The following is a 72,089-nucleotide window of genomic DNA, read 5'->3' as shown; positions in this document are numbered from 1 at the left end:
TGCCTAAAGATGAACCAATAGACTGGGAGAGTTTACTAATTCCTGACTTTAATTTGCCAATCCTTAAGAAGCCAAAGAGAACAAAGTCAAGAGCAGTCAAGAAAGTGAAGTTGTCACCTCTCAAATCCAAATGTCTAACTAAAGCACAATCCAAAGTCGACAAGGGAGATTCCATGTACTTGTGTGATATCAAGGAATTCTCTGATCTAAATCTCTATCTAGATGAACTAGAAGAAGTGAGAGGGATTGATGCCTACAGGAATCTACCTGAAAGGTTAGTTTTCAAGTACAAGGGAGGAAAGGAGATTCAATGGCCACTTCACAGGATCCTTCAAGAAAGCCAAGCTGTACTGATAAAGGTTTATTCATCATTCAATAAGAACTTTGGATTCAATGTAACTGCAAGAAGACTGGTTCTAAAGAAGATTGAAGAACTGAGGAGTATTAGAGCTAAAGATGCACTCCCAAAGACTCTAACTATTCCTTACACAGGAAGTAGAATGCATCTAAGGCCCTACTGGATAATGGAGTTCATGGATGACAAAGGAGTTAGAAGATTTTTCAGATTAGAAGATCAATTGAGCATCTCTAGCAATGAGACTCTTTTGGAGATGCAAGAAAAGCTAAATCTCTCAGAATCTGATGAACTGGAATTCCACAGACAGCTCCAAAATCAGATAAAAGAAAACAACAGAAAGCTTGGAAAGAGATCCAGACCTTCAAGGAACTAGATAAATCTGCTCAGGCTAGAGGAGCATCTTGAAAATGACTGTGAGCTAATCTTTGTACATTTTGTTATTTGAAGCACTTTACAGTTTTATCTACTTAATTTTAAAGTTGTATTTTTGGGGTGTTTTGTTATCATCATTTTCTCTTAATTTATGGCTACAATTCCAGTAGACATAAATTGGGGGAGATTGTTGTGAATATGTTGTGAACTTGATGATTATATTAACAAAAAAACCTTAGTAGACTTTACTTAGTGAAAAATGTAGCACTCGATGGATAAGGAATATAGTCTCGACGGATGACTCAATATAGTCCCGACGGATGATGATTTATTATCCATCGAGTGAGTAGCTTGTGTAACAATAAGTCTGTAGCACATTTCTGCATACACATTGTTTATATTCTGTAGTAGTACTCAAGTCATGTTGACTTTAACTAGATATGCAGAATAGGTTGATTAATTGTACATAGGTGATGTCTTGTAATTCTGCATAAATGAAATGAAGTCAAGTTCCAGATAGCTACCCGACGGATAAACAACAATGCCACTCGACGGATGATCAACAAGGCAACCCGATGAATGATCATGAACCCGACGGATAAAGAATTCAAACATCTGTTGACAGTGAAAACACAGTCACATGCGTCGAGTGTATGCAAATGGAATGTGGAAGCCTATTCAACTGGGTTTTAGAGAACAAATAAGCATTTCCATTTCCATGCTATTATGAAGATATTCAAAAATGCTGGAATAGAGTAATGAAGTAGCACAGTATTAGACTTGATAGTTTTTGTTTTATTATCTCGTCTTATTACTTTGTAATCTTGGTGATATATAAACCAAGAAGTAGCAAATAGAACAATAAGAACACTAAGCAAGAAATTCTGAGAGAAACATTTGTAAGCTGTATATTTAGCATTTCTATAAAAACTTAGTTGTTCATATTTGTAAGCAGCTGTGAGAAAATCTTGCTACACAGAGTTCTCTTGATATAATATATATATATCTCTGGTTGATACATTCAAATCCACCAGAAAGTTTTTAAAGAGTTGTGTTTTTAATTACTTGTGTTTTGATTCATTCCAAGTTATTATTCTGCACTCTGCAAATCAATTCACACAGATAATTATTTTAAGTTAGAACACTTTTAAAACTAAGAAAAAGTTTCAAGAATTCCATTCAACCCCCATTTTGTAATTCTTATTGCATTGTTAGGGACTAACATAGTCACTTCAGCTTGACCATTAGTTTGCGGATGATAGGCAGTAGTAATATGATGATTCACATTATAGCGCTGCATCATAGAAGTGAACTTACGATTGCAGAAATGCGACCCCTCATCACTTATGATAACTCATGGCGTTCCAAACCTTGTGAATATTTGCTTATGAAGAAAACTCAACACTACCTTTGCATCATTCGTCGGTAGAGCCTTGACTTTATTAAGGAAACACCTTAGTAGATTTTATTTAGTGAAAAATGTAGCACTCGACGGATAAGGAATATAGTCCCAACGGATGACACAATATAGTCCCGACGGATGATGATCAATTATCCATCGAGTGAGTAGCTCTTGTAATAATGAGTCTGTAGCACATTTCTGCATACACCTTGTTTAGATTCTATAGTAGCACTCAAGTCTTGTTGACCTTAATTAGATATGCAGAATAGGTTGATTAATTGTACATAGATGATGTCTTGTACATCTGTGTAAATGAAATGAAGTCAAGTGCTAGATTGCTACCCGACGGATAAACAACAATGCCACTCGACAGATGATCAACTAGGCAACCCGACGGATGATCATGAACCCGACGGATAAAGAATTCAAACATCTGTTGATAGTGACAACACAGTCACATGCGTCGAGTGTAGGCAAATGGAATGTGGAAGCCTATTCAACTAGGTTTTAGAGAACAAAGAAGCACTGCCATTTCCATGTTATTATGAGGATATTCAAAGATGCGGGAATAGAGTAATGAAGCAGCATAGTATTAGACTTGATAGGTTTTGTTTTATTATCTTGTCTTATTACTTTATAATCTTGGTCATATATAAACCAAGAAGTAGCAAATAGAACAACAAGAACACTAAGCAAGAAAATTCTCAGAGAAACTTTTGTAAGCTGCATTCTTAGCATTTCTTTGTAAACTTAGTTGTTCATATTTGTAAGCAGCTATGAGCAAATCTTGCTACACAGAGTTCTCTTGATATAATATATATCTCTGGTGGATACTTTCAAATCCACCAGAAAGTTTTTAAAGACTTGTGTTTTTAATTACTTGTATTTTGATTCATTCTAAGTTATTATTCTGCACTTTGCAAATCAATTAACACATATATATATTTAAAGTTAGAACACTTTTTAACCAAGAAAAAGTTTCAAGAATTCCATTCAACCCCCCTTCTGTAATTCTTGTTGCATTGTTAGGGACTAATAGTGTTCTGTAAAATGGTTAGTAATTGTTTGTTCTCTAATTACTTACATGAACCGAAGGTACCAAAATAAGCAGGTGATCAAATAATGCATAAGTTGTAGTCGGAAATGCAATATAATCCCGTAGATAAAGAAAAGAGTAACATAAATACACAATAAACTTTTATTAACAAAGACTGAAATTAAATATATATACAAAACATCCATATATTAAATTAATGAGGATGAAAAAACACAATTAAAAACATAACTAAGGAGGGAAAAAATTATACCCGTCGATCGGACATGAAGACGAAGAAGACGGTGGTGAGCAAATTGTGAAATTAAAACCTGCAAAATAATTTGAAAACTCTGTTAGAACTTTTATCAAATATTTGTAATACAAAATACTTACTTTCATCTTCAAACACGAACACAAAATAAAGTAATTACAAACAACAATATTAATGTATCATCATACCTCATTTTGCTCAGAAATAATCCACATAGAACCTGTAATTTAGAAGAATCAAGGTATTAGAGTTTAAAAATCTCCTACTAATAAAGAAAAATAATTGTAAACTCTTTCAGAACTTTAATCAAACACATTACATACAAAATACAAATACAATTTCAAATAACAATATAGTATAAAAATTTCAAGATATATAATCAACCCAAAAATCGCAAACATGACGGGGTACTGTACAAAAAAATGTAAACATCACTCTTATCTTTAATCTAGATCAAAAAATCATACCTCAACTCTATTACTAATCATACCTCAACTTTATTAAGCCTTAAAGATATTTAAGCATATACCTGAAAAAATCGCCGTATGAAGTTAATTGAGTTGAGGAGCACTTGAAAGGGGGAAGGTGGATTAAAAAAAATTCAATTATAAATTTGAAATTTGAATTCATATATGATCCAACATCACATCCGACTACAGACACTTCGATTACCGTGCCGGGGAGAGAAGAGAAGTTTTGGTATAGTTGTAGTAATAACCGGGACAAACGGTATATAAGAAGGGAATATGAAGGCTTAAATTTTTATTCTACTAGCACACCTAACTAAAACTACCGAGAGTACGTATAATATCTAATCATGAAAGGCATATGTCATAGCCTATTTGTTTATTCGAGGATTTAACTCAACTCAAATAAGAATGTAACAAGTAAATAGTGGTTCTATCGTCAAAGAGATCTCTCAAAGTAACATATGTCAAAGGATTAAGAAACATTGTTCATCTACAGACTTGAGGAATTACTTCACTGGAAGAAGTTTAAGAAATTGATCAAGCCTCAGTGATATAAATCAAGATTATGGATTTAATCAAGTGACAGAGATCTTGTCAGGGTATCAGATAATTACAGGGATTTAATATGAAGAAAATCATGTTATCAAAGTCAAGACATGAAGAAACGTCACGTAAGTTAGTCAATCATGAACCAGACAGTAAATCGAGTGTCAACATTGAAGTGGTGGAATTGATTCATAATTTTCAGTGATTTTCAGAAGATTGTTAGAAGAGTGGTTGATGTTCAAGAATAGTATTAATTCTCTATTAATTAATTAAGTCATATAATTTAATTAAGAAAATAAATTATATCTGCAAAGATTAATTTATTGATTAGTTGAATTAATTGGTTAATTAATTCTGAATTAATATTATGTTTTTTTTCAAAATTTATTTTGAATTAATATTCAATATTAAATCAGCAAGACAATCATTTGAACTGGTATGACAATCAATTGTCATACCGAAAGTCTTTCCAGTTCATTTAATTGTCATACCGAAAGTCTTTGCAGTTCATTTCATTGTCATACCGAAAGTCTTTCCAGTTCATTCAATAGTCATGCTGATTGTCTTGCTAGATCAACGGATTGTCTCACCGATTGTCTCGCCAGTACAATCCAATTCTATTGATTGAATTAAATGTCAACAGCAGCAGATCATTGAAGACAATCATCATTATTCAACAACACAAGAACAAAGAAAAGAACAGAGCAGTAGAAAACTTTTCATATTCAGCTGCAATATTTCAGAACATTAATTTCTAGCATTTATAGTTAAATCTAAACCACTAGAAATCATTCTCTTGTTCTTGTGTAACTATCTAGCGGATCAAAATCCCTAGAACTTAATCTCAAATTACTTTTAGCATTTGATCTTTTTATTGCAAAAATAGAAAAAGTTCATGTCAAATTTATTCTAGATTTGTAATAATTTATTTGAGATTAATCCCTTGTAAACGATACCGTTGTTGTAACACCTTTCAAGTTTAATAATAGTTTTATTTAGCTTGAATATTATTTCACTTTTTATTCCGCATTAAATTCAATTAAACGGTATAGTTTGTATTCAACCCCCCCTTCTACAAACATATTGGGACCTAACAAATCATATTCTATCTACTGTTGTATCATTATATCGTATTTTAATTTTTTGAATAGGGTATTAGGATATTTGTATCCCAATTGATGTATGAATATTATTAAAATAACGAATTGTTTTCTATTTATGGTTATAATAAGAATATACTTATTCTAAAATATATAATCTTAACCATCTATTTTTTATTATATCAGATCAATGGTTCATATCATTTTGAATGTATAATACCAAAGTATTGGATAAGAAATTCTTTACGCTTATTATATATAAAGAATATAATAAACAAATTATTTTTTTGTAAAGTTTAAATGAATAGTTACAATTAATTTATACCGATCAAATTGATCAAATTTTAACTTTTACGTTATTAATTAGATAAATACTTTAAAAAAAGAAATCTAAATTTATTTCGTGCAGCAGAAACATATCGCTTCATGTTCGAATTATAATTCAAGTTTTAAAAAAGCTATTTTTTTGTTTAAATGAGCCAAGCTTGAATTTTTTATAATAACCAATCAAAGTCATATAATTATGCATTTAACTTCAATATTTAAGAATTGGATTAATTATTTAATTTACAATAATTTTAATATTTCAAAAATGATTAAGAATTTCACGATGATCAATTATAATCTACCATTTCTGACCAATTGATAGTGAACATAAAGAAATAAATTGATCATAAACTTATAGTGTTTTAGGTAAAGTTTTTTTTCCGGTACTAACTCTGATTATATTTATAAAAATAGGATTTGCAACTGGATGCAATTTCGTTTTGTGTGTTTGTCAAATTACAATAACAAAAGCATGACTTGTCACAAATTAAAAGTTGCATAATTAATATGCATCCAAAATTCTAACATAAAAGAAACGTGATTGATATTCAAAATGAAATTAAATACAAACAACTAAATCAAATAATTGAAACAATACAAGAAATCGGCCATTTTCTACCAGTTTTTTGGTAGGTAATAGCCCAAATCTGGTAGGAAAAGGGGTCAATTCTTACCAACACGCTTGATGAGAAATTCTCAGGTCGGAATTGGTACTTGGTAGGAATTGGTGCTTGTATCTCAAATGGTCCCACTTGTCAAGTGGTTGCGTATGTGCCGTGCCACATGGTCGGCCACATCACCTGCCATGTCAGCTGTCACGTCATACAAATTGGGGTCAGGTTGATGAGTTGGCATGTAGGACCTATCCATGTGCCCTGCTACGTGTCCTTCCACGTGGCAATTGACACATAAAAGACCTTTTTCCTACCAGAATTGGTAAGTTTTGATTGAGTATTTCCTACCATAATTGATAGGTTTTGATTGACGAATTATAGGTTTTATGTCAGAAGACATGAATATCAGCATTTCCTACCAACCATTTCCTACCACTGTTTAGCTTGAATGTGGTAGGAAATATCTTGAATGTGGTAGGAAATAGATTGAATGTGGTAGAAAATGTTGGACAGTTTTTCAAAAAAAAAATTATTTCATTGATATCAAAGAACAAGCTGTACGTAAATTAATAGCTAAATCATAAGCATACAACAATAACCAAAATTAAAAAATTCATCATAAACTACAATCCAGACATATCACCATTATAACATGAAAAAAGAATTACATCTCCATGATAATTGCATATTAGAAATAATAGTTCATTACAACAATTAATATATATTTCGAAAGTTTAGACTATTCATGTTCAAGTTCTCATCATTGTTGAATTATTTGCATTCATTCTTTATAATTTCTTCATTATCATTGTTGAATCATTTGCCTACATTCTTTGTGATTTTTACATTTTCGTCTTTGCTTGTTTCATTTCCTTGGTCTCGAGTAAATAAATGTTAGTAGTCGTTCACACAAATGAACAATTAATACATGTTTTGAAAACCGGATATTTAAAAATTCATATAGATAAAAAAATAGAAGGTCGAATTGAAATCCAATATAATATTTAACACAATTTATGCTAAATATTGATATTCAAGTATTCATTAAAAAAGAATTAAAAATGGATTGAAAACCCAAAGATAAATTTTTATTTAAAACATACTATAGTGAGACGTGTCAAGACGAAAGCTACGGGGTCGAGCATATAACATATAACATGATAACACAACATGAAAATGACATAATAATATCGAATTTATGTTTAACAGTTCGGTACGCAAACAAAATTGTAGATCGATTTTGAGTTTATCCTTAGTCACATGACAAGAAAAAGGAATATTTGAATAAAATAATAAACAAGCACATATTTTAAATTATACAATACATATTGTAAATAAATATTGCATATATAAATTTTAGAAAAACAAAATTGATATTGTTTCAAATTCAATTACTTTAGCAAGATGTGACCACACTTGGCTCCTTATTACTTATTAATTTAGGACTCAATCACTAAAAATTAACAGAAAATTTAATGTTTGCTTTTTTATTCTAATTTGAAAATATACAAAAAATACTAAAATTATACAACACCGAGATATACTAATCTGCCTGAAACCATCGTATTTGAATTTAAATTTAGCATTCATGAGGATAGTAATGTATATAATACGAACAATTGGTAGGTATAAAACATACTTGCAGAATTAAAATAGCGTCGCTAATCATTTGTTTATCGACAATTTTTTCAGCTCAGTACCATACTCCCGAAAAGGTATCATATTTTGATTAGCTAGCCCTTAATCTCAAGTTTTTTTTAAAAGAGTAAGTGATTAAGAGGTAAAATACTTTCATCCCATTTTTGGAGTGAAAGTATGTCAAATTACATTAATCACCACTTGCTACCGTTTATTTTCAAACCTCGGGAGCACGATTACGAGTGAAAGTACTTACCTTACACTTACTACCCTTGCTTTTTAAAACTTCGGAGCAAGGGGTAAATCTTTTTCCTTCATAACTATGGCTCAGATTGATGCTTTCAGTTTTATTCGAAAACTCCTTGATGCCACTATTATTTAGGGATAACAAAACAGTTTTAATCAATTTCTAGCTATTTTCTATTTATCGTTATTCCTTTATTATATTTGGGACCATTAATGTCAAGTTCTAAATATTAGACAAATTTAGTTTCACCTATTTTGTGCTATGGACTGTAAAGGATTAACATCCTTATCAATATTGAACGTACAACCTCAGTTACATATCCTAGTGCATGTCTTTAAATATCAAATTGTTCACTCAACTCAAGGTCGTATATCAGTTTAATCATCAAATTTAACGGGATATCATTTGAATCACTAAAGTCATAATAAAAATTAAACAGATACCTCAAAATATGTACTCAAGAATCAAAATTTATTTTATGGAATTCTAAATATTTATTTTAAATTACAACCAAATAAAAAGTTATGAATTCATAGTATTTTAGATGATTTTATGAGATTTTTAAAAATTTATCTATTAATTATTTTATTTAAATAAAGAAGATGACTACAAAATTAAAAATAAATAGTAGATATTTTTTAAATTTTTTTACCATATTATATAAAATGTTAGAATTTATACATTTTCATTTGGTTGTAATAAAATTCAAGAAAAATATATCGAACACATATTTTGAGGTATCTGTTTGATATTTATTATGACTTTAGTGATTCAAATGATAGCCCATTAACTTTTGATGATTAAACTGATATATGGCATTCGGTTGAGTGACCATCTCTTCTTGTGTTCTTATAGTTTCAGTAGTAGAACATCAATAAGCTTGAATATCAAAGCTTATCAACTATTGTAAGTATATTTGGGACAATTCCTTTATTAAAACATGTAAAACCCTCTTGCTGAAAGGTTGCCTTGAAAAATTCAAACATCAAACTATTCAGCATTTCCAGTAAAATATTGAGTGCGGATTCTGTTAAAACTTGTTGCGTAAAATCTCTATGTGCAAGTGTACAAAATCACAAACAAGTAATGTAGTAGTAATTACCAGATTTCGTTCCTCAAGAACTGTAAGTTTGTATAAATCGTTGTTAATATCGAACAGTTCGATTATAAAACATAAGATTTGATTTGATGATTTTATTAACTAAATTAATTAATTAACAACTAGATTAACTTATTAATATTATACTAGAAAAAAGAGCGGTTAAGTTTTTAATACGAAAAACTGATTTAAGATAATTACTTCCCTTTATATGCTCATGTCGGTAATAAAGCAGTGTAATACTACAGCAAGGTCACAACTCCCTAAATAAAATTCAATGGTCGTAGGTTCCTCTCGAAATCACTACGGTATAATTCCTATAAAATAAACTAACATATGTCTATGCCAATGTACTCTTCAGAATTTATTTAGGCACCAAGTCACAAAGCTATGCATGGTCATAATATATGTCTATATCGTAACAATGTTACAATCAAAAGATATAAGCATGCACCATTCAAGTTTTATGTCAATTAACTATAATCCTCTCAGTATTATAATTAACTCGTTAACCTACTAGAGTTGATCCGACAATAACAAGTACGTGTCATGATGTCCACTTGAACGAATAAACTGCAATCACATACAGTACTTCTTATCAAAACATCAACAATCTCATACTAGGGTTCCATAAAAATCCTAACTCATATAAGTTTAGTTCATAATCAAGGTATCAAAATAATTCCAAGATAACCAACACAGATTCATAAGAAAAGATATATAAAAGATAAGAGAAAATAAAGTCGATCTCCGATGGCTGAATTCTGCTCCGTTGATGGCTTCTTCTCTCCCTCCCTTATGTGGATCCTTGTCTCTTCTATATCTATCAGGTTTGATCTCTGATCTAATAATCTCTAATTTAATGAATTAAATCAAATACAAGGAGATTTTCCAATTATAATTGAATTCTAGAAAAGGAAATTTGTAACTGACTTTTGAGATCTGATTCTGGATGATTTGGCTGGAGTAAAATTCAAGAACAATTCTGAAATTAAATCTCTTCTTAGAAAATTTCTGTGGGCCGTTGAATCTTTAGAACGGACTTCTAGAACTTCGGATATGGCCCAAATAGTTTAGACTACGCAAGCGGCCCAACAAACTTAATTTTAAATCAAATTAAACTCCAAATCTGATTTTATAAATCCCAAACCTTCCTTTATTATAACTCCTTGATTGCTACAATAAAATATTAATATTTAATAAATAAAAATCCAAATTAGTACAAAATAAACAAGATACATGGACAATATTAAAAAAAAAGTGCACGCTCATCACATCCCCACACTTAGCTTTTTGCACGTCCTCGGGCAAAGAATAAAGAAAAAGGCTAAGTCCTAACTACTAATACCATTGTCTTAGGTGATAACGGTTGTATTTGGCATATGTAATAAGCCCTTTAAACCCCAAGGTAGCTCTAGTGAACGAGTAAGGTCTCATGAAGGCCTATAGTGAATGTACCCACAAAATTTTAATTTTTTTTCTGACTCCACGCATACAACCTTAGTAATGTAATAACTCAAGATGTCATACAATGGAGTTCCCTAACTTTACACACCAACACAATCACTCAAGCACGCACACATGGTCTCAAAAAAATAAAATAATCATGAAAAATATCAAAGTCTCAATCAACAAAAAAATAACATACTTTGGATAGAAAAATAACCTCATAAACACTCAAATCACACAAGTGTTTAGGTGTAAAGGTATCACTCAAGTTCAATCAAATGCATATGTGCTACCATAAACTTACTTGTTCACCAAAATCTCTAGACTTCGCGCATGTATAAATCCAAAGATTTTTGTCAAGGTTGTAACGAGTCTTAGGTGAAGGGTAGGATATCAGAGAAATAAGCTAACAAGTGGCCAAATTTGATAACTAGCAGAGCATAGTGTTCACTTTTAATTATAGCACCCAACATGCATAATAAATCATGTAAAAGTTGGCTAGACTCTCACAAGCATTAAACACCAAAGCACATGTTACCATGTACTTTTCCACTTTCACATTGTATACACTATTTGATCTCCTTCTTGCTCATTTTTTTACAAAGTCAAGTCATTCTCCAGTAATCATGCCGTGAAAAGTCTCTATGACATTGCACTTAATATAATTACATGTACATGAATCATCCCCTTCATTGACATTGCACTTGCCACCCATTGATATCAAATGAATACTTTATACTTTGTTGTAATGCAACAGACTTTTTTAAGAAGATAAAGTGAATCATCTTGATTTGCACCAAAATATCCCACTTGAACAAAGAAATCCCCACACTTAAAATTTAACCAATCCCAAACAATATCACAATGCTCTACTAGTCAATCAAGACAAGATTAAATAATAAAGCTCAAGATTTATATGGCGATATACGAAGAAAAAGGATATATGCTCAAAGGGGCTCACTAAGGATTATTTTCCAGGATTCTGTTTGGGACAATACATTTAATCCTAGTGTCTTTATCATTTTTTCACATACACAATATCAATATGTGCACGGCCTGGTTTAAAGCAAGCTCTAGAGTAACATGTACAATGACGAATAACTCACCACAAAAAATATAGATTCATAAAAGAATACATCAATCATAAATTAATCCTAAGATCTCACATGGTAATAGCATGCTATACTCATCAAAAGTGACAATGGCACACATTCAAGTTTTAAATTTTTGCAAGCACATACAAGACATCATCATGCATAAGATATTACGCCAATGAGACATACATATGACACACGAAAAATAAGTCTGCATGGTGTGTACTTATCCTTATTAATACGCTATATTAACACGACAATCAATCATTTTAAAATTTTTATTTTATATGTTTTTCTATTATTTAATATCTAAAAAATCTAAAGAAAGAAAGAAAAAAAGAAAAAAATACCCTAAAAAATAAAGATTTTTTTCAATGTTGGAAACCCCTCCCCACACAAAAGTGGTTCATTATCCTCAATGAACAACAAATATATAATATAATATATACAATTAATACAATTCTAAAAAATTAAAAAAATGCAAAGAAAAGGTAGAATACTCCCCTAGTGCATAATCACGAAGTGTAACTCCAAAACAAATTAAGAAAGATGGGGTTTTCATGGTTTACTTCAGGCCCAACTTAAGAATATATAAAAATGAGTCCATTTAATAATCACAAAGGCAAAGGCAAAGGCAAGTTAGCTCATGTTGTTGGAGGGCTGAAATAGAAGCCTTCCATATGTGTGAGAGGTCAGGGGGTTCAAATCCCTTCTCCACCAAATATTTCTTAAACACCAGCAAATATAGTAGCTGATGACATGGACCCTGACGAGGACGATATGGTAGCTGGTGTGGAGGCTGATGATGTAAGTTGAGGTACATGTGCGAGTGGCTTTGATGGGCCTAATGTAAGTGGTTGGCAACAAAAGTTAGATGTTAAATGACGCACACGTGAGAGAAAGTATCAGGCTAGCAGCGACAACGCATGAACATGCCTTCAGACATGAAGGAGCATGATCATACTAAAAGTCACTGAAACACTTCACACAAAATTCATCAGGCACCTCGTGGGAGTAAAAATAAATACAAAAATAAACTAATCTCCCAAAAATACAAAATTTTAATAATAATGATAATAATTATATTAATAATATTATAATAAATTACATACCAATATATTGGGTTGCCTTCCAAGAAGCGTCTTTCTTTTGAAGTCTTTGGCTAGACATTGAACTAATTTTTTTAGACAATTTCACACCATAGTGTAAAATTTTGCACTGTATTTCCTAATGGTCATTTAATTATCTTGTTTGGGACCACATCCTTGATGACAATTTTCAACCTCCTCCGCTCCTCAAAAGAATCTATTTCAGTGACTTGTAACAAGATTTGCATAAAAAAGAGTGGAAAATATCACCATAATTTGACATAAGCCATCCAACACCAATCTTGTTCTTTAGTTGAATCTTAAATAAATTTTCTTTCTTGTCCGAAGGTAATTCTAGTGAGATGATGATAGACAAAGTCGAAGACAAGCTCAGATAAACCTCTTTAGAATGAGAGACAATCTTTAATTCCAAATCAAGTTGTTCTTTATTAGATGATTTTGGAGGTTTCACTTCTACATAAAGTACTTGTAATCCTTCATAACAATGCACTACTTCTACATCTTGTGAATTAACCTCCATCAGATGTGCATCTTTCTTATTCTCATATCTAGAATTGAGAATATTTATGTGCTTCTCAAATGGATCTTCACAAGAATTTTGTTCTAGATTATCAGAAACTAGAACATTAAGAACATAGTTTCTTGAAGATTCATCTACATACCCTGCCTGATCAAATATTGTATAAAAGACATCCACCTCTTTTTCGCTTTCAACTAGCATGAGTTTTTACTACTCCTCCCCATACTTAAGTTCTTGTTGTTGAGATTGTTGAAAAAAATGAATACTTAGTGTCCGTCGATAAAGTTCCAAGAAAACTCCTTCATCGGTCCATGAATAATTGGGAGTTTGTACCAATGGCTTAGTGACATCAAAGCAAATTGAATCTGGATTAGAAGGACAATAGTCATAGGTATGAGTACCGCAACAGAAAACACACGAAATATTATTAGCTTGACTCCTTGATGGACTAGGTGGTTTCCATATATGTTGATTCTTTTCCATGCATAAATTTTTAACCATCTCCGTCATTTAAGATATTCTAGCCTGCAAGGAAAGAATTTCGAGATCTCGAGTAGCATTCTCTTTGTCAAACATCATATCCATCGAATATGAAGAATACATAACTCTATGTTGTTAAACGTGATAAACAACAAGAATTCTCCGCGTAAGTACCACAAAACAAACCAAACTGCAAGATAATTAATTTTACAATAAACACTATAACAGTCCCCGACAGCTGCTTCAAAAACTTGTTGCGTAAAATCTCTATGTGCAAGTGTACATAATCGCAAACAAGTAATATAGTAGTAATTACCAGATTTAGTTCCTTAAGAACTGTAAGTTTTTATAAATCGCAGTTAACATCGTATAATTTGGTTATAAAACACAAGATTTGATTGGTGATTTTTATAACTAAACTTATTAATTAACAACTAGATTAACTAACTAATATTATACTAGTAAAGAGAGCAGATGAGATTTAGATACGAAAAGGTGAGTCAAGATAATTACTTCCCCCTAATATGTTCATGTCGGTAATAAAGCAGTGTAATATTACAGCAATATCACATCTCACTAGCTAGAATTCAATGATCGTAGGTTACTATCGAAATGACTATGATTTAATTCCTATAAAATAAACTAACATATGTCTATGCCAATTTACTATTCATAATTTATTTAAGCACCAATTTACAAAGCTATGCATGCTCATAATATATGTTTATACAGTAATAATATTATAATCAAAAGATATAAACATGCACCATTCAAGTTTTATGTCAATTAACTATAACCCTCTCAGTATTATAATTAACTCATTAAACTACTAGAGTTGATCAGACAATATATATCAATTATGTATCATGATATCTACTTGAACGAATAAACTGCAACTACATACAATACTTCTTATCAAAACACCAACAATCCCATACTAGAGTTCCATAAAAATCCTAACTCATATAAGTTTAGTTCATAATAAAGGTATCAAAATAATTTTAAGATAACCAACACATATTCATAAGAAGAGATATATAAAAGATAAGAGAAAATAAAGTCAATTGAATATCTCTAATGGCTGAATTCTTCTCTGTTGATGGCTTATTCTTCTCCTCCCTTGGGGCTCCTTGTATCTTCTCTAGCTATTAGGTCCAATCACTGATTTAATAATCTCTATTAATAGTCTTTTAAATGTATTAAATCAAATACAATGAGATTTTCCAATTAGAAATGAATTTCAGGAAAGGAAATTCGTTGTTGACTTTTGGGATATGATTCTGGGCTGATTTGGATGGAATATAAATTCAAGATCAATTAGGAATTAAAACTCTTCTCACAAACTACTTTCCGTGGGATGTTAAATCGTCAGAATCAGATATATAGAACTTCGGATATGGCTCAAACAGTTTAGACTACACAAGCGGCCCAATAAATTCAATTTTAAATCAAATTAAACTCCAAATTTGATTTTATAAACCCCAAGACTTCCTTTATTATAACTCCTTAATACAATAAAATATTAATTTTTATTAAATAAAAATTTAAATTAGTACTGGAACAGTACTAAGATAAGGTGCATGCTCATCGCATTCTGAAGTAAAACAAGATTTTATCTGCGGAAAGGATTTCTAAGTATGTGTTTTCCAAACAACCTAAAGTAATCAGATATGTCAAATAAAATGCACCTTTGTTGTAATAGCCTGCATCGGAACGCATTTGCTCCATTAGCCCCTACAATGGGTGATGGACAAGATTGAACTTTTATTAAACAAAAATAACAAAAATAGCCCGACCTGGAGGAGGTAGCCAATTTTGACCGGTGAATTACGCATTCAACAACAGGGTATATAGCATACGCATTCACAACCATGTAATCTGTTTATAATTTTTAAAAAATAATTTAAAATTGGATAATCATAGTGGTTACGCATAGTGCAGTGTAGTAATACTTTTTAAGTAATTATAGTATGAATTGGTACGTATTTGTTAGGGGTGTAAAGCTCGTTATTTTATTATTATTTTTGAAACTGATTACGCATTTACGGATTTTGAATTGTGGAGAAACACGCAAACTCAACCGGGGTATCATGAGAGAGGAAGAACTAACCTACTTTATTTTTAAAATCTTGATACGCAATTATTGACGGGGTATTCCATTATTAATTTATTTTTAAATTTTTCTAAAACCCAAAACTGGATTATTGAACCTTAAAACAATGTTAATTTTTTTTAATTTTTATGTTTTCCATTCAATTTTTAAATATTTCTAAAACCCAAATAGGTTATTGACCTAAAAAATTAAAATCTATTAAATTAAGGTCGAAGATATTAAACTTAGAGTTTGGCTCATACGGTTTAGGGCCTTCAGGCCCTAAATCCTAGATTAAATTAGGGTTTAGTCTCTAGGATTTAGGGTCTTTAGGCTCTAGGATTTAGGGTCTAAAGACCCTAAATCGTTGTACCCTTTATTAATTTATTTTTAAATATTTCCAAAATTCAAAATTGGGTTATTGAACCCTAAAATGTAATTTTTTTTATGTTTTACATTCAATATTTTAATATTTCCAAAATCCAAAAAGAGATTATTGAACCCTAAAAAATTAAAAAATGTTAAATTATGGTACACCCTTAAATATAAAAATATTAACTTAAAATTATTTTAAAGGAAACGCATTTGCCAGTATATTGTTATCAAATAAGCAAACTCGGCCAGGACAATAGAATAACTAAAATACTTTATTTTAAAATCTTAATACGCATTTCACATCATCACATGGGTGTGATGCCCATTTTTTTTAATTAGTTTATTTAAGAACTGATTACCTATATTTGGATTGTGTACTCGTTACGCACTCTACAACGACAAAATGAAAAGGCCAAAATTGGCCAATTTTATTTAACCAGCTATTTTCGTTTAATTTTATAAAAACTAGTCTATATTTGTCATTTACCACATCAGCAATATAATGTTCACAATTTTTAAATGTACAGATTGAAGGGACAAACAATCAAGAAAAAACAAAGTTCTATATATACTAGCTTCATAGTTTTCCCAAGTTGGAACATTGACACTTTATAACCTTGTTTCAGAAAATCCCCTAAAACAGATGGCAGTCTGTGCCTCCCAAGCCGGACAGGAAAGGACAAACATTTATGCATATACAAGGCATGGCTAAGATGAGAACCAGGGAAATCTATAATACATACCTCTTGAAATTCAAGAGACCATCATTCTAAATAGTTTTTACCACCCGAAGATTAAATGCACGATTTGTCTAAACTTCAATACAACCTTAAGGCGGTATAAAGGAGGTATTGCAGATATAAGAAATCTATCAATTCTGACAATTCGGGTGCGTATTAAGAAACACTTTGCAGAAGAAACATTACACTATAAGGACATACCCCGCTTCTAATAGCCTTGGAAATCTTGTTCCATCTACTGAAAACCCCTAAAATTTTCTATCTGGAAAAATCCTCCACGACCAAAAGTCTCAACATTTATTCCATTTTCTACATGACGCTTCATTTTAGTAAATCTTGCAGCTTGGCTTGTTACCCAAGTAAGAAGCACATTTGCAATTACACCAAAGAAGGATAAAAAGAAAGAGAAAAAAGGTTCTGTTCAATTCCGATTTAATTATTTCTATCATATTTTTAGCTCTGATATTATGTCTAGTCAACATTTGACAGAGTTGAAGTAGAATTAAGCAGTGTTTACAAAAAATTGCCTCATATCCATCTCCCAGATTTCCTAGGTATAAAAACTGTTGAAATGCAGCAAACCGCATAAACTAATGATATCTGAAAAAGTCAATTAGATTTTAAAACATTTTCATAATCTATCAAAACTTTATATCAATTTATCGAACACCTCGGTCACATTTTTATGTATTGGTAATTTGTACTTAAAAATGGAAATACAAACTAGCTGTATATGAAATGACGAAAAAGTATATAACAATTAAAAGAAATCAAAATGCAAACATGCAACGGGTTACGTATCCGCTAAGGTGTATTGGATGCCTAAATAAACTTTTCGAAACTTGATATCAGGAACAAGAACAACAGAGGCATGCAAATCACTAGTATCATGAGCAAACACTATTCCTTAGACACAAACATCAACTAAATTCATGTCCATCTTAGCGTAAATGTCATATTTTGGGGGCTCTTCCAGTCTTCCTTTTGTTACATAAGTGTTGGAATCGAGATCTATATTACAAGTAGTTTACCGGTGTTTATCTCTATTTTCCTTCGGCTAAGTTTGCCAATATCTTGTAAGTGGATCATTCGTGGGCCTTTTCGTGTATGGGCTTTCTTTATAGGCCCGAAACATTAAGGCCCAACAATAACTTAATGGAGATGCATGTAATCATTCACACTTTTTGCAAACTTTTGTGGCAAGACAGTGCGAGATCTACAGTATTCTTAAACTTTGGGAATCTGTAAAGCAAAATATCTGCTTTTAGAGTATTTTTATGTAGTTATTGAAGGGAAATTAAAGGTTTCTACTAAATCCTATAAACAATATGGCATCGCTGATAAAATTTGGAGGGTATCCGCGTAATAGTAATTCTTCAGGACTGTTACACCCAGATTCTTTCGGGTCGAAGAACAGCCTTCGGCCAGTCAAAAACGTTCTTCGGTTATGACCCAAAAAGGAAGAGAATGCGAGGGATTGTCCCCCCGATTCTCCTACGGTGTGAGAATCAACAATCTAGATGTAAAGTGGGTTTAGGAATACAAGAAAATAAAGAGAGTTGAGAGAGTATGTGTGTTAAATTGTGTGTTTCTTACATTTCATGAGGTATTTATACCCAAACCCGTAATAAATGTCCGTCCCTTACGCAAGGGATATTGATGAACGTTGGAGGAGTGAAGTGGGGGCATTTTGATCCAGGGAGATTCCCAACGGTAGAGTGGAGTATTGGGATTCGACCTTAGGAACTTTGTGGGCCTTCGGCCTAAATGAATGAAAGCTTAATGGGCTTTTGTTCATTGGGCCTTACTGGGCCTATAGCTAACATATCACTGTCTTTTGTTTGGTCCATCGTTCGATCGATAGACATAAATTTTGGCCCATTTTGGGGTAAAAAAACCCTAGGGTGCTTTCCTTCGTCTTTCTTCGGGTTCGTCCGTCCATGTGGCAACATCGTGGGGAACTGTGAAGTTATTAAGGAGGACAACTGTCTTACGCATTTATACATGGAATCATCGTGGTCCTTGAATCTCAATCATTTCCATCGTGACCCTTGATTTTCAAAAAACCCTCAGATCTGGCCTTTTGGCACCCAACTATTTTTTGGGGAGCCTATATAAGCATGATCAGTTATTTTTCCCTTTATTTTTTCATCTAAGTTCTAACAAAAACACTCTCAAGCACCATTAAATCATTTCTTCAAAGCTCTCTGGAATTTGTCGAGACGGGCATGCAGCGCTAATTTTACTTTCCCAGACCATCTCATCTATCTTCAACAAAATCTTGACATCAGTAAGTATTGTACTTGGATTCCTCCCATTTGATTTAGAATGTTGTTTCCTTGAGTTTTGCATGCTTTTACTTCCATTCCTTAGAGTTTGTTGTTTCTCTTTCGGGTCTTTTTGAGTTTGGTGCTTTTCTGGTGCCCTTTTATGAGTTGCCTTTTCTTTTTCCTTCTTTTTGGAGGCACTAGTTGGGTTTAAAGAGGTTATGCGAGGTGTTTTTGAGCAAGAACTCCTTTCGGGGTATTCTTGATGTAGAACATCCTTCGAGAACTGACCCCCTGGTGTTCTAGTGTTTTCCTGTTGGGTTTAAAGAAGGCGTGCAAGGCGTTTTTTTGGGCAAGAACTTCCTTCGGGGGGATCTTGTCGTAGAACATCCTTCGGAGCTGGCCCTGGGCATCTTTCGATTTTTTTTCTTGAGATTCGTTCATTCGGTTATGGACATGTACTCGGTCCGTTTCTTTTCTTTATTTCATTTTGTTTATTTGCCCGAGTACATGGACTAACTTGTCTCCTTATTTTTGAATACAGGGATATGGAGGGCATGAATACTCTAGCGGGGACCTCTAATTCCCAGCCCGAACGAATAAGGCGGAGATTATTTGGGTCTGTCACTTTGTTTTTGGCAGCCAATAACAGACCAGAGCTACCGCAGTCGAGAGTGGAGGCTATGTACGACGAGTACAAGATTTCTCGCGGAGCTTATTGGCTGTAAAACGCGGATGAAAATGAGAGGATCTTCGATACTCCGGGGGTGCTCAAGGGGTATGGCGACCGTGCAGTCGGTATTTCCAAGGAAGCTTTCAAGTACGGGTTCCGGGTCCAGTTGCTGAAGATCTTGTGGCATCTGTTCTTCCAGATGGGCATCTCCCTGGGATAGATGGACCCAAACAGGTTCATCCATATAAACTGTTCCCAGAATAGGTTCTTGCAGGTGGGGGTGAAGCCGCTTACCCGACTTTTCTGGTTTTATTATAATTTTTGGAAGAATTCGAAAAGCACGGGCTTCTACACTATCGCCCACAGGGCAGGTCTTCCGGACTGGACCCTCACGAACTCCAATAACAAGACGACCCATACTCACTAGTGCTTCATCAGTGGGCCGAATCTGGGTCAGTTCTTGACCTGGCGGGAAGATGACCCCACAAAACTCCTTATGAAAAACTTGAGCGTGGAGGAGAAGGAGCTCTATACTGCCTTAGTCGATGCCAAGGTGGAGAAGCTGACTCCGGTGGAGTACCGAAGCCAAGACAGGCTCTACGGTTTATGGGGTGGGGATAACGAACCTTGATCCTTTATTTTTTTCTTTTGCTTGTACGTATTGCTTTCCTTCTATTACTCTATTTACTTTGACCAATTCCTCTTCTTGTTTCATCTTCAGTATTTTCCATTGAGGCACTTTTGGAGAGGAAGCGGATGAAGGCCGCTGCCAAAAAGGCGGCCGAGGAGGCGGCGAAGCAAAATTGGGTGATCCCTCGCAAAAGGAGTTTGAGAAGAAGCTGGAGGCTGGCCGACAGGAGCCTCCACCATCGGTAGAGGTCGAGGAAAAAGGCCAGGGCGGCCAGGAGGAAGCTGAGCATGGCGAGAAGTGGCAGCGGGGCCGTGATGGCATCATTTAGATGTACGCCCCCGACTGGGGGGTGCTGACAAGTGATCGCGCCGTCTATCCTGCGATGGAAGAGACGAAGGAGGTTGCTTCAGACCTCTGCCGAGGACTCCAACTCCTGGCTAACCGGTCGCTCTATGCTGCGGCTACTCCAATGGAGGTATGTGCGGAGCTGATGTCCTTTCTCTCTCTGGTAAGTGTTTTAATTTTTACGTCTTTCATTCGTTTTTTTAAGTTCACTATTTATACTTTTTTCTCATTCGGTCTGACTAAAATTTTTTCCTTGTCTTTTTTCAGGCTACCCCTTGGGCCGCAGCAGTGGTGGACAGGGTGGGGGACATGCAGGTCTGAATGGCCAGGGTCCTAGAGCTAGAGAAAAGGACGAGTGTAGCTGAGGAGGAGCTCCGAAGGGTCCAACTGCACAACAAGACTCTGGATGGTCAGGAGAAGGTCCTGATCAGCGACAAGCAACAGTTATAGGAGGACTTGATGAAGGCACAGATGGAGCTTCGGAAGAAGCCGAAGACACTGGACCTTATTGAGGAGTGCTGCTTTTAGTTTGGTGTCGATCATGTGCTAAGAAAGGTGCATGAGCTCGGCTGAGATTACAAGAAGCTTCTAGACGAGTCGCTTGAAGATCCCATCAGTCGTCCCAATGATAAAGAGCCATTGGTAGTCTCCTCCGGCGAGGACGAAGACCTTTCGGATCCTGAGCTTCCGTAGGACTTTTAATTTTAATTTTGTTTTGTAGTTGATAATCTTGCCTTCATGCTTCGTACTTTATTTTCCTTTGGGCTTTGTACCTTAACTGCCTTCGGGCCAAATTTGTTTAGTTGTACTTGCATCTTTCTTTTATTAGCATTTTCGCTTCTATCATGCTTTTATGTCTTCATTTTGTATTGTATCTTCGACTTTTTTTTTGCTTAAACAGTTTTGCGTAGTTTTTTTACATCTTCGACTTTATTTTTGCCTTAGCAGTTTTGTATTACTTTACCGCATCTTCATCTTTTACTTTTGCCTTAGCAGTTGTGTAACATTCGCCTAGGCCCCGAGTGTTAAGAGGTCAAGTTGTTAGCCTGAAGGGGAACCTTGGCCTGTTAAGACTGAAGTTTTTCAAGTCTTTTTATGCGATGGAACAAGGGGCTCGCCGTCTTTGGGATTGCCTTTAGGCGAGTCCTCCTTCGTTCCATCGGTCAAAAGATGTACTTAAAAATTTTCAAGTGTAAGATATAATGTTGGAGATGAAGGGTTCGTCTTTTTTGGGATTGCCCTTAGACGAGACCCTCTTCTTTCCTTCGGTAAAAAAGGGTACTTGGGAGAAATTCCTAAGTGTAAAATTTAAAATTAAGGATAAAGGGCTTGTCTTCGTTTGGATTTCCCTTAGAAAAAAGTCCTTCTTCGGAGGACAAGGGGAATGTCTTTTTCGGGATTGCCCCTAGATATATATCGTTGATCCTAGTTTTATTTATTCAAGTTCTCTCATAGTATGATAACAACCTTAGGGCGAAGGACATTATTGTTTATAGGATCGCCCTTAGTGAATGATCGTTCGCCCCTTTGTGTAAGCAAATTAAATATGGCGGGTGAAGGGTTTATCTTTTTCAGGATCACCCTAGATAATACTCATTTGTCCGCCCAATAATTTCAAGTAATAAAGTTGTGCAAAGGAAGTGTATTTTTATTGATCATTAAGTTATTACACATTTCGCATTTTTTAGAATTTAAAATGAAGTACAAATGAGTAAATATAAAAAAAATCTTATTGATAAAATTTCTGAAGGCGACTAGCATGCCATGTGTTCTTGATGGCTTCGCCGGCCAGTGTTTCCAACTTGTAAGTCCCTGGACGAACGACCTCTATCACCTTCGAAGGTCCTTCCCAGTTTGGATGAAGCTTTTCTTGTCTTGTTGGCATGGATGCAACTAATTCCCGTAGGACTAAGTCACCAACTCCGAATGACCTTTTCATAAAGCCCGAATCATAATGTTGGGCGGCCTGCAGTTGGTACTTTATGTTTTTTTAGTTGGAAGCTTCCCTTTCTTCTTCCAGTAAATCTACGTTCACATTTAATCCAAAGTTATTGACTTCCACGTTGTAGACTTCTGTTCGATAAGACTCTAGGCCCACTTCGACCGGTATCAGGGCATCTGTTTTATATACCAGTCGGAAGGGAGTTTCCCCAGTGGAAGATTTGGGTAATTTTCGGTAGGCCCATAAGACCCAGGGTCACTCTTCGGCCCATCTTCCTTTGGCTTCGCCCAATCTTTTCTTAGTTCCCTGAAAAATTATTTCATTGGCTGTTTTGATCACCCCGATTCCTTGTGGATGTGCAACTGAACTTCTGTTGTACCCCAAAATGATGTAAACATTTTTTAAATTTATTTCCTACAAATTTTGTTCCATTGTCTGAATCTCATACCTTCGGGATTCCGAACCTTAGAATGATTTGCTCTAGGAAGAATTTTTTAGCTATTTCGATTATGGCTGATAGTGGCTTATCTTCGACCCACTTGGTCATGTAGTCGATGACGATGATGCAATATTTTTCCTGTCTTGTGCTAGTAGGAATAATACCACCGATATTTATGGCCCACATAACAAAAGGTATGAGACTGAGAACCGAAGCCATTTCTTCCGGAGGCTACTTCGGAACTGTGGTGAATAGTTGACACTGTTTGCATTTATTAGCATATTCGCTCGCATCGGCTCGCAAAGTCACCCAAAAGAACCCTTGCCGAAGAAAATTAAAGGATAGAGACCGACCAGATAGATGTTCAGTGCAAATACTTTCGTATACTGTCTCTAAAGCCGGTCGCTGAACCCAAGATTCAAGCACCTTAAGAGGGGCTGAGTGGCCGAGCGACGAGATATCCTTCCACTGATAATAGTGTAGCTTGTTGCCCTATACTTTATTTTTAGAGCTTCCCTTCGGTTCGAGGGCAGGATCCCTTTTTCTCAAAAATTCTGAATGGGGGTCATCCAAGCTGCACCTTTGTGTATTTGAAGGCACTCTTTTCTTTTGATCAAAGGCGTCTTGGATTCAGTGAGATTGATACAACCAGTTAAGCTCAGTGTCTCAGCCAAAGCTATCCTAGAGAGGGCGTCTACCCAACTGTTATTCTCCCTACCTATCTGACTTAGTTTAAAAGTTTTTAATTATTGAGAGGGGTCCTTTACCTTAGCAACATAGGCCTTTGTACCGGTAATTTAAGCTTGAGATGGGGTATAGATTCCACTACCTCGAAGGTTGACAAGAATGGCCTTCCCATGATTGCATTATAGGGACTCTCAATTCGAACCACATAAAATTTCACAGGCTTTTTGGTAGTATATGTCAATTTACCCAGAAGCACGGGAAGAGTGATTGTACCCGCAAATTGTATTGGGTGTCCTCCAAAGGTGTAGAGAGGGGCTTCATTGCAGGGTTCCAATTGTTTGCCCGCCAGATTCATGTGGACGGATGACATCCTCATAATCTTCTGTGCTAAAAGTTATAGGCATATGGGGTTTCGCCTGGCCGAACTGGTAGAGGTTGTACACCTGTCTGGTGTATCTTTTCTTCGTTGTCTTATTATCTCGGTCTAGTACACAGCCCCCCCGAAATGGTTTTCACTTTGCCCCTTATCCCGTCTCTTCGTTCAGGCTCTTCGGCTTCTGGCTCTTCCTAATTGTCCTTCGGTCCCAGTCTATCTCTTAGATTTCGGACGAACTGATTGAGTTCGCCTTCTTTGATCATTTGTTCAATAAGCTTCTTAAGGTGGTAGCATTCATCAGTATTATGTCCCTTATCCCTGTGGTAATCACAGTACTTGTCAGGATTTTTCTTGTGATTCGGGACCTTCATTTTAGCTGTCCGAACGAATCTAGGCTTTCCTTTTATCTCGTGGAGAATATTGGAGATTGGTGCATTCAAAGGGGTGAATACAGCCGAATCTCAATCTTGACGTCATTCGCCCCGCGATCTGTTTCCTTCATTCCTTCTTTTCTATTATCTCTTCCGTCACCCCAGATCTTGAGTTGTCATATCTCTCTGTTCGCTTCGGATGGTCCTCCTTACGGGAATCTTTGTAACCTCCGATACTTTCTATTTTTTCCGGATATTCTCTCTCCTCACATAGATATCATTGAGGGATTTGGGGGGGAAATCATAAAGAGAGGAGCAAAGCTTTTTACCTTTATAGGGGTCTAGCCCACCGTAAGGAATCTCATTGCTTTGACCTTGTCCAGGTTGGTGACCATTTCAGCTTCTTTCTTGAACCGAGCCAGGTAATCCCCAAGTTCTTCATTCTCCCTCTGCTTACAGTGGACCAATGCTTCAGTATCATTCGCCTTTCGACACAGATGGGAATAGTACTTCAGAAATTTTCTCTTTTAACTGCTCATATGAATCGATGGACCCGGATTTGAGGGACTTGTACCACATCGAAGATGAGCCCTTCAGGTAAGTTTTGAACATCTTGTAGAGCATGATGTCATTATGACCTATCCCTGTCATTAATAGTTCGTACTTTTCACAGTGGTCCACCGGGTCGCCCTTTCCGTTAAACTCACTCATCTTCGAGAATTTCCTTTCCTCGCCTGGAGGAGGTCGGCATTGCTCAATTTCTTCGGTCATAATCGGTTCTTGGTCGACCCTCTTGTCGACGAACATGGCTTTTTCCAAACGAGTTAGCCTGATTAGGGACCCATCAAGTTCTTCATTTGAATAAAAGGAATACAGTTGCTTTGTTCGCTTCCTTTTGGGGTTCGAATCAGAATCAGACTCATGTTCTTCGTCGTACCCCCTTTGATCTTTCCTTGGCTTGGTGACTATCGCTGTCTCTTCGGCCAGCAACGCTTCACAAAGTGCCTTCTCTTGTAGCTCAATCTCTTCTCTCTGGAGCTGCAGAGCTTTTAACTGCTGTATATCGGCTTCTCTTTGTTTCACCCTGGCCTCCGCCTCCTTTTCGTCCTATTCATTTTTTTTTGCCTTCCCCTTCTTCGCGGCTAATTTGTCTGCCCGGATCTTTAGAAGCAAGGCTTCTTCTTCGGGAGTCAACTTGATGACTCATCAGCGTTAGCCAAGGAGAACATTGTCCCCCGTCATGAGGAGTGAAACTAGGTAGTGGTGATTGTAATATCCGGGACATGACGTGTATTTAACTTTATCAATTAATAATTTTTCTGTAAATTTATGTGATTTTTGGTGAAGTATTTGATGATTGGTGTGGTCACGTGGATGTCTATATGTGGTAAAGTATAAGTATGTTAATTTTATTATGTACATAATAAAATATAGATAATTAAGGTATTTTTCTGGTAATTTATGGAGTGTTATATGATTTTATATTGATTTATGAATTTATTAATTATTTTCTGAATAATTACAAAATCATTTTCTAAAGCCGAGAATCGTCCGAACTCAACCGTTTTTACGTTTTTAAGTTTTTACAACCCGAAACTCTTCCGAAAACTCCTTTCTAACCTAATCTGGTAATTCCGGACATTTTCTGTGTTTTGACGTTTTCGATCCGGATTACGGTTTGACCCGTGCACGGCCCGTCGCGATATTTTCGATACGCTAACCCTTTTCGATAACATTATCTTCGTACAATCGTTTTATAAAAGCCCGGTTTTGATAATTATCCGAAATAGGATAACGTTTATCCAAAACATGATAGTGCTTATCCAAAACAGGATAGTGCTTATCCAAAACATGATAATTTTTATCCGAAAAGGATAATGTTTATCCAAAACGAACGTATTTATCGATCCAACACGATCCAGAACGTACTAATATTCCGTAAATATAAATAGCCCTTTCTTATTTCATTTTCACGCACAAAATCATAATCAAACAGTACAAACCCTGAAAAACCAGAGAAAACTTTATTAAAACACCGTATTCTTGAAAATCAATCGCATAAACGAAGGCGTTATCGAACTCCGATTCGAGGGTGCAATATATCAAAACGAAGCTCCCAAAATCTTCATCCTGAATCAACCATTTATTTTTGCCCAGAAATCAAGGTATTTTTCTGATTTAATTATTTAAATTTGAATTAATTATGGATTAAAACATGAATGTTTGTTCTTGATATTTTTGATAGATTTGATAGCATAATCGTGTAGATCTTTTCTTCCTGGTCAATTTGGTATATTATATGTCAAAAATCGAGTTCAATAACATATAGAAAATTGAGTTTGATTCTCGAATTTAAAAATTATGATTTATAAAGTTTGAATGTTTTTAATTGAAATTTGGGAGTTCTTGATTCAAGGGTTATTAGTTAAAATTGAGTTCACCAAGTTATAGATCGTTAAGTAAGGATTCGATTGGTATTATTTTTATGAACAGAGGGTAGCCGGAGAAGGGTCGCCGGAAATCACCGCGTGGCGGCGTCGGATATTTACGATCAGATTTTCGGACGATATAGCGATGGTTTGCATAAACTATGGGTGAATTTGTGTTTCTGGAACGTCAAAGATCATTTTCTGTAATTTTCTTGTGTTTTTGGACTTCTTGGTGGTAGCCGGAAAAGCTCCGGGCGGCGGCCATGGCAGCCGGCCGCTGGAGTTATCAGAGGGGGAGGAAGAAGATGGTTAATTACCATTTTAACCTCTCCGTTTGCAAATCTTATAAATTGGTCCCTATAATTCTAAATTTTTATAAAAATCATATTCCTGTTTTAATTATTTTCAAAAACAGTATTTTCTTTTTATAATTATTTTCAGAAATCGTTTTTAATTGTTTTAAATTCTAAAATTCATTAATCATTATTATGAAAATTATTTTTAATTCAAAAATAAATTTTAATTATTTAATTAATTAATTTTTGTTGATAATCAATTATTTAATTAGTCAATTAATTTAATTTGTTATTAATTAATTATTTAATTAGATTTAATTATTTAAAAATTCCGAAAAATAGTTTCGAGTTTTAAAATATTATTTTAAATTATTTTCAAAGCTCGATAATTATTATAAAATTATTTTAAAGCCAAATTCGGGTGTTCGAACCCTATTATTTGATTATAAAATGATTCGGAGTCCAGTTTTAATTCCGAAAAATGTTCAAAAATTCGTATTAAATACTTGGAAAATCATTTTGACCCCGAATCTTCTTTGAAAAATTATTTGGATTGAATATCTTACGTGCTATGTGTTATATGTGACCTGATTGTTGTATAAAATGATTGTTTGTGCATTATTTGACTGTTTTTGCTGTAATTTTCAATCCGTAAATCGGATTTGGGTAAAACAAAGGGTAGATAAAAGCTTATGACGGCTATGTAACGATTAGAATAGTATGAGATTGAGTATTTATAGATAATTGTGATGCCTAGCAGAGTAAGCGAGGCATAGAAAGAGAAAGTCAATGATCCGTAGATAGAATTGAAGCATAAAAAGAGAAGACAAGTGATTGACGAATAGAAGCAAGGCATATAAAAAGAAGAAAAGTGATTGATGAGTAAAACTGTTAGATGAGTACAAGTAAAGTTAAAAATCATCTATGATAAGGCAAGTCTTTCTGAACCTTTCTTTGAGATATATTGCGATTATTTCCGAACTTTCTCATAACATGTTGCTATTATTCAAAATAAATCTTATTTTATATTATAAGCGTTTTAAACTATTCAACCTTGAACCCTGATTCTTATTGATCTTGGTCCATAAGCCTTATTCTTCATAAACCATTGATTGTTGAATTCTCAGATATGAGCCAGATATATATGATACTACTCCACAAATACATACCCACCATAAACCAAGTGTTTCAACAGAATTTCCTGAGCACGCAAAAACTTATACACCCTGGAATACCCTAACACATCAAAGATCAACACCTTATTTTACCATTGAACCATTGTTCTTCAGATACTTGATTCTTCATCAGGCTAGAAGCCGTTCTTTATACTTACACCTTGATATACCCTGGTGATACCTGTGAAATGTTTTATGCTCTGAGATGAATGTTTTATCAATGTTAATTATGATTCTGTTTTATTGAATTACAATGGTTATCATATTGAATTGTTTTAGAATTGGATGGTTTTATAAATATGGACCAGATTCATGGTCAGACCAGATTCGTGGTCATATTAGGCCAATACGTGCCTTGGATCCAGTATATAGAGCAAAGCCGGGAGCCTTGCTCGGGGTTAGTGCGTGATTGATCAGCAGCCTAACTTTGGTTTTTAAAAATGAAAAGAATATCCAATCCTATCATTGCTTATCTAGAAACTTGATTCTTATGTATCATTTCAACTGATCATTGTTGAACCTCAATTATTACTATTAGGACTTGCTGAGCTAGTTAGCTCACTCTTGCAAATCTGTTATGTTATTTTACAGTGACAATGAAATTATTGGTAATGAGGATTCCAAGTCCAGTGTGCGAGCTAGGATTCCAGGATAAGATGGAACGAGTTAGCGGGAGCTTTATAAGGTAGAGAGTTATGTAAGATTGTAAGAATGATATCATTATCCGTTGTAAGCGGAACTAGTTGGGATTTGGTACGATGTAATAAAAGTTAAGGTTATGGCTTGTTTTCATACTTTAACCTGTTGCGATCCATGGTTATGGTAAGAAGGGTCTTTGCATATATTACTTTCATAAGCAGATATTTATATATTGAGTATATGTGTGTGTGTTGTGAACCCCAAACTTCTGACCCGGGTTTAGAAGGCGTCACAGTGATTGTTCGTGGATTGGGTTTGTCATCTTCTGAGTATCTTGTTATAATTCTTGTAATTCCCACAGAGGCCGCCAAATGTTACGCTCAGATTTCTTCAGGTTGAAGAACAACCTTCGGCCAGTCAAGAACGTCCTTCGATTATGACCTGAAAAGGAAGAGAATGTGAGGGATTGTCCCCCGATTCACCTTCGATGTGAGAATCAGTAATCTGGATGTAAAGTGGGTTTAAGACATTCCATGAGGTATTTATACCCAAACTCGTGATAAATATCCATCTGTTACGCAAGGAATACGGAAGAAACGCTGGAGAAGCGAAGCAGGGGCATTTTGATCAAGGGAGATTCTAAACGGTAGAGTGGAGTATTGGGTTTTGGCCTTAGGAACTGTGTGGGCCTTAAGCTTTCATTCGTTAGGTCTTATTGGGCCTATAGCTAACAGGGACCTAAACAGGGCATAGTTTGATCACTGAATAGGGCTTATCAGCTGTAACCTCAGTATACTTGGAAATACTGGTAAGATGAGTTTGGAGTACGAGTCATCCGGGTGTTCTTGATTAGTGCAAAGTAAACGATGGGAAGTTGAGAGAAGAGAAAATGAGAGAAAGGAAAGGAAAGCCAAAAAAGAGACCTCAATTTAGTATATATAATTCTTCCCACCTTCTGATAAGTGGCATTTTGTACCACTTAGAACGTCTTAAAATGGCTTAAATTGGTGTCTTGAAATCAAGTATTTTGTGTATTTGATGCGTTTTTCTAGTGTTTATGCATTTCAGGGTATTAGTTGCATTTTGGAGGAGGAATCATCAAGAATAAGCCTTGGCATGTGTTCACCATTGCGAGAGGAAAAGAACGGGCAGATTACGGCGAAGAAACGGAGCAAACCTGGAAATTTTCCAGTAGGGTCCTGCGCGCCCGCGCAGCAATGCTGAGCGGCCGCGCAGCAGCCTTGCGCGCCCGCGCAGAAATGCTGAGCGGCCGCGCAGGGTCGGGGAAAATAATATATTGTTTTAGACTTCTACTTCTGTTTGGCTTCCAACTTCTATGTAATCTGAGTTTTATGGGACTATTATATAAGTAGATTTGAGACATTTTTCGCAGAGTATTAAGAGGGGATTATGTTTTAGATTGTGTTTTGCAAGAAGCGAAGGAGATAAAGAAGAAGACCGATTTAGCACAGCAGCGAAGAGGAAGCATATATTCTTGTGATTCTTGTTTCGTTGTAACGTTGGATGCTAGTTTTCTTGCTTTGACTTATATACTCTTGTGACGTACTCTGTTTTAATATAATTAGTTTAGTTGTTATTTTCTTGTGTTCGTTTGTCATGATTTCATATGAACCCATGATGGCGATAAGTTCTATTATGGGCTAATCGTGATCGTGGGGTTGCAACGGATTTATTATGGAATTCTTTAATTAATTGTTTAATACTTTAGTGTGTGATGATTGCATGATATCTAGTATTGGTTGTGCGTATTCGTCTTATGTGCGTCGCGAACATATAAGATAGGGTGTTAATCTCTTGTGAAGCGACAGTGGATCTTGAGATTTAGAACTTGCCATGCTAGCATAGGTTCATGTACGTTGTGCATGGTTAGTGGGTAACTCTAACAGTTTTATTTACCCTATGTAATCAAAAGGAATAACTTGTGCTTAAATCGTTGTGTTGTCAATTTCTGTAGACATATAGGAACTCAACATAATTGATGACTATTCAACTTCTATCTTAATTGTGGATGTTTGGTAGAATGGTATTAGTACAATGAAAGTTGGCTTTTATCAGTTTTGTGTTATTCGATTAATATCATCACTGTCACATGCTAAAGGTAATAACTATGGCTATAGAAGGAAGTAATAATGAAGTTATGATCTCATGAGTGTTTTATTATTGATAAATTGCAGTGTTAGTTAAGTGGTTAATTAAGTAGTTAATTATAGTTAATATTCAACCAACAATTTTAAGTGTTATTATCTTAACATTGAGAAGTAATCATACATTGGTGAGTGAGTTAAATTAGACAATAACTTAGTCTGAGTCTCTGAGGGAACGAATTAGAAAGTATTCTATATTACTTGCGAATGCGTATACTTGCGTGAATATTAGTGCGTGATTTTGCCCTAACAAGTTTTTGGCGCCGCTGCCAGGGACTCGGCGTAGTTGTTTAGTTTATGTACTTACCATCATTGGTCATTAGGACTCAGTGATTAGGACGTAGTAGTTAATTACTCTTTTCGGTTGTGTTTCAGGTACTTTAGTGCATTTATGCAAACTCGTTCTCGTGTTCGCAAGAGGACCTTAGATACAGCTGAGGAGAAAGACGAAGTTCTTGATACACCGGGGAAGTTAGATTTTGAGGATTCGGATTCAGGAACTGAGCAGAAAGAACCAGTAAACATGGGAGATCATATTGTTCAAGCTGATCCAGCTCTTATGGATTTTTCTCGGCCTAAAATTGATGACATTCAGTCAAGCATCCTTCATCCGGCTATTCAAGCTAACACCTTTGAAATCAAGCCGGGCACTATTCAGATGGTGCAGAATTCTGTTTCTTTTGAAGGAGCGGCAACTGAAGACCCCAACATGCACATAAGGAATTTTGTCGAGATCTGCAGCACTTTTAAGTATAATGGCGTGACTGATGAGGCTATCAAGTTGAGGCTTTTCCCATTCTCACTGAGGGATAAGGCTAAAGACTGGTTACATTCTGAACCAGCTGGGTCAATCACTACGTGGCAAGATCTTGCGCAAAAGTTTCTGGTGAAGTTTTATCCAATGGCAAAGACTGCTGCTATGAGGAGTGCTCTTACTCAGTTTGCGCAGCAACCTACAGAATCTATGTGCGAGGCTTGGGAACGCTACAAGGAAATGTTGAGAAAATGTCCACATCATGGAATGCCGGATTGGATGGTAATCACTGGTTTTTATAATGGTTTGGGGGCTCAATCTCGGCCCATGCTCGATGCAGCAGCTGGAGGCGCCTTATGGGCTAAAAGCTATACTGAGGCGTACAATCTTATTGAGACGATGGCTGCAAATGAGCATCAAAACCCAACTCAGAGGATGACATCAGGCAAGGTAGCAGGTATTCTGGAAGTTGATGCAGCCACCGCTATTGCAGCCCAGCTCCAAGCGCTATCAATGAAGGTTGATTCTTTGGCTACGTATGGAGTTAATCAAATAGCTATGGTTTGTGAGCTTTGTGCAGGTTCTCATGCTACGGATCAGTGTTCTCTTGTCAACAAATCTGTTCAGTATGTGAATAATTATCAGCGACAACAGCAGCCTGTGCCAGCAACCTATCATCCTAACAACAGAAATCATCCAAATTTCAGCTGGGGAAATAATCAGAATGCTATTCAGCCACCATATCAGCAAGGAGTGAGTAAACAGTTTAACCCACCTGGATTCCAGCAACCACAGCAGTATGCTACAAGACAATCATATCCTCAACAGGGAAGTGCAGCTGCACCTACTAGTGCTGATTTTGAGGAACTTAAGCTGTTGTGCAAGAGTCAGGCGATTTCTATCAAGACCTTGGAAAATTAAATCGGTCAATTAGCCAATGCAGTGCTCAATCGTCAACCTGGCACTCTTCTCAGTGACACGGAAGTACCAGGCAGGAAGGAAGCTAAAGAGCAAGTCAAGGCTATTACCTTAAGGTCTGGAAAAGTAGCTGATGCTGAAAAGGCAAAAGAAGTCGAAGCTGAAGTTCGAGATGAAGAATCTAAGCAAAGGGAGAAAGCGGCGGAACCAAGGAAGACTACAGTTGAACACACTCTGCCTGAGGCTAATACAGGGGAGAAACAACTCTATCCTCCACCACCTTTTCCTAAGAGATTGCAGCAACAAAAGCTGGATAAACAGTTCGGGAAGTTTCTGAAAGTGTTCAAGAAACTTCACATCAATATACCTTTCGCTGAGGCTCTGGAACAAATGCCTAGTTATGCGAAGTTTATGAAGACTATTCTTTCAAAGAAGGTGAAACTGGATGACCTTGAAACCGTTGCTCTCACGAAAGAATGCAGCGCGGTTCTGCAACAAAAGTTACCACCAAAACTGAAAGATCCAGGAAGCTTCACCATTCCTTGCACCATTGGCAATCTAACTTTTGACAAGTGCCTTTGTGATTTGGGAGCAAGCATTAATCTGATGCCGTTGTCGATCTTTAAAAAGCTGGATCTACCTGATCCAAAACCCACATACATGTCGCTACAATTGGCGGACCGTTCCATTACTTACCCAAGGGGCATAGTTGAGGATGTGCTCGTCAAGGTGGATAAGCTCTTCTTTCCTGCTGATTTTGTTATTCTGGATTTTGAGGAAGATAAAAAGATTCCCATAATTTTGGGGAGGCCTTTCTTGGCAACTGGCCGTACCTTGATAGATGTGCAAAAAGGAGAACTTACTATGCGGGTTCAAGATCAGGATGTGACCTTCAACGTATTCAAGGCAATGAAATTCCCTACAGAAGATGAGGAGTGCTTAAAAGTGGATGTGATTGATTCTGCGGTTACTTCGGAACTCGATCACATGCTAATGTCTGATGCATTGGAAAAGGCCTTAGTGGGGGAATTTGACAATGATGATGAAGATAGCAACGAGCAATTACAATATCTGAACGCTTCTCCCTGGAAGCGAAAGCTAGATATACCATTTGAACCTCTTGGTACTTCTGACCTTAAGAACGCTGAAGGGAAGCTCAAACCATCAATAGAGGAAGCGCCTACCTTAGAGCTCAAACCATTAACTGAACACTTGAGGTATGCCTTTTTAGGTGATTCATCTACGTTACCTGTTATTATTTCAGCTGACCTTTCAGGTAGTGAGGAAGACAAGCTCTTAAGGATTTTGAGAGAATTCAAATCGGCTATAGGATGGACTATAGCAGACATCAAAGGGATAAGTCCCTCATATTGTATGCATAAAATTCTGTTAGAGGAAGGTAGTAAGCCAACTATGGAACAGCAGCGAAGACTGAACCCAATCATGAAGGAGGTGGTGAAGAAAGAAATTCTGAAATGGCTAGATGCAGGCATCATTTATCCTATTTCTGACAGCTCGTGGGTGAGCCCTGTACAATGTGTTCCTAAGAAGGGAGGTATCACTGTGGTCGCAAATGAAAAGAATGAGCTCATCCCTACTCGAACAGTTACAGGATGGAGAGTATGCATGGATTATAGAAAACTGAACAAAGCCACAAGAAAGGATCACTTCCCTCTCCCATTCATTGATCAAATGCTGGACAGATTGGCGGGACATGAGTATTTTTGTCTTCTGGATGGGTATTCCGGGTATAATCAGATTTGTATTGCACCAGAGGATCAGGAAAAGACTACCTTCACTTGTCCATTTGGCACATTTGCTTTTCGTAGAGTTTCGTTTGGGTTATGTGGCGCCCCGGCCACCTTTCAGAGATGTATGATGGCTATATTCTCTGACATGATTGGAAATAACGTCGAAGTGTTCATGGATGACTTCTCCGTCTTTGGACACTCATATGATGAATGCTTGAATAATCTGCGCGCCGTACTCAAAAGATGCGTGGAAACTAATTTGATGCTTAATTGGGAGAAATGTCATTTTATGGTGCGTGAAGGCATTATCCTTGGGCATAAGGTCTCTAGCAAAGGTCTGGAGGTGGACAAGGCCAAGGTGGGAGTCATTGAAAATCTTCCCCCACCTAATTCAGTGAAAGGAATCCGTAGTTTTCTCGGTCATGCGGGTTTTTATCGGCGATTCATCAAGGACTTTTCAAAGATATCTAAGCCGTTGTGCAATTTACTTGAGAAAGATGTGCCTTTCAAATTTGATGATGAATGTTTGGCAGCATTCGAGACTCTCAAGAAGAGTTTGATCACGACACCAGTTATTACAGCACCAGATTGGACAGAACCGTTTGAGATGATGTGTGATGCGAGTGACTATGCGGTAGGTGCAGTTCTAGGACAGCGCAAGAAAAATCTCTTCCATGTGGTCTACTATGCGAGTAAGACTTTAAATGGGGCCCAATTGAACTACACCACTACTGAGAAGGAGCTTTTGGCTATAGTCTTTGGCTTTGAGAAATTTCGATCTTATCTGCTTGGTACGAAAGTGACAGTATTCACTGATCATGCAGCTATTCGCTATCTGGTTTCTAAGAAGGATTCGAAGCCGAGACTCATTCGTTGGGTGCTTTTACTTCAGGAATTTGAGTTAGAGATCAAAGATAGAAAAGGTACCGAGAATCAAGTAGCTGACCATCTCTCTAGGTTGGAGAATCCCGATTCTACTTCACAAGATAGGATGTTAATCAATGAATCTTTTCCGGATGAGCAGTTGTTTGCAATTCAGGAGGAAGAACCATGGTTTGTAGATATTGTAAACTATCTTGTCAGCAATATAATGCCTCCCAATTTGACATCCGCGCAAAAGAAGAAGTTTCTGTATGAGGTGAAGTGGTATATGTGGGATGAACCATATTTGTTTAGACAGGGAGCTGACCAGATCATCAGGAGATGTATCCCGTTCTGTGAGACGGAGGGGATATTACGAGACTGCCATGCCACGGTTTATGGTGGACACTATGGAGGTGAGAAAATGGCAGCTCGTATTCTGCAAGCAGGTTTTTTCTGGCCCACCTTGTTCAAGGATGCTCATCAGTTTGTTTTAAGGTGTGATCGTTGCCAAAGAGTGGGAAATTTGTCAAGGAAGGATGAGATGCCATTAAATGTGATGCTTGAAGTCGAGGTCTTTGATGTATGGGGAATCGATTTCATGGGGCCTTTTATCTCGTCTTGCAATAATCAGTACATTTTGCTGGCAGTCGACTATGTCTCCAAATGGGTCGAAGTTAAAGCTTTACCAACAAATGATGCAAAGGCAGTGCTAAATTTTCTTCATAAGCAAATTTTCACAAGGTTTGGAACACCTCGGGTAATCATAAGTGATGAAGGATCGCATTTTTACAACCGTAAGTTCACTTCTATGATGCAGCGTTATAATGTGAATCATCGAGTAGCTACTGCCTATCATCCGCAAACAAATGGTCAAGCGGAAGTGTCTAACAGAGAGATAAAGCGCATTCTAGAGAAGGTTGTTTGTCCATCAAGGAAGGATTGGTCTTTAAAGCTCGATGAAGCTGTTTGGGCTTACAGAACAGCATACAAAACTCCACTTGGGATGTCACCGTTTCAGTTGGTGTACGGTAAGGGATGTCATCTACCGGCGGAGCTTGAGCATAAGGCCTACTGGGCATTGAAGAAATTGAACCTGGATTTAGATGCAGCTGGTAAGAAAAGAATGCTTCAGCTTAATGAACTTGATGAATTTCGACTTCAAGCGTACGAGAATAACAAAATGTATAAGGAAAAGGTGAAAAGGTGGCACGATAGGAAGCTACATCCTAAGTTGTTTGTGCCAGGGCAACAAGTTCTGTTATTCAACTCTCGGCTCCGACTTTTTCCTGGGAAGTTGAAATCAAGGTGGTCTGGACCTTTTATTGTCAAAACTGTATTTCCACATGGAGCGGTGGAAATTTTTGAGAATGATTCGGACCAAGCATTCAAGGTTAACGGTCAGCGGTTGAAGCACTACTATGGGGACATGGCAAACCGAGAGGTGGTTAGTGCCATTTTGTTGACTACGTGAGAAAGGAACGGAACATCAAGCTAATGACGAAAAAGAAGCGCTGCGTGGGAGGCAACCCATGAATTGTTGTTACAGGAACCCTTAGAAGTTAATAACCTATCCAAAAACACAAAAAAATCAGAAAACAGGGGCTGAAATTTTTTTTTTTCCAGAGACCCTCTGCGCGCCCGCGCAGCTATGCTGAGCAGCCGCGCAGCTTGCTGCGCGCCCGCGCAGAAATGCTGAGCGGCCGCGCAGGGGTCGAGTTCCAGAATTTTTTTTTTACAGTTCAGAAAAAAAAAAACAAAAAAAACCATTACAGCCCATAAACCCACGAATTCTTTTCCCATTACCCCATGATTTTATACCTCAACCCCACTCCTAATCTAATTTAACCTACTCCACACCCTATATATACATACACCTATCCTACATATCTCACACAACTTCCTACACTTAAACCCTCTCATAAACATCAAAAATCAGTTCTTACACACTTTTATTCACAAATCAATGGCACCCAAGAGAGCACACACTATTGACAGCAACAGCACAGTTCCTACTGCTGATTCATCAAGGGGTACTGCTGCGAGGCCTCGGTTAACTGACAGAGCCGCGGAGGAGGAGTACACTAGGCTGTTGGGGAAGCCGATTCTGAAGGAGAGGGGGTTTTTACCATCAGGGAGGGATGGTGAGTTGTTGCCCATGATTGCAGAGAAGGGGTGGATAGCTTTTTGTGAGTCACACGAAGCAGTACCGATGAGTGTTGTTCGCGAGTTCTACGCTAATGCGAAGGCTGAAAAGAATGGGTTTTCTGTAGTTCGGGGGCTGACAGTTGATTATCATCCTGCGGCGATTCGCCGAGTGATTGGACAGCGAGAGAGGAAGCCCGAGGAGGAGAACTGGAATGAAAAGACTGCTGAGGATTTTGACTTGGATTTAATTTGTGTGACTCTCTGTCGACCGGGCACAGTTGGAACCGCAGTCCAGCCAATAATGAGTATCGTCACTTTCCGGCGATCACCATGAACAGGTATGCCCGTGCATGGAACGCATTTATATGTGCTAATATTTTGCCTTCTTCACATGCACACGAGGTCACAGTTGAGAGAGCACAGTTGTTGTGGGGAATTCTGAATGAGGAATACTATATGGACCTTGGTGAGTTTATCTACCAAGGAATTCTGAATTTTTTGAGGGGAGCAAAGCATATGAACATCCCTTATGCATCCACGGTTATAAAGCTATGCCGTGCAGTAGGAGTGAACTGGCCGGCTCATGAGCAGTTGCAGTTGCCAGCAGCTCCTATAGATTCTAGCACTCTGAATGGGATGCAGGAGTGGACCGGTGGTGAGCCTGAGGAGCATGGGCTGGGTTATCGTCTTCCAGGAGGGCGTCCAGCACGAGGTGCTACTATGGCCAGGCCAGGGCATGGTGAGGCTAGTTCTTCGAGAGCTCAGGAGGGTGCTGGGATGGGTGATGCCCAGTATAGGAGGCTTTCACGGCGGATGGATGCCATGTATGAGACGCAGAGCAGGTTTGCTCAAGAGCTCACCCTTACGTTAGGGACTGCTTTTCGAGGTCTTGGAGCTGATATCCAGTGGCCAGTTTTTGGTGAGGACTCTGCATACCCGCCGCCTGATACTCCATCCACTGAGGGTGATGATGATGATGACTCCGAGTAGGTATACCCTGTGTTTCTTTCTACTACCTTCACTGGGGACAGTGAAGATTTTAAGTTTGGGGGTGGTAGTTAAGGAATATTTTGTGTGTGTCATATAGTTGCATATTCATGATAGTTAGTTCATAGAGTTGCATGATTTTTGCCATATAGTTTTTTTTATATAGCTTTATTTATTGTCATATCATATAGCTCATGCATATACCATGATCCCTTTTGCAATGATTTATCGACTGAATTATGATATTGATGCGAGTGTAGTGATAGCATTAAAGTGATATTAAGTTGTGTAGGTTGATATGCATGCTAGAAGCACTTGTATTGTCACTAAGTCTTAGAGAATGCTGAAGGACTAGATTGTTGTTATGATCTGATTATTTTCGAGGATAATCTATTTATTATGCTTAGAATTTGATAATAGGTTCTTAGTGGTAAAGGCATGAAAAAGAAAAAAATGGAGTAAAAATGGAATTTGTTGCTAGTTGTGGCTAGGCGTCAAATGGCTAGTAGCCGGCTCGCATGTTATGCGAGTAGTCTAGGGTTGAGCAAGATGGAGCGAAACGCACTTGCTCAGAGTTAAAAAAAAAAAAAAATTTGCGTAATTGATCAAGAGTGGGCTCTTTGGTATTCGAGTTATTAAGTTCTTAGGGGACTTTGTGCCTAGTGACCTAAGGCTTTTAGAGTCTGAGATCCGCTAACCTAACGCTCGTTACATGGATACCATTGTATAAGTCTTTTGTGGATCTCACTCACTGCACGGTCAAATAAGCATTTGCGTTGTAAATAAAAAGCACGATTCCGTAGTAAGCTCTAAAGTTCTTGTAGTGTTGTATATCACTTTGTGCCTAGAATTTTTATTCTTTGTATAATCGTAGGATTGCCTTGAGGGAAGTCTAGTCATAGTAATTGGTCTAGTTCCGAAGCATATCTGTTAAGCATTTGCACACACCACGTTTCTGGCGGTGTGTCCGTTTGCATGAGTTTCTTGATCTTTAGTGTCTAACTGCATTCGTTGAGACGTGACAATTTGGTTGGTTAATTGTAGTAAGGGGGATCGTTGCATTTTCATATAGATTGCATTCATGCATATTTTTATTTGTTTTTGAGTCTGTGACGCTTGAGGACAAGCATTGATTTAAGTTTGGGGGTGTGATAAGTGGCATTTTGTACCACTTAGAACGTCTTAAAATGGCTTAAATTGGTGTCTTGAAATCAAGTATTTTGTATATTTGATGCGTTTTTCTAGTGTTTATGTATTTCAGGGTATTAGTTGCATTTCGGAGGAGGAATCATCAAGAATAAGCCTTGGCATGTGTTCACCATTGCGAGAGGAAAAGAACGGGCAGATTACGGCGAAGAAACGGAGCAAACCTGGAAATTTTCCAGTAGGGTCCTGCGCGCCCGCGCAGCAATACTGAGCGGCCGTGCAGCAGCCTTGCGCGCCCGCGCAGAAATGCTGAGCGGCCGCGCAGGGTCGGGGAAAATAATATATTATTTTAGACTTCTACTTCTGTTTGGCTTCCAACTTCTATGTAATCTGAGTTTTATGGGACTATTATATAAGTAGATTTGAGACGTTTTTCGCAGAGTATTAAGAGGGGATTATGTTTTAGATTGTGTTTTGTAAGAAGCGAAGGAGATAAGGAAGAAGACCGATTTAGCACAGCAGCGAAGAGGAAGCATATATTCTTGTGATTCTTGTTTCGTTGTAACGTTGGATGCTAGTTTTCTTGCTTTGACTTATTTACTCTTGTGACGTACTCTGTTTTAATATAATTAGTTTAGTTGTTATTTTCTTGTGTTCGTTTGTCATGATTTCATATGAACCCATGATGGCGATAAGTTCTATTATGGGCTAATCGTGATCGTAGGGTTGCAACGGATTTATTATGGAATTCTTTAGTTAATTGTTTAATACTTTAGTGTGTGATGATTGCATGATATCTAGTATTGGTTGTGCGTATTCGTCTTATGTGCGTCGCGAACATATAAGATAGGGTGTTAATATCTTGTGAAGCGACAGTGGATCTTGAGATTTAGAACTTACCATGCTAGCATAGGTTCATGTACGTTGTGCATGGTTAGTGGGTAACTCTAACAGTTTTATTTGCCCTATGTAATCAAAAGGAATAACTTGTGCTTAAATCGTTGTGTTGTCAATTTCTGTAGACATATAGGAACTCAACATAATTGATGACTATTCAACTTCTATCTTAATTGTGGATGTTTGGTAGAATGGTATTAGTACAATGAAAGTTGGCTTTTATCAGTTTTGTGTTATTCGATTAATATCATCACTGTCACATGCTAAAGGTAATAACTATGGCTATAGAAGGAAGTAATAATGAAGTTATGATCTCATGAGTGTTTTATTATTGATAAATTGCAGTGTTAGTTAAGTGGTTAATTAAGTAGTTAATTATAGTTAATATTTAACCAACAATTTTAAGTGTTATTATCTTAACATTGAGAAGTAATCATACATTGGTGAGTGAGTTAAATTAGACAATAACTTAGTCTGAGTCTCTGAGGGAACGAATTAGAAAGTATTCTATATTACTTGCGAACGCGTATACTTGCGTGAATATTAGTGCGTGATTTCGCCCTAACACCTTCATAGAGCTTGATAATAAACATAAATTCCTTACTTGTCTGGTTTGAATTCGAGAGACTAAATTAGCATTTTTTTTATCCTGTCCATTAAAATAAACATGTTGTAGCTTGAAGGTTGACATTTTACTTTTTTTATCTTGTACAATTCCTTGCTAGTTTACTGAATTAGTTAAGGGCAGATACTTGGTTATATTATAATTATTATTGTTCAATATTTTATAATTTTAGTATTAAAATAGATAATTAATAATTATAATGTGTTCAATTTTAAGTACGAAATATCAATTGGTATATATAATTTATTTTAATATAACTTGAATAATTGTAGGTTACTTAATTTTGGCGAGCGTTAATTGGTAGAGGATGTCTTGTAAAATTTAGATTAGTCGGATATTTTTCTAAAAGTATTGAAAAATGTTTCAAAATTTAAAAAAAAAGGAAGAAGAGAATTAGTGAAAAAATATTAAAAAAAGGTTTCAAAATTAAAAAAATAAGGAAGAATGAGGATTAATGGGACGAGAGAAAAGAGCATGTCAACTAAATTAAAATTATATCTAAATTGATTGTGAGAATGACATGTATTAAAAATTTAATGATATTTAAAATTAATTGTGAGAATGACAAGTGTACTCTTTTCAAGAGAGAGTGACACTCATAACTTGTATTTTGTGTTAGTATATGGTAGATATCTATCTCAGTCATCTAGTTAAATGTTGATTCATTCCATCCATGAGAAACTTGAGCACTTTTAGATAGAAAAATTTGACATAATTCTATTCCTCCTCGTTTTTGTGGTATAATAGTGTGTTATGTATGCATATCCATTCATCTTGCCCGTCCATCAAAAGGAAATATAGTATATATCAGTTCTTTCTTCCTTAGCAACCAAGCCTTTTCCAAGACTATATTCCTTGTTTATTTTGCTTTTGTAGACAAGTTGTATAGATATGAGGTTATTCAGGTGCTTTTGAGTCACATTTTCATCAACTTTGTCAACAAGAGCTGGTAAATCAGATTTGAGATTTGTGGCATCAATAGTCTTCTTTTCTAGTTCATCATGACCAAGACCAATATGGTCACTCTTGGCATTAAACATTTGACACTCTGATTCATTGTCCAATATGATGGCTCTATTTTATGTTGAGTAGACTCTGACAATCCTATTTAAGAAATAACTTCAACCTTTACAAAAGGTTTCATGTGATCCCTTGTAAATATTTTGATTTATGTTGGAAAACCTGAAAAACTTGAAATGGAAAGACTTGATCAGACCGTCGTTGAGTTTCAGCACCTTGAACTGCAAGAGTAGTAGATTGAGTAATGGTTAAATATCAAAGTAGTCACTCAATTGAATGACATATATGAATTTAATCATCAAACTTAACAGGGTATCATTTGAATCACTAAAGTCATAATAAATACCAAATAGACACCTCAAAATATGTGTTCCAGAATTAAAAATTATTTTATGGAGTTCTATATATTTTTGTTGAATTCTATTACAACCAAATAAAGAAGTATGAATTCTAGTATCACTACTCCATAAACGGCTTTCTGCAACAACTCAGAAATATTACAAAAGGTCGAAATAATGTTGATGCAGACTAATAAAAATCAACGACAACACTTTTGTGGTGTTAGTCTTTTCTCCATTATCCTAGGTATCAATGGCAACATTTTATATACCTATCCCAACACCCCAAATTTATGTTGCAAAAAGGTACAATATGGTGTAAAAATGGGTCCCACAACAGGGCTTCATGTTCGGGGCCCACCTGTAATTTTTTGATATTATACGATTTGTATATATACTTATTTTCACAATCACAAATGCAACATAATAGGTAAACTATATTTTTTTATTGCACAAATATAATCACAAATATCATTACAAAATTTATGGTCCTCAACTTTAAAATAAAAAACAACATAAATGAAGGTTTACATGCTCTTACTTGAGAAAAAGTAAGTCCATAAAAATTGTCTAACTAGGGCGTCTATAAATCTATATCAAGTTCTTCCGCATCTTTGTAACCACTTTCTCTTCGACCTTCATTATCTTCAAAAATAATTTGCCTTGATTTTTTGGTTGTGCATTCATAATACTTAACTGATTTTCCAGCTCATCTTTTTCTTCAAACCTCTGTTTTTCCTCTCGGAGTCAATTCTTCTCATTCTAGATAAAACAAACATATATCTTAGATAATTCAAAATTTTATCTACTAACCGTTTAATAGGAATGTCCAAGTCAGCAATGTAGTGAATGATAAAATTAATCATTGAAAATATATCAAAATATATCAAAATTTTGAATTCAATTAAAATGTCTGTCAACAATAGATTAACTGCACAACCATACACATAAACTTTCCCATTAAACAGATTACAGATGAGTTCAATTTTGTACATCTAAAATTTTAAAAACCAATTATAATATGATTTTCAACCTTTCTGACACGAAATCATAAAAAATTGTAACAGTACAATGACCAAAAATACAAAAATCTCGTAATATGTTATAAGAAAATTATGTTAGGACCACAAAGACAAGCCAACATGTTACCTTCAGGTTATCTTCCCCAATAAAAGTCTTTAGACTCTACACACAAAATTGAGATGTGTTCATCATAATGCATCGCATAAAATGGTCAATCAACTCGGGATGAAGGGATTAATGCAGTGTTGGATATATTTGAGATGTCATGTATAATATGTTTCATGTTTAGTTTTCAGATCTTAACAAATAGAAAATATCAGGACTTACTGGAATCAGTACTTACTGGAAGTCAGAAGATAGATATCATAACTTAAGGTCATATCAGAACTTAAGTACGGGAGGACTTATAGTTAATGAAGGAAAGTTGATTTACATGATAGAAGATCGAGACTAAAACAAAAGAAGATATGCATGGAAAGAGTTTGAAGATAAGAAGACTTGTATAAGATATATGATTGATATATTTTAGGAGATAAAATTATATTCCATATCAATTAGAAGTTATCTTGTAACTGTGTATTATATAAATACAGACATAGGTTTACACTATAAGTGTTATCATTATCGAGAAGATCATACATTATAACCTAGCAGCTCTTAGTGATATTTGTTCATCACTGAGAGAGAACAGTTCCATTGTAACAAATTTTATTATATTGAATATATCTATTTACTGTTACTTGTGTTCGAAATCGATTTGATTGTATTAAACACTATATTAAACCCCCTTCTACAGTGTTGTGTGACCTAACATGCAATACCTGGGTACCGATAATCTTGCCTTCTTTATAAGCCACAAGGCCATTTTCAGCAAACACGTAAATGTAATCAATGATCACTGCATAGCCAAGTATGTTTCACATATTAGGATATTATATATTTCTTTGTTGCAACTACAATGTGGAAACTAGTAGGGCCCTTTCCTGGAGACAGCGAGCAACAACACCACAGCTTCCTTTACCAATTACTTCCTCAATTTTATACTTGTTTCCCTCTTCATATTATGTGAAGAAATCTACATCTGAAGATCCCTGCTACAACATGTCACAAGATTTAATGTTATAAAAAAATTGTAATGTATTCAATTATCTAAATATATGCATATTATAAACAAAACTTCATCATTTTACTTAGACCAGGTAGCAGATGAATCGATAACAATACAACCCTAGAGCAGAGAAGACAAAGATCTAGACAACACAGATAATTTCCTAACGCAACGAGAACAAGAAAGAGAATATTCATATCCTCTTTTGTGCAGTATGTTAGAAGCAAGAGATGAATCGATAAAAAGTGATGGTTGAGCAAGTAGACATTCATCATCCTAATATACAAAAATATGAGTTTACTTGACTTGGCATGTTAGAACTATCAATTTACATGGGTACAAACATCATATGGTTAAAACGGATGCTGACAACCTTAACAAACAAGCTGTCAGTTTCCCTTTTTATGGTAAACATTTCAAGCAAGAAAATTCCAAGATCAGACAACATAGACATGCAAACATATATATATATAATAATGTAGATGCATTAAATCAGTAACTAAGTCTCATATACTAATACTTACATTTGGTAGAAGGAAACTTTTCAAGAGTTGTGACCAGATGTAAAAAAAATTATAAAAATGAAAACGTAAGTGTTAAGGGTTAGACATTTGCTTAATTTTACGAGTGGAAAAATAATTCTTACAGATTTAGGTTATAAAGGGAAAACAATTCTTACCATTCATTCTCCCCAAACGACGCCTTTGCTGCATTTTTTATACGAGTTCAGATTACATTAGAAAAACAGAGAAAAAACTATAAACTGCATTATTTACGTACATATAGACTATTGGCCTTATTAACATACTAACCGCAATAATTCAACCTTAGGCGTATGTGTTGACACATAGAGGTTGTAGATATACAAATAAATCTAGAAAACAGCTATCATCATCTCAAAAGTAGCATGGCTATGTGTAGGGCTGAACATTCGGTCGGTTCGGTCCAAAATCGGACCGAATGGAATAGACCGAAAAACCGAATTACCATTTTTTCTTGGACCGGACCGAACCGAAATTGTAATATAGACCGGACCGAACCGAAATAATTCGGTTCGGTCCGGTTTTGGACCGAACGGACCGAATTTTTTTAAAAACTAAAATTTTATTGAAATTTTAAACCAAAAATTATAAAATCTAAAATATAATTACAGTAAGGTGAAATATAGAGTACTAGGAGTGTATAAATACAATTACAAATTATGATTATGATTATAATTATTAAGATATATACAATGTATATAATATAAAATTATAGTATTTATAATTTGGTCTATTCGGTCTATTCGGTCTGGACCGAAATATTTTTTAAAAGAACCGGACCGAACGAATTTTATTTCGGTCTATTCGGTCCGGACCGAACGGACCGAATAGACCAATTTTCTGAAAAATCAGGACCGAACCGAACCGAATTAGAACGGTTCGGTTCGATTTTTCGGTTTCAGTTCAGTTTTGCTCACCCCTAGCTATGTGTTATCAGTTCATAACATTTAAATGAACTTAAAAAAAAATATATTATTAGTAGTATCATATCTCGAGTAGTATCATATTACACGCCATATTCACGAAAACAAGCACAATAAGTTCAGAAATTTCTAGAAGTCGGAGAGAAAAACCTACCAAAAATAGTGTTGATAGGATTCATAGCGACTTGGTGCTTAGTAGCATCACCAATGAGCCTCTTAATATGAGTAAACACCCTAATTAAGCTTTAATCTTAAATTGAAACTCGAATTTTGAGGCTCCATGCTCCCGAACTAAATTGATTCTTTACAATGACTGAGCCTTGAAGAAGCTGTAATTGAAGAAACTAATCAAGAGAAAGTGGCGAAGTTGGGTAGAGAGAGTGTTCGAGAAGCTAATTACGCTAGATGGAGGGAGAGAGTTGTTAGGTTTACCTTCAATTTCCCCCAAAATAATGAGCGGTCTTTTTCCCGCTTAGTCAAATTTCTAGGCAGTAATTTTATTTTATTTTTAATATTTTTGCTAAAATTATTCCTCTTTTAACGTTAATATATGTGTGTGAATAATAATTATTATTCACACAAATGTATGAAAAAGATGTAAAACAAATAAGAATTGTTATTTTTCTGAAATTTTTATTCGCACGTGTGAAATTGTTATTCAATTTTCAATAAAAAGATATATAAATTGTATATATTTATAAAACTTAATTAAAATTACCTTTTAATGTATACAACATATAATATATAACATTTGGGAATGTCTATGCCAACACTAGTAACTAATGTTGTAATAGGCAAGATTGAATATACCTATTACAACATTTATAAACGGCAACGGCAACACAGGGTCTTAATTGTTGCAGAAAACTATTTGTGGAGTACTGTATTTTATATAATATAGTAAGATTTTTAAAAATTTATCTATTATTTATTTTTAATTTTGTGGTCATTTTTTTTATTTAAATACAAATAATTAGTAGATAAATTTTTAAAAATCTCACAAAATCGTCTAAAATATTATAAATTCATAACTTTTCATTTGGTTATAATGGAATTTAAGAAAATGTTTATAACTCCATAAAATAAATTTTAATTTTCGAGTACATATTTTAAACTATCTATGTTTAATATTTATTATAATTTTAGTGACACAAATATATCCCGTTAAATTTAATAATTAAAATGATATATAAATCTGAGTTGAGTGATCATTTTAATATTTAAACCGAGTGAGCAAAGTTGCACACCCCGATTAGCTTGGCTCAATTGGCCTTTTGCCTTGATGCATGGATTGCGAATCTTCAACGGACTTTGAATCACATCAGACCTGCCATTTCTTCTCCCCCGCCTTCCACCAAAATGACCACCCTCACCATCCTTATCACTCCTATTAGCACTATCTTTAAATGCATCAACCTTATAAGTTGTGTCTTAAATGGTTGTCCATGTGTGTTTTTTATTCTCCACCATCTCCTCCATTTGACAAGAGCACCTTCAACTTCAAAGGATTTGGAAAGAGTACAAGCAAGATCGATCAAAATAGCCTGATCTCCATAATACTGAGTTGGTTGGCTTCTACAGAAGCTTGAGAAGTGGCTATTTTGGAATGAGTTTAAGAATATATGTTACCACTTTTTTTATTTTCAATTCATTAGTTTTATAAGGGTGTATGCAATCAACATTTTAAGGAATTTTCAAATTTTATGTTTATTCTTAAATTTTGAAAAATTATTTAAAAATTTGGAGATATTAGATTTGAATTGTAAGAAGTTCAATCTAGATTTAAAAAATTCTATCAAAATCTTGAAATATTCAATTTGAATTTAAAAAAAAGTCTTTAAAATTAAAATATGATGGTATTTAAAAGTCTATAAGAATTTCTTTTGTTTGAAAAATTGAAGAATTTTGATAAATTTGCTTGTACATTGTTAATCTTTTAAAATCTTACCAAAATATAGATTTAAAGAATTTCTAAAAAAATCTATAAAATCATCAAGCATTATTTTTATAGTTTAACTAATAAAATAAAGGAAAATCTTATAAATTTTATGAATTATTATTAATCCTTTAAAATCTCAATTAAATATATCCGCTCCTTTTTTATTATATATTTTTGCACACTATTTTAAAATATAAGTTTTAAAAAAAATAAAAAAATGTGTAGGAAATTGATAAACAAAAATAGAGGGAGCATAACATAAAAGTTTACCAAGTTTAAATGAGTAATGCCAAAGAAAAAGTATGAAACTTAGTATGAAATAATTTAATTCTGTTAGTGATGCCAATGTAAAGATCTATTTTCATTTAATAAATATAATTATGACACGTTGATTTTATAAACTAATTTTGCATCACAATATCTTTAAATTTAAATTTGTTACTTTGCAAAGGATCCTCTTTAAACTGCATGTTGTTACGAGTCAGACATAGGAATACTATATACAGTGTTTTGCTGTTTACATTATCCATTTTTTTAGTTTTACTTGACCTACAAATTTGCAAAAAAATAAAAAGAAAAAACAAAGAACTTTTATGGTTTCTATTATGAATTTATTTCTGTTTTTGGGCAACTGAATGGGAATTGAGAAGGGGTTAAGTAAAGTATCCAAACTCCATTTAGGCTCGTAGATGAATAGATGGGATCTCATATGGAATGTAATTCATAATTTCAGTTTTTTTTCTAAATATTATGATATAATAACTTTTTTGTAATAATAAATAAATTATAAAAAATTTATAAAGTAATATTCTAGATATATTTTGTAAATTTTTTTAAACATTCACATAAAGTCTAAAAAATAATCTAGTATATAAAACAAAATAGATTGCTTTTAATTTCAGTATTCTTAAATATACAATCCAACTATTTGTTGAATTTCATATATAGGAACATATCCGAAGTGTTCTTGCATTACTTTTGTTCATGTTTTTGAAAAATTGTTTCAAAAAATATGAATTTTTATAATTTAATAAAATAATTGTTCAAAATAATTACCTACGTATCTAACTATATATAAAATTTTCTTTAAGGATGTATATTAACTTACATTAACAATCAAATTTGCCTAAAATAGTTATTTATTTTTGAAAGGAATCTAATTTTTGGAATGCAAATTTTATAAATTAAACATACGAACTTTAAATGCAATAGCTAAATCAAAGGAACATGTTGTTTCAAAAAAAAATCAAAGGAACATGTAATGTAAATAAGTCGTTTTAATTTTGTGAACAATAGATACTAATTGTTAAGTTTAAAAATAGTAAATTATTAACCTTTCACCATTACTAAAGTTCCGCCATGGAAAAGAGCAAAATTGATTGATTTATTTATTTTTCATAAAAGACGAAAACTGAAATTTAAAACTTTTAAAAAAATACAAATTAATCCGATGAATTAAGGGGCGGTATGTCCACCGAAGTTTAAAAACTTGTTTGTAAGAGTGAGAGGGGGGATAGACAGAAAAGGACTCTCCAAATTCCCCGCCCCATTAATTACGTCATTCATCACTAACACTCCCTCTCACGTTACCATTTTCGAATTATACCGTTCATTACATACACTAACAAGCGAGAGAGAGAGATAGAGAGCCAGAGAGAGAGAGAGAGAGCCAGAGAGAGAGATGAGGATGAGTTTCGAAGGAGCTTCAGCAGCTTCTGCTTGTGAAGTGATTTCCGTGATTGTACTTTCCACTTTACTCATCGTTTCCGTACTCTTCTCCTCCATTTCGTCGTCGTCGTTCTCTGGTGTTCGATCGGAAAACAGAATTCCGGTTGTGGCGCTTCAGACGAAGTTACGAGATCATGATCATGCTCCGGCAGCTGTAATTTCTACTCAGTTCAATTTTACACTCTCATCTCCTCAAAATCACTCCGTCATTGTTCGTCATCTCTCTCTCTCTCTAATTAGCTTTCTTTTAGTTTTGATCATTTTAGTTTAGCTGCTCTCTGTCTCTCTCTCTAAATTGTGCATGTAGTAGTCGATCCTCTGAATTACATATTCACAATTGATTGCAGTATATATTTATGTCTATCTAATTTTGATCGGTTCGTATGTGTGTTTGCTCTGTATTTTTGAAGTTGTTGGAGCACAATCCACAACAGGATGAATATATGTGCAACTCGCAGTTAGTGTGTTTTTAGTTTCTACACGCACTAATGCACTAGTGTGTGCGCTCTGTGTATAGTTAAAACTTGTTTTTAAGCACATATTACGTGAGTTTTTCTATCAGTAGAAGTTTAGTACGGAACAGATGACACTTGAATCATTTGAATTTTTATCCATTAATTATTTCTACAGTTTTAACTGCAACTAATTTTGCAGAGAGAAGAAGATCAAGTTGAACAAGGACTGGCTCGAGCTCGGGCTTCGATACGACGCGCTGCTTCGTCTCGTAATCTCTCAACTGTACTCGGCAGTGACATTATCTATCGTAATCCTCGCGCGTTTTATCGGTAAGCCTCGACTCTACTCTTCCTCAACTTCATGCCTAATGTGTGTTTGTTATGGCTAATTACCTAATTTGCTAATTCCGTAATTAATACTAGTGTAGTTAAGTTTAAGCTAGTGACTATATTCATAGCTCTGATAGTATTTGGTATTTTGTCAGGAAAACATAAAAGCAATTTAATAGGTAATGCAATCCAAATCGAGAAAGCCTTTGCTCTGTAATCTCTACCTCTTAAACTTACAATTATATCTCTCTTTCTATTTGAAGAACAAAGAGTTGTCCTGACGAAATATGTATATATAATTGTATGTTTCATATTTAAATGCATCAGAGTTGGGGAATGTTTAAATGTTGGATAAACTATGCTTTTTGAGGAAAGGCATGAGTGCTCTGCCTCTGTAGTCTAATAATCTAAATGCGTCTAATATATATTTTAGATCATCATATACTACACATCAATTCGAATACTAATTGGGAGTAGTTTGAATACTAATTGTGTTTGCTACTTTGCTTCATGCAAGTGAACACAACTTTGATTAATTTGCCGTCTATTGTTATTGGCGAGTGCAGATTGTTTATTTGTACTCTGGTTAATTAAATTAATAACTGTGTTCTGTGAAACATTAAACTTGAGGTATAATTTTCCTGGTGAGGTTGTATAAAGTGAAGTTGAAAGGAAAAACAAACATAAAGCTTTATGTTTGAAATGATTGATAAGTAGGAAACACATAGAGATGAATGGATTAGACTTGAAAAGAAGTATTACTACTTCCCTTCAAAGCCACGTTCAAAAATGACAACTACACAATGCACAGCACTTTGGATCTGCAAACTAAAAAAGTTTTGGTTTACCTTTTGGGATATTTTATCAACTGTAGTCTTGTACTAGACGCATGGGTTGTCAAAGGTCTGGTGCATTTCACTCATTTCACTCACTCCACTTCATTGTTTCAACTTGGAAAAAAAGCTTGGTTTTTCCACTTATTAAAGTTTGTGTTTTGCGCTGTGTATTACTTCAGTTTTTAGCTTCTTAATTTGTAAAGACAGAGTACAATATGGCCCTGTCCAATTTTAGATACCAATCTTTCACATGAGAAAAAAGAGAAAACCCATACCACTGTAATCCTGTGTCCTCGCTGCAAGGTTTTCTGGTAAATATAAACCCTCAGGTGTAGCATGGGGATTCTCAGTTATAACTTTTTTATCCCATTGTTCTGAAACCAATTACAGTTAATTTGAATACTTAACTAGTAATTTTCTGCAGTTGACTTCTGTTTTATTGTCATATGTTATGATTCTATAAGCTCATTAGAAATTATTACATGTACGTGCAAAATGAACATCTTAGCTATCATGACTTGACAGAGAATTTGATCGATGATCATTACAAATGGAATTAAGGTAGTAGAATGCTAATGATAGCAATGTTTAGCTAGCTATTAGCCAATAATGTTAATGCTTACACTGCTAATGCTTATACATCTAGTTACTTACCTAGATTTCTTAATGCAAAGTTCCAAAATCTGTTATAGCAGGGTGATGTTTATGCAATAATTGATTACTAATCACCACTATGTATAGTGCTTCAATAGCTTCTTTCTTTCTACTACTGTTTTAATTTTCATCAATATTATGTAAAAAGTGCATACTGAAACTTTAATATAATGTAATATTTCAGAAAATAAACTCAAATTGTTAATTCGGCCATAAAGTAGGTAGCTTGTTTGAGAACAAACTATAAAGTAATGTTTTTGCATGAGTCTGTCTTTCATCATCACTGAAGCAACATAAATTTCTGTGACTGGCTTCTGTTATTGGGGTTTACTTTTTGAATCACAAGATATTATCGTTACCTTTTCATACAGTTAATCCAGTGTTTATAATCCACAAATTTGTTAAATTAAATTATAACTTTAGTCTATCTTAAACATGTAAGTTAAGTGATGTATTAAATTAAATTTACAGGAGTTATCTCGAGATGGAGAGGAGGCTGAAGGTCTACGTATATGAAGAAGGAGAATTGCCAATTGTACATGATGGACCGTGTAAAGATATTTACACAACAGAAGGCAGATTCATACAAGAAATTGAGCAGGGGAAGCGGAGCAAGTTCAGAACAAGAGACCCTAACTTGGCTCACCTTTTCTTCATGCCCTTCAGTGTAACTTGGATGGTGAAATACCTTTACACTCCTTATTCTTATAATCTCACCCCTCTTCGAGACTTTGTTTCTGATTACATCAGAGTAATCTCCACGAAACACCTGTTTTGGAATAAAACTAAGGGAGCTGATCACTTTATGCTCTCCTGTCATGATTGGGTATGTTTTTTTATCTCTTTTGTATGTTTTAACATTTTTTTGTTACACCACTCCAGTATTTGTTAGTTGTCACAATATCATGCAGTCTATAATCCTTACAGTTGTAACCATGCATTGCAGGGGCCCCATGCCTCAAGAGGCAATCCTCTTCTCTACAACACATCTATCAGAGTCTTATGCAACGCCAACTCCTCTGAAGGCTTCAACCCACAGAAGGATGTCTCCCTCCCGGAAATCCACCTTTTTGATGGCAACATTCCTGCTAAACTCCTCACACCTCCACCACCTTCTCCGCCTCAATACCTAGCCTTCTTCGCTGGAGGCAACCACGGCCCCATCCGCCCCATCCTCCTCAATCACTGGAAAAATCGAGACCCCATCCTCCCCGTCTTTGAGTACCTCCCTAAAGGCCTAGATTACTACTCTTTCATGCTTACCTCCAAGTACTGTTTATGTCCTAGTGGTCATGAAGTGGCCAGTCCAAGAATTGTTGAGGCCATTTACGCTGAATGTGTGCCAGTAATATTGTCGAAAAACTATGTGTTACCATTTAGTGATGTTTTGAGGTGGGAGGCCTTTTCTTTGGAAGTTCCCGTTTCTGATATTCCGAGGCTGAAGCAGATTTTAAGTAAGGTTCCAGAGGAGAAGTACATGAAGTTGAAACAAGGGTTAAGACAGGTGAGGAAACACTTTGTGTTGAACAGTCCAGCTACTAGATTTGACGTGTTTCATATGGTTTTGCACTCCGTCTGGCTCAGGAGGATAAATGTTAGAGTTGATCAAGATGCATAAGACTATATAGATGCACTATACTTGTAAGTTTAAGAAAATCAATATACAAATCGCATCAACACATTCAGACATAGTTTTTCTTTCCAACTCCTGTACAAATGTTTGGATATCAATCTTAATATCGATTGCTGTCTTCAACTTGTTGAATTTGCTTGAAAGTTCTATATCCGGTATATTACATATGTTTAGAACGTATAATTTGGATTTATAAACTTTTATGAGCTATTTTTAGAGGGTATACATTGAGATTTTCTTCACATGGTATTCAATGGATTTTTTTTTTCAAAAAATAGGTATATTGTACTTGATAAAAATTAAAAAAAAAAAAAATCAAATATGTAGTATTTCTAGAGGGTGTATATTGAGATTTTCTTACATGTGCTCTCATAAATTAAAATAAATAAGTGACTTACATGTGATAAATAAAAGTTAGAATTTTTTTTACTTAATTAAATAAAACTAAATAAATTTTAAATATAAATATCTTAATTTGTGAATATTAAATTAGAAAAATATTTTTGAACATATATTTTGAAACTAAAGTTAATAAAAAATTAAAAAATTAAAATAAGTCAAGAAAAAGTATGTCAACTTATAAGTTGTAAATCAATTTATAGATTGGGTTCACAAAAACCCTAAGATAAGTTATTATGGATTTAATTTATAGAGAATTTACCAAAAATACTAACTTTTCTAAGTTTTTTTGCGATTTTACTATTTTCTGATTTTTTTTGCAAAAATACGGAATAAACCAAAATTAACCAAAATAAAACCAGATATACAACTAGTTGAATAAAGTTTTTTTGGTTAATTTGAGATTGCATTTAGTTGCGTAAACTCGTCAAAGATTGCATGCAGTTGATTTCAGTTGTCAAAAAATCGTATTTTTGCAATTTTTTTTTAAATAGCATTTTTGTAAATTAAAAAGTATTTTTGCAAAATTTTTAAAAAAATGACAATATTCTTATAAAAATATTTTTAGACTGATATTTTTCAAAAAAACCTTAATTTTTTATAAACTCGTACACAAACAGGTCCGTAGTTGTTGATTGTGTTTTAACTTGTGAGTTGTGTGTATACGTAATTTTTTTATTTTTTTTTTGCTAAATGCCCTAGAACTACTTAGCAGAAAAAAAAAACCCTAGAACCCCAAAATCTAGTTGTTCACCGTCATCAATGGAAGAATTTTCAGTACTCTCGAATGTCGATATGAGAGATCTCATAAGTTTGTTCAACTGCGGAAATCTTCACGAATCATTATGCACCAAAGACCCCCAAGAAAGATTTAAAATTGATTGCAAATGTTTCAAGTTTGATTTTTAGGGACCCAAGATCTTTTCCTTCTAAGTATCAACCAGCAGGACTTATAGATTGTTATTGGCATGGCAAGCAATGGGTTTTCAATTTTACCGAATCAATTGCTGATCACTCTGATCCTACCGTCACATATGCTTTCGTTAAGAGAATGCTCATATCTTTTATGGCGTCTCGTAAATTTGTAACACGTGAGGAATCATTTTATTACGTCCATGCTTTACCCCCATTGACCATGCAGAACAAGCAAAGTGGGAACAAATGGGGTCTCTGCTTATTAAATCTTCCCAAGAGCTGCCACTTCTCGAACCTAAGCCTGCTGACAATGGTTCGGAAGTTACTCACTGTCGGAGGCTTAAGTTAGACCAGGCGGACGTGTCTACAGAATCGATTCTGATAAAGCCCGTCCGGGCTTCGATGTCTCCCCTATTTGCACCTCTCCCCTGGATGCATCTCTTTCACCTACCTTACTCGAACAGACGGAAATGGTTGGTTTTTATTGTAATGAAATTCTATGTGATGAAAATGAGGAAGACGTCGAGCTTGAGTATGTCGAGCAATTGCACATTTTGCTTGAATCTGATTCAAGGCTAGCTAATTCCTTTCCGGAAGATGTTGTTACATATCTGATGGGATTTCTTGTTTACGAGGGAATCTTGTATCTCGAGTTTGAATATCAACAAGCACAGTGGCACACAATTTCTATTATGTGTAATGCTGTACACTCGTTGAAGATTGGCAATGAGACGAGAGAGAAAGTAATTTGGAGTCTTGTGAACCTGATTAAATCTGACTATATTTATGTGCAGGCCGAGGCACTCTATGGATTAGCGCGTTTGTCAAAGTTTGATCAATATCGTACCCTTATCCTAGAGCTAGGAGCTCTTGAGATTATAGTAGAAGTTGTAAAGTAGGGCAATGATGTGATTTTTCCTGATTCTGCATTGCTCTTATCTGTAATATGTTTTGCTTAGAGGAATATTCCAGTTAATGAGGGAGCTGCAGCACTTGAAATTGTCAAAGAGCTTATAAGATATGGCAGTTACAGGGTAAAAAATCAAGCATTCTCAGCACTTGCGTATCTTTCAGATGGAAGATATGTGGCAATTGAAAGTGCTTGCTGCAAAAGGCTTTTTATTTCTGATTAATATTGGGACTTGGTTGCACCTTCTGCGCTTTAAGTAGTTGGTAATATTGTGAGATGGGGCAAGGATGATCAGATCACGATAATGATTAAAAATGGCCTCCTTGAACGTCTTCGAGAGTTGTTAAGTCAAGAGTTTGTAATGGTGCGAAAGGAAGCTTGCTGGATAATTTCAAACATAATTGTTGGAACTGAGCTGTATTTAAAGGATCTATGTGAAGTGAATCTACTAGATTCACTTTGCAATTTACTTGAAGTGGATGATTTAGATTTAAGGATGGAAGCCGTTTGGGCAATCTTTAAACAGTATCCTTTATTGCGACGATGACCATGAACAGATCACCTACCCAAATAGGAGCAGCACACATCCTTTTATTCTTGGGGAAACAAGGATGATTGATCCTGAACCAAGTCTGAGAACCATGGTTGCGAGGTGGAGAGATGATTGTGACGACGAAGATGACAGAGACAAAGAGGAAGACGAAGACGACGAAGAAGACAATGACTAGTCGATGCAAAACAAGGAGCATGTTTTTTGTGCCTACCGCTTAGCTTTTACATTCTTCTTAGCTTATATTCTTGTTGCGAGACAGTAGGGCAAAATGAACATCTTAGGTATCATGACTTGACGGAGAATTTGATCGATGATCAATAAAATTAAGGTAGTATAAAGCTAATGACAACAATGTTTAGGTAGCTATATGTGAATGCTTGCGCATCTAGTTACTCACCTAGATTTCTTAATGCAAAGTTCCAAATTCTGTTATAGCAGAGTAATGTTTATGCAATAGTTGATTACTAATCACCGCTAAGTATATAGTGCTTCAGCAGCTACTTTCTTTCTACCATTGTCTCAATATACAAGTGCGTATATTCATATAAAAAGTGCATACTGTAACATAAATTAATGTAATGCTTTAGAAAACAAACTCAAATTGTTGAGACATTCTAATTTCTGTGACTGCCTTCTGTTATTTGGGGTTTACTTTTCTATATTACAAGATATAATAGTTATCTTTTCTAGAAACTTGTTAAATTTAAATAAATAAATTAATGTATTAAATTAAATTTACAGGAGTCATCTACGTATACGAAGAAGGGGAATTGCCAATTGTACATGATGGACAGTGTAAAGATATTTACACAACAAAAGGATATCTCCCTCCCTGAAATCCACCTTTTTGATGGCAACATTCCTGCTAAACTCCTCGTACACCCACCGCAATACCTAGCTTTTTTCACTGGAGGCAACCACAGCCTAGTCCGCCTCATCCTCCTCAATCATTGGAAAAATCCAGACCCCGCCCTCCCCGTCTTTCAGTACCTTCCAAAAGGCCTAGACTACTGCTCTTTCATGCTTACCTCCAAGCTCTGTTTATGTCCTAGTGGTCATGAAGTGGCCAGTCCAAGAATTGTTGAGGCCATTTACGCTGAATGTGTGCCAGTTATATTGTCGAAAAACTATCTGTTACCATTTAGTGATGTTTTGAGGTGGGAGGCCTTTTCTTTAGAAGTTCTGGAACCATCTCGGATAAGGTATCATATTTTGATTAGTAAACCTTTTGCTTTCATACCTACAGCTAAAATTGATGCTTTCAGTTTTGTTTGAAAACTCCCTGACGACACTGTTGTGAGTATATTTGGGACAATTCCTTTACTAAAACCTGTTAAACCCTGGTGCTGAAAGGTTGTCCTGAAAAATTCCAATATTTCATAGTATCTCGCATTTCCTCTAAAATGTTGAGTTTGCGTCCTGAAAAGTAAAACGAGATTATATCTGAGGAAACGATTTTAAAGTATATATTTTCCAAGCAACCTAAAGTAATTAAATATATCAAACAAAATGCACCTTGTTGTGATAAACTGCAGCGGAAGGCATGTTGCTCCATTGGCTCCTGCAACTCTACCACAACCAAGTTGCACAAATAGTCTGACTTCTACAAAATTAGAATGTCTCAACAATTCAATTTCCACAATTTTTAAATGCACAAATTAAAAGGACAAAAAAATCTAGAAAACAAGTACTATGCCTAGCTTCATAGTTTTCCCAGCTTGGAACCTTGGACATATTTTAACCTTTTTCAGGAAATCCGTAAAACAGACCAGTAGGTTGCTCAAGGGTCCGAAACAAGACAGGACAAACAATACACAATGTTATAATTAAAAGTTAAGGCACACGGGTGGTACACGTATATGCATATATAAGGTATGACTAAGATGATAACCAGGGAAATCTATAATGCATACCTCTTGAAAACGCCAAGAGACGACCATTCCAAATATTTTTTACCACGGGGAAATTAAATGCACGACTTGTCTGAACTTGCAACACAACCTTAAGGCGGTAAAGAGGAGGTAGTGCAGATACAAGATGTTTATCATCTCTGGCAATTTGGGTGGGTCTTAACAAACACTTCGCAGAAAAAACTTCATATTGCGAAGTGTCCACTGACCCATACCAAAAACCATGTGAAACCTTTATCGATTCCCAAAGTCTTTTATTGTTCGTCATTTTCATCAGAAAGTTCATATTGTAATCTTTCTTCAGGATTCGAATATCGTGCTTCCTCTTGCGCTTTTCCTCACGCTTTCTTTTGATTCTCTTCCTCTTCCTCTTTTCATCCCATTCATTTTTTACTCTTTTGAGCTTTTCTCTTTTTGCTCTGTCTTTGTCATTTATAAGTGATAATGTCATCCAACCTGATGATTCCTCACTTACTGTTCTAGGGCAGGGTTCAGTAGACCTGCCATTCTGTATGTAAGAGGTGAATATATAAGGACATTCCCCCCTTCTAACAGCCTTGGAAATCTTGTTCCATCTACTGAAAATCCCTAAAAGTGCACTCTCTGGATAAAATCCTCCACGACCAAAAATCACTACATTTATTCCATGTTCTATATGTCGTTTCATTTCAGTAAATCGTGCAGCTTGGCTTGTTATTCCAGCAAGTAGCACAATTGCATTACACCATTGAAACTTCTTTTGTGGCGAGTAGCCGAGGCTTAAGGTGCTGATCGCACAACACATGGTTTCTTTTGTGTAGCTTACTGTCCGTGTCACTTTCACGACAAAAAAGAAAGGCTTACATTATTATAAATATAAAAAAGAGAGGTTCTATCCAATTCCGACTTAATTCTTTTTTAACATACTTATAATTTTGATATTAGGTCTAGTCAGGATTGGACAGGGTTGAAGTAGAATTAAGCAGCTTTAACGAAACCTAATGAAACCTGAAAAGGTCAATATAGTTTAAAACTGGCACTTTTCCATAATCTATGAAACTTGTTATCATTTATGTTTATCAAACACCTCAGTCACATTTTAATTTATACGTAGCAATGGAATTGTAAAATAGCAAATAGAAGAGAGCAAAATGCAAACAGGTTACGTACCCGCTAAAGGAGTGTGTTGGATGCCCAAGTAAACTTTGCGAAACACAAGATCAGGAACAAAAGAGGCATGGAAATCAGTAGAATCAAGAGCAAACACTATCCCTTGAACACAAACAGCAACTAAATTCAAGTCCATCTTAGCGTAAATGCCATGTATTGGGACTCTACCTTTTGTACATAATCTAATGGAGATGTAATCATCCGCACTTTTTGCCAACTTCTGTGGCAACACAGTACGATATCTACAGTCTTTCTTGAACCTTGGGAATCTGTTGAGCAAAGCATCTATTTTTTCAGAGTATTGTTTTCTTGTTAAAGTAGTGAAATCAAATGTTTCTACTAAATCTATAAATAATGACATCGTTGATAAAATATGGAGGATAAGCGCGCAATAGCAGTTATATATTAGGGTTTGTTAGGAATACTGGTACGATGAGTTTGGAGTATTGAGTCAGGAGTGTCTGATTAGTGCAAGTATGGAGCTGGGAGAGGAGCAAATCAAAGGTCTCTACTAAATCTATAAACATTGACATCGTTGATAAAATAGGGTTTGTCAGGAATAACCTCTACTTGGGAATACTGTGTTTGATTAGTGCAAAGGCTGCGAGAGCAGATGAGAGCCCAACAAAGAAATTACCAATTTAGTTTAGAAAAATATGACAAAAGTAATCATTTTTTTTTAAAAAAATTATCAGAATAATTATTTTAAAAGAAATGATCAATTTTATCCGATTGAATACTCCACTATTAGTTGGATATTCCAATTTATATAAGATACTATATTGATATTTGGGTATTTCATGTAGGGGATATTGTTTCACGGAATTTCATATATAGTGAATATTTTATTCATATCTATGATATCTTAATGAGCACTAGTGAACACTACTCAAAATTTGTACTAAAAATGACACTTTTGTAATTATTTTGACCCATATTTTCAAAATTTGATCAGTGGGTCGACCCATATTCCTAAATTAACTAATTCCTATACAAAAATGCAAAGATTCATGGAGTATCCATATCTTAAATGGTATTTATAATTATTAAAAAATTACTTTTGAATTTTAAAATAGATCAAACATATTATTAAAATTGATTTGTTTTTATACCCAATCAATTACAGATCCACAAATCATGTCTTCAGTAATTCAAATTCAAAATTCATTACAACTTTCCTTGATAATCATTATTTTCTTCTTCTCTATTTTTTACAGGCAATATACATGAATATGAATAATTGTATACATCATCATTTGCTATCGATTTTGTGTTACACGTTTTTTTGTTATCTTTTGTTCAAGGTTTTGTCCGATAATGTTTAACCAAACCTATTTTGTTTGTTTTGCAGTAATGACAGAAGTTGGGCTCATCGCGTAACGTTAAAGCTTTGAACGGTAGCAAACGATCTACTATCTTCCATGACCTTGGACCTGGTATGAATCTGCATAATCAAGGGTTTTCTTCTCTATTTTCTTAAACGTTTGTATTGATAGGACTAATTACATACCACATAAGCTATGAACGGGAGCAAACATTCTACTATCTTTGATGACAACGATCCCGGTACGAGTCTGCATAATCATACTATCTTTTTATTTTCTTTAAAACGTTGTTATTGATAGTTTGTAGTCATCGTTGTCACATTTAGTATTCGTTTTAGCTGTTAAGAGACGAGGTCGTGGACATATATGCGATCCGATTCTCCAACCTCTGAATGAGAACATATGTGAAATATCTTTCATCCTGTGACAGCTACCGAAGGATCTATCATGTTTGGTGACTACAGTATGTATATTTTTTCAACAATTGAAAGATCTGTAATATAGCTTAGAATGATTGTGTTTAATAATGTATAAATTAAATTTGTGAGCCTAGTTTGTCGAGGTCGTGAATCATGTTTGTACAGGTTTCTACGTAATAGGTTGCTCAACATGAATCGTACTGGTCTAGAAAATTCAAGTATTCTGTATTTGCAGCATATCTTAACATTTTACGTAGCAGATCATCGTTTTTTGTTGGATTTTCCATATCCATTTATTATATGCAGTTCAATCAGCAGTTACAGATAAAGAGAATTTTGCTTCAAATATCCCGGGTATGTTTCTTGACGACATTGTGTTATCATATATATTCTGTAAATTATTGATGCAACTAATCTTTGATCTTATATCATTCTTCAATTATCAGGTTCTCAGCAAGGTGATATAAGAAGAAATTATTCATCTAACAGAACCTGTACTATAATGTCATGTACTATAATGTCATCGAGATCTCACATTGCCAATAGCCATAAGTCATGTAGACAATATGTAGTTAACATTTAGTATTTTACATTGATTTTTAATGTTTGTTTCTACTTTATTTCTTTTTATCAGGCTCTGGTAAAACTCAACTGAATTATAGTCTGCATTGCAATAACAGCCCAATACTGAGTGTTTAGTTGTCAATCCTTTCTCAATCCAGATAACTTATATATATATATATATTATACTTAAGTTGTTGTTATGGTTTACGAATTGAAATCTGTAGGATCAACTCCTACCAAAAATATCTCAGCATATCCCGCGTCAAGCAATAATACACCAATTATGTCATCGAGATCTCACAATGTCAGCACCTGTATGTTAGTTTCAAACTTTATTTATACTTTTTTCCCTCGATCTAAGATACGTTATTTAACCATGTTTGCATAATACCTTATGTGGCTGTATGCAAATAAAGATACAGATCATGATTTATGGGTTTGGTTTTCTAATTAATTAGATTTTTAATTGATTTTGTTTTGCTTAGGCTTTGGTCAAGCGATACTGAATCACACACCGCTTTCCAATAACAGCCCAGACATATCATGTTTATCTAATCGTAAGTTTTCAGTTCTTATTCCGTGATCAATAGAAGTCCATTATTATGCTCTACATATTTGAATCATGAATTGATTTTTTAGGTATCACTCCGCCTTCAAGTGTCAAATCATATATTCCAAAAAACAAACGTCAAAGGCTCATACTGAATCTGACATATCAGGTAATAGTGTTCTTCCATTTTTAAACACGATATATGAGATAAGGAATTATGACAAATATTATATTTTGGAATATATTTATATAAGATGTTGAAGTCTTTTCAATAGAATCGAAGAGACATTACAGAGGCCCTAGCATATCTACAATACTACCTAACAAAGAAAAAACTAAGGAGAATATTGATCCTGCTTCACATAGTATGAGAAGTTGAATTTTGTCAGATTAATCTTATATCCAGGAATGGCCATCATTATCAATATTCGGATTTTTCAATATAATTGCAGATGTTTCACTTAGGCAGAACCCTGATATGAACGAAAGTCGATTACCTTCTCCCGTGGCTGCCAACCTGATTAATAATTTTGATGACGCATATGATGGAACACATGTGGAAGAACAACTTTTTGACGAAGGTATTTTTATCATTACTTTGTTAAAAATTATGCAGGTTTGTCGCACGTAATTAAATAAATTTAATTAATGCACTTTTTTATTTTGGTAATACTGCAGAAGCTGAACCCGTGGATTTTCCTGGGATTGATCTTTGGGATGGTTATGTTAATATTGGTCCGCCAACCTCAACATGTGTTAAGTGTGGTGCCCGTATATGGAACATGGAACGGAACAATAAATCCAATAAAAACAGTTCTTCTACCTTCTCTCTATGCTGCAAGAATGGACATGTTCAGCTATCACCTGATAAACAACCTCCTGAGCCACTAAGATCATTACTATATGGAAACAAAGGGACAATCCACTTCAAGTTAAACCATCGTCTTTACAATTCATTATTTGCAATGTGTTTCAGTGGTGGTAAAATAGATCACAAAATTAACAATGGAGGAGCACATTATTGGTTTAAGGTCAAATGTCAAAATCTTCATCTTCTTGGTAGTATGCTTCCGGCAGACGGTGAATCTCCCAAATTTTGTCAAGTATATATCTATGATACTGAAAATGAACTGGAGAATAGGATGAATCTAATTGGTGGATGCAGAGATGAAATTAACGAGAGCATTGTTGAAGCTTTGATGAACATATTAAACCAGCATAATGAACTAGTTAGGCAATTTCATACTGTACGTGAGCGCTTCAAAGACAATGAACAGGATGAGTTTAGATTGGTTCTCTTATCTTCTCAATCAGCAATTGGTCGTCCTAATATAATTGGACCAACATATGAGGTTTTCGGGATATAATTATGGAGACGCATACAAAATCGCTTCAGAGGGTTTGGGAAACTGACATTTTTTTATGCAGCTCCAGTATCCACTTTTGTTCCCCCATGCAGATGAAGGTTTTCATACAAAAATTCCATTGAATAAAACAAAAATGTCGAAATCAGCCGATATAAATCCCGATGATAATGATTTTGAAAAGAAACATCGAGAATATGTTTCCATGAAAGAATATTATTTTTATAAGTTGATGATTCGCTTTTCTGAAGGTATACTGTAACCTCTCATATGTTTAGTTTTTTCCAGGATATGTTTACTAGCTTCGTGAAATTGATCAGAATTTGTCATATACCACATTATCTAAATCATTTTTGTGTGTGTTAGGGTTGACTCTGCATTTATCAGGCCGTTTGTGGCAACATTATGTCATTGATGCCTTTTGTGCAATTGAACAATATCGGTTGTATTGGGTTACTACTCACTAAACAACTATAAGGTCAGATCTGTATACTTCCATCCGAGATGCTTTGCGTAAAGGTGATCACAATCCCAATTATGTTGGGAAAGCTGTTGTATTACATGCATCCTTCACAGGTTCACAAAGGTATATGTCACAACATTTTAAGGATGCACTTGCGTTATGTAGGGCTATTGGACACCCTTCTCTTTTCCTGACAATGACATGTAATATAAAGTGGCCTGAAATAACCGAGATGATGAAATCTTTACCGGGTGTTGATGTGTGCGATACACCTGACATAGTATCCAGAGTTTTTAAACTCAAGTTGGATCAGCTAATGCATTTGATAAAGAAGAAAGACTACTTTAGAAAATGCATAGGAGGTATTTTTTATTAACCTTGTTAGATATATTTGAGATGTCATGTCTAATATGATTCATGTTTAGTTTTCAGATTTTAACAAACAGGACATATCAGGACTTACTGAAATCAGGACGTACTGGAAGTCAGAACTTAATATTAGAACTTAAGGTCATATCAGAACTTAAGTGCGGGAAGACTTTCATATAAGGAAGGAAGCTGATTTACAGTAGAAGATCGAGACTAAAACAAAAGAAGATATGCATGGAAAGTGTTAGAAGACTGGAAGACTTGTAGAAGATATCTGATTGATATATTTTAGGAGACAGAATTATATTTTATTACAATTAGAAGTTATCTTGTAACTGTGTACTATATAAACACAGATTTAGGGTTTACACTATATGTGTTATTATTATTATCGAGAAGATTATACATTGTAACCTAGCAGCTCTTAGTGATATTTGTTCATCACTGAGAGAGAACAACAGTTCTTATTGTAACAGAGTTTATTCAATATACTTGATCTTTGTTACATATTTGTGTTAAATCGATTTGATTGTATAAATACTGTATTCAACCCCCTTCTACAGTGTTGCGTGACCTAACAAACCTTTCCTCTTATGACAGTTTAGAAACTCTTTACTCTGAGAATTTAACTCTAACACATTATACAATTATGCATGTAATAGAATTTCAGAAACGGGGTCTTCCACACATGCATATGTTGATTTAGCTACACCCGGATGCTAGGCCCAAAATAGTTGCTCAAATAGATGCTCTGGTCAGTGCTGAAATACCTGACAAAGATACAGATCCTGTTGGTTATGCTGTTGTCAGCAATTACATGATTCATGGGCCCTGTGGAGTTGATAACACTTATTCACCTTGCATGGTTAAAGGAAGATGTATGAGACATTTTCCTAAGAGGTATCGTACAATGTTATAACCAGAGATTTTTTATATTTACATGGTTTGAATGAATCAATTTAAACCAGCATCATATTACTATATTTAGGATCATTTCCATGTAATTATATACAGAATTGGATCATTTTTTAACAGGAAATATCGGTACATTCATTGCAGGTTCAATGGTAACACGTATATTGATGATTGTGGTTTTCCCATTTATCACAGACGCAACACTGGCAGAAGTATAAAAATATAAGGGATTTTTTTGGATAATAGGTTTGTTGTTCCATTTAATAGATATTAATTGGTTCTTTTTCAATGCCATATAATTCTTGAGGTTTGTAATAGTGCTCGGTCCCTTATGTATTTATTCAAGTATTGTCTTAAAGGTCATGATACTGCTACTATGGTCCTAAAAAAACAAATCAATGCCTGATAGTAGTGTATCGAAGAAGCAATCCTGTTTAACGGAAGTAAAGCAATATCTTGATGGTCGTTATGTTTGTGCCTCAGAAGCAGCATGGAGAATATTTGGTCTTGATATACATTCTCGGTGGTCATCTGTTGATAGATTACCTATTCATTTAGCTGGAAACAAGTACGTCAGTTTTAGAACAAGTACAACACTATCCGAAGTTGTTCAACAAGCTGATAGTAAAAGGACAAAACTTGAGGCTTGGTTCGAAGCTAATAAAGAATTTCCAACTGCTCGAGATTTTACCTATGCTGAATTTCCTACGCATTTTACGTGGCTACCTTGAGAGTGTAAATGGAGACCTCGCCAAAGAGGTGATGTAGTTGGCAGATTAACAGAAGTACATGCTACTGGTGGTGATTGGTTGTATCTCTGTATGTTACTTATGCAGAGAAAAGGTTCTACTTAATTTGACGATGTAACGACCGAGAATTTTACGTCGTAATTAAGAAAGTAAAGTATGTGTTATGTGATGAGATTATGTGATTAAATGGTGATTATTTGTCTTATCTGTATACTAGAGTTAAGGAGCGTGGATAAAAACGTTCCAATTTAAAGAGTCAGCTTATAAGTCAAGCTGTGGTTTCGGGCCGTCAGGTAGAACGGAACCCGTCCTGATATAGAAATTAAATAATATAAAATGTGAATTATATGTGAAGTAAATGAATGAAGTATTTCGTCTTAAGAGACGTGTTGATTGGCAAAGGTAATGAGAAGCGTATTCGAAACGCTGAGCGTCGGGCCGTCAGGCTGAACGTGACCCGGTACGCGTAAAAAGGGAATAAAGATTAAAAAGGGATAGATTCTATGATCAGACCTGAGTCATTATGTGACTATATGCGTGTGATTGCTTGAGTGTGTGCATGATTATATGTTCTGTGTTAATTTCTGTGAATTTTAAAGGAATTATGTGATTTACATAAGGGTTTATTTAACCTTCGTACATTTTTATAAAATCATCTGAGATGGATAAAAATATGGGATTTGTTCTGTTATCTTCGTAGAGGTCTTAGAGACATTTTAAAAATGATAAGTGAATTTAATTGTGGGTCTTTGCATTTTTAAATTGATTTTATGTGGAAAAGGTATTTATTAAAGCGAGTTTGCGAAATTCATATAAAATCAACCGCTCGCTCAAATTCTTATTATGAGTAATGGATGAAAAGCTAATTTCGAGACCTACGCGTTAAAAATGTCATTTTCAATAATTCTCGACTTTCCGAGAGAGATATATTTTGTATTTGAATTTTATCGCATTTAAGTAAAAAGAAAAGGGATGAGTGAGTAAAAGGAAGTTGGTAAATTACTAGATTGCCCTTCTTTCTATGTTCTATATATAACCCACTTTCTTTTCTTTTCTTTCTTTTGTGCACTCATTCTCTCTTTTCTCTCTTCTCTCTTTCTTTCTCTCGTCTCTCTCCCGAACACTCTCTCTCTCTCTTTCACTCCCTCTCGGCCCTCTCATCTCTCATCTCTCTCACTTGCATGCAACCCCCAAATCTTACTCAAACTCAAAGATATTGCTACCTTTAGCCTTTATTTTCAGTATACTTCTTGATTCCTATTTGCATGTAAGTATTTGCAAGGTTTTGTTGAAGTGATCACTATGGTTGTGTTTAAGAAAAACAATTTCTTGAAGCATAATTATAAGAGTGATTTTAAGAGGTTGTGGAGGTCATAAACTCGAGAGGAGATCCGTCATGGACTCTCTCAAGTTCGACCACCACCGGCCATGATCCAAAGGAGAGCCGGTGGGTTTTCCATGATGTGATTGTTGGATTTTAATGTTGCATGTTATGATTTCTTGAAAACTTGAAAAAGGGTTTTGCTTCTTTTGTTGAAAATTGAGTATGTGATTGGTAAAATGATTTCCTTGGTTGTAAAATGAATGTGTGCAAGTGATTGTTGCTTAGAAAATCAAATTTTATGATTTGCATGTGAGTTTTGCTTCGGCTTTATGCTAATAAACAGGGAAATTGAATTTTGTGACTTGATCTTGGTATGAACTAAGCTTAATTAGTAGGAAATAGAGTTGCATGTTGATTTAAAAGAGGAGTTAGTGATGCATGTCAATGTTTGATTCTTGGATTGTGAGTTTTTGATTTTTTTCCGAATAGAAAATGGGTTTAGAAGAGATTGATTTGTGATTAAGTGAATGCATGCATGTTGATTGAATAATTTGATTAAGGTTTGAGTCATTAGGTGATGTTTGGCTTTGTGCTTCGAAAATCTTGATGAAAACGAGTTAAATGACTAAGTTAAGGCTTAAAACAAGTTAAAAATGTGATATAGGACTTTGCATGTCAAGATTGATCTTTGTATGTGTGTTTTCTTGATAAACCCGAATGGGTTGAATCTTTAAAGTGGTTTGTTGTGAGTAGACTTGATTAAAGTAATGATGGATGGTGATTAGACTAATAAGGAATGAATTATTGTTGCATGCTAAGTTTAGGTTCGAATTTTTGAGTTAATAAGAAAGGAAATTGAATTTGGTGAGATAATCTTGGTAAACACTAAGTTTGTATGATTTAAAAGCAATTGCATGATAGTTTTAAAGGAGATCAATGAATGCATGCTAGTAATTAGTCTTTGAGTTGAAAATTATGTTCTTGCCGAATGAAAACAAGATAAAAAGGGGATAACTTGGTGATTAAGTGTATGCATGTTGATTTGATGGATTGATTAAGTTGAAATCACTAAGTAGTGCATGGTTTGGTGACTTAATGAATGGAATGATTTAATAGGGGATTAAAACAAGAAAGAAATGTGTTATATAACCTTGCATGTCAAAATCTATTTTTGCATGTTTGATTCTTGATTGTGATAAGTGTTAAGGCCGAATAGGCCATAAGAAATAAAGGTCAAAACTTATTTTGGTAATTGAAAGAATGATTAAGTGTTATATGTGAAAATCTTTGACTTTGCTTGATTGGATTGTTGTTTTGATTCGAATTAAGGAATAAAAGAAAAGGGAATTAAGTCGATTGATATAAGTGATAGTATGCATGTAAATATTTGGTTGTGAATTTGTCTAGTACTCGTAAAAGAGTAGTGTTAGTTTGATTTGAGAAATAGCCTAGGTCAAGCGAAGTATGCTTTGATTGCTAGGTATATAAGGATATGAAAACTAAGAGAAAGAATTGTGCTATGTGCTATGTGCTGTGTGCTTATTTGTATAAGCTATACTCGTATAGTTCGAGTCAAGAATATAATCGAGTTATCATATAGAGTGATCGTTCCGGGAACGAGAGTTGGGAATCTAATTAAGATTTCTGGTTTTATTGTAGATTCGGAGCGTGAGGGCATTCGGGCTAGGAAAGGGAAAAGTATACTAGGTGGCAGTAGTTCAACCCTCAAGAAAGCAATTTCAGGCAAGTAACTCTGATTACTTGTATGAATGATTGTAAAGGAAATGTTGTACATACCATGTAGAGTATTGAACTGTTAAAGTATGAAACCCTTGCTTTATGAAACCCTGATATTGATTTAAAGTACCCTTTGTTCTTGATAACCTGCTATTGATAATCCTATTGATTTCACCCATTGATAATCTGCCTTTCTGTTTAAGTTTCCTATAATGCCATGATCATATTAAACCTTAAAATTATCTTGGATAACTCTGTTAATGATACCCTGTTTCTCTTGATCGCCCTAATGATCCCTAAGTTATTACTGATCCTTCAAATTTAGTACCTTATTATCTTTGATGCAGAATCCTTGAGAATTGTTCCTTGCGTATCTTTGATTCACTCCCTGAACTTTGTTTCTTTAAAATCTGAATTAAGAATGAGTTTCGACTTGAAAAAGTCCGAATGATTTCAAAGGCTTGGTAATGATAAAATGAATTTTAGAAAACCTATTTGTTTTTCCAACTAAAGGTTTTCCGAATGAATTCCTGATGGATTGGATTGAGACGTAAGAGGCTAGTGGGACTAGTCCAGTCATGGTAAGAGGCTAGTGGGACTAGTCCAATTTAAGGCTGAAATTATGCCGAATGGTACCTTAAAGACCGGAATGGAGGTCGATACGGGCTGATCACCCGTATATAATGAAATGGAAAGATAAGTGATCCAATCAAGGGTTCTAAATGATTATTTAAAAGGGAACTGAAACTTTTGTTCAGTAAATTGATTTTTGGAAATGAAAATGGTTTATACTGTTTTGAAAAGAGTTGATTATGTTATTGTGGAGCTTAAAGCTCAGAACCCTGATTCCTGAAATTGTTGATCATATGAATGATTCTATATCTTGAAATACTGTTGCTTTCCTCTACCGAAAGATCTATTTTGATCCTATAATGATTTGTGTTGAATGTCGGCTTTCATCCTGTTTCGAGCCTTGTTTCTTGAAAGCCCAACTATTCTTCAGATACCTTTCCTTATCTCAAAGAAAACAAAAATGAATATACGGAAATATGCCACCTAGATTAGCTAAAATAGAATGCCCTAGTTTGTTCAAAGCATATTGAGAATTGTTATTGTAGAACTGCTATTTAGTTACTTGCTGAGTTTTATACTCATTGTTTTGTCTTAATCTAACCATGGCAGTTAAGCAAGAAGATGGCCAGGCTTAGGCGCACTGCTCGTAAGAGCGTACCTGGTGGTCCCTACCGTGTTGAGGGCTTCCAGTTGCCAGAGCAGGTAGTACAGGTTATGAGTGAGCTCGCGCCTAGTAAGAGGTGTTTAAAGATACAATGGGTTATCTGTCGGTTCCCAGCCGGAATCGATATTGATTATTTAATAATATTTTAGGTTTGTAAGTTATATTCGTTGATTGGTAGTTGTAATCTTGTCTCATACTTTATCCTGTTGATCCTGTTAGTAGTTAATCGGGGTTTATGCATATTTAATTAGTAGATTAGAGGTGTGTGAGTCCTCATTTCCTAACCCCGAGATTGAGGTCGTCACAGACGAGCTAAGGATGGTTGAAGGTAATGTTTTTGAAAGTTTCAAGGAAGCATGTGCTGCTATGGGGATTCTTCAGAATGACAGTCAATGGCATGAATCAATGGTTGAGAATTCTCACTCATCTCTTGTGAAACAGCTCCGTGAAATTTTTGTTTAACATTTTTGCATAGTGCTCAATCTCTGTTCCACTGTTTTTATAGAATGCTCAGTGGAAATGTATGTCTAACGATATCATCCTGCTAAAACGTAAAGAATATCGTAATGGGAATTTATAACTCTCAGATTGTGACATTCAAAAATTTTCTCTTGATGGTATGACTATCTTTAAATTTGGCCTTCAATCTGAATACTTATATATCTTTCCACTCTTTAGTCATTTTTTGTTTGCGATGAGCGAAGTATAAAACATTTGTGTTTTACATAATTACAGATTTTGAATACATGATTTGAATAAAATGTTAAACTATTTTATAATTATTCTTGCAGAAATTGAAAAACTTCTGAACGATATTGGAAAGAGCTTAAAAGATTTTCCGACAATG

At 35.0% G+C, this 72,089-nt stretch overlaps 2 protein-coding genes and 1 non-coding gene across 4 annotated transcripts; 1 reads left to right on the top strand and 2 right to left on the bottom strand.

The window, feature by feature from the left end:
* Positions 1-32,690: 32,690 nt before the first annotated feature.
* On the bottom strand, positions 32,691-32,797 carry LOC141722268 (small nucleolar RNA R71). Its single transcript, XR_012575287.1, has one exon. It is a non-coding gene; the product is annotated as a small nucleolar RNA R71 (small nucleolar RNA).
* A 17,471-nt stretch (positions 32,798-50,268) lies between these two features.
* Positions 50,269-54,513, top strand: LOC141716688 (putative glycosyltransferase At5g25310). Its single transcript, XM_074518887.1, has 4 exons — positions 50,269-50,693; positions 51,137-51,267; positions 53,229-53,583; positions 53,704-54,513. The coding sequence occupies exons 1-4, from the start codon at positions 50,436-50,438 to the stop codon at positions 54,373-54,375; spliced, it is 1,416 nt and encodes a 471-aa protein (XP_074374988.1). The 5' UTR covers positions 50,269-50,435; the 3' UTR covers positions 54,376-54,513.
* A 3,400-nt stretch (positions 54,514-57,913) lies between these two features.
* Positions 57,914-60,810, bottom strand: LOC141716687 (uncharacterized). 2 transcript variants are annotated; one of them, XM_074518886.1, is made up of 5 exons: positions 60,227-60,810; positions 59,081-59,893; positions 58,683-58,770; positions 58,498-58,586; positions 57,914-58,413 (listed from the first exon to the last, which is right to left on the bottom strand). In XM_074518886.1, exons 1-5 carry the CDS (start codon positions 60,585-60,587, stop codon positions 58,373-58,375), a joined length of 1,392 nt encoding a protein of 463 aa, XP_074374987.1. In that variant the 5' UTR covers positions 60,588-60,810; the 3' UTR covers positions 57,914-58,372. The 2 variants fall into 2 exon arrangements, with proteins under 2 accessions (XP_074374987.1, XP_074374986.1); XM_074518885.1 differs by having other exon boundaries at positions 57,914-58,586.
* Positions 60,811-72,089: the final 11,279 nt, after the last annotated feature.

This window comes from Apium graveolens, chromosome 4 (genome assembly GCF_009905375.1).
Source record: "Apium graveolens cultivar Ventura chromosome 4, ASM990537v1, whole genome shotgun sequence".
Classification (NCBI taxonomy): Eukaryota; Viridiplantae; Streptophyta; class Magnoliopsida; order Apiales; family Apiaceae; genus Apium; species Apium graveolens.
Note: the sequence above shows the minus strand (reverse complement) of the source record. Positions and strands in the feature narration are given on the sequence as shown.

Coding starts and splice junctions, on each gene's coding strand:
- LOC141716688 (XM_074518887.1), top strand. CDS start 50,436: ATGAGGATGAGTTTCGAAGGAGCTTCAGCAGCTTCTGCTTGTGAAGTG. Junction 50,694..51,136: donor CTCAAAATCACTCCGTCATT/GTTCGTCATCTC, acceptor CTAATTTTGCAG/AGAGAAGAAGATCAAGTTGA. Junction 53,584..53,703: donor TGCTCTCCTGTCATGATTGG/GTATGTTTTTTT, acceptor CATGCATTGCAG/GGGCCCCATGCCTCAAGAGG.
- LOC141716687 (XM_074518885.1), bottom strand. CDS start 60,587: ATGTCATTATTTATAGATTTAGTAGAAACATTTGATTTCACTACTTTA. Junction 58,771..59,080: donor TCTCTTGGCGTTTTCAAGAG/GTATGCATTATA, acceptor CTAATTTTGTAG/AAGTCAGACTATTTGTGCAA. Junction 58,587..58,682: donor CTGCAGTTTATCACAACAAG/GTGCATTTTGTT, acceptor TTTACTTTTCAG/GACGCAAACTCAACATTTTA.